Consider the following 72,089-nt stretch of genomic DNA (forward strand, 5'->3'; position numbering starts at 1 on the left):
ACGGACTTGAGATTGAAATAATAACCAATAAACCTGGCTAATATAATATTATAATGAATTTATATGATGCTACTCTAACTATCTTATTTTTTATCCCTTTCCTTTCTCAATGCCTCACTTTTTCTTATATTATTACTTTATTCAATTTCTAAAAAGGCAAAGTATAATATTATAGTTTGATTGATAAAAGGATAATTACTAATTAATTATATTGTTTTGCTACTTTTTTTTACTAAAAACCATAGGAATTAAATCTCGGTTATCAACACAAATAGTTAAAACATCGTAATCTCATTAAAAAAAATGTAGTTAATTAATTTACAAAATTTGGTACATGCAACTTATAATGCAAAACCAAAGTAGATATTTTTGACCGTTTGTTTCTTTTTATCCATCAAATCAATGCTGGTTAAACATGATAAAAAATAAGATATTTTTTATACTGTATATATTTTAATTCTAAAAATACTAATTGTTTTTACTGAACCTATAAACAAATTTCTTTTTCTCTTTTGAACCTTCCTTCTTTCTCGAATTTACTATTCACGGATTTAGATTTGGGTTTGGAAACTCTCAGTGTCTTGGTATCAGCTTTGGGTAGGTGTGTACCTATAACGAGTTTCGATGATAAAGTCAGAACACTAACAAATTTTTGAAAAAAAGACTATTTTATCTCTTTTAAAAAAATGACTTCTAGATTGTTTTTTTCGGAATATTTTTGGAACATATTTTCTTGAACATATTTTATTAATTCTGGATTTACTAATTTGAAAATTAAAAGAATATGTTCTGTAAAGAATATTCTAGAATGATTTTTTGTCATCTGGATTTCCTATTTTGGAAACACCCTTTACTTACGGAACCTTTATTTCAGAAATATTTTTTGCTTACGAAACCCCTATTCCAAATCATCCAAAACTATGAAAGGATAATTTTGGTATTTCAAAGAACGTAGGGGTGCAGGAAGAAAAATGTAGGGGTGCAGGAAGAAATTCCCTAAACTCATAATCGATTTTGGTTAATTATCAGATAAAATTCACTCTACTTACCTCATGAGTTAATAACCTATTTATAGTACTTTCTTATTGGGTTTTAGACCCAATTGGGTTTTTACTCTCTGTACCTATTATTTATTAAACACATTGCCCATATTTGGGCTTATTCAATGGGTTTTGTTCTTGCTAGGGAGATGGGATCTAGAGAACTATTGAAGTCTTCTTCTCCTTCCTTCGGTCGGGCAGATAACTAGGTGATGAACTGTGATTCTTCTCGTCCTCCTGTTTGCCCTTCGGTACTCGGCACTCGGTCCTCGGGCAAATCACCGGATGGTGGGGGTACCTGCGAAGGCACTCCGACGCTCAAGTCAATAAAGCGGGTGGTCAGCTCTCAGGTAGGTGAACAGTAATAAATGACATACCTTACTCCTTGGGATGCGTGCTATTTATATTATTCTAATGGGCCTACCTTGTTGGGCCCGTTTATCGAGGTGGATACCGCTTAGGGTCGCATTACCTAATTCCTAATGATAGATTAACTTCACTGACATTGCTTTGAGCGTTAACTGTAATGGGGGTCGGCCGTCGGCCAAATCATCATGACATGGGTCGGCCATCGGCCACATTCCAGTGGTCTTGATTGTCTCGGCCAAGCCTTCTAAGGTCTCGGCCTCTCGGCCAAGTCTTATGAGGTCTCGGCCAGTTTCCCTTGGTCTCGGTCAAGTGGACTCGGCCTCGCCCATACCGGTACAGGTTTTGCTACAGTATTGTACTATTTAATTATTTATTCATTTTTTCTTAGTTTTCAGTCTTATTGTCGTTCTTTCAACCTTTCGCCCTAAACATAGCCCCCCATGCATAAGGAATTCTAAAAAGACGAAATGCCTATTAAAGAAGCGAAATGTCGCTTTAAATGCTCACTAGATTTTTCAAAAGGATTTTGATTTTGGCATTTATGAGATTTTATATATTAAATGCACTTTTGTACGAAAAGATTGCATCATTTTACGTGTGTCAAATTTACTGTGTCGTTGATGTTAAAGCTTATCAATCCCTGATCGTTGGATGCATTCAAATTCAACGATCGTGATGTTATGACATTTCGTTTTGAAGGGGTTTAGAAATAGTATAAATATTCGTTCTCAAATGGTATACCCCACTGTTTCTACTACTTTTTTATTCTTGTGTTCGAGAGATGTTCATTACCATTCTTAGAAAGTATAATGTCTTCCTCAAGCTCTGTTTTCATTTCTGATGAACTTACTGAGTTTTCGAGCGCGAGCAATGAGGTTACCGGGGGAATGATTAAGAAAACTACAATCATTCATTCGGCTGCTTCATCAATTACTGTATCTCTTGTAAAGAATAAAGCATGTGTTGGTATTAGTTTAAGTGATGAAGTCGTGGATCTTGAGGCTGAAGAAAGAGCCGAGAGAGCAAAAGAGAACTAGAGTCTTCACATGGTTATGACTGGGTTAACCCTAAAGTTCGCGAATATTTATCTCGGTATTGCTATTCTTCAGTCCTTCGTATCTTTTTTTATCTAAAACTTCTATTTATTCTCCTGACACCACTGAAGAAATTATTTCTTTTCGACGTGCCCGAGCTATAAACAACGTTTGTCATGGGCGTGAAGGCGAGACTTGTGAATTCTTTTATTTTTATGAATGTCTATTTACAGACATTCATGTTTGCTTTCCACTAGACGAGTTTCAATGGGTGTTCTTTAACCTTTTAATGTTGTCTCTACTCAACCACACCCTAATAGTTGGGCTTCTATGCAAACCTTTCGCATTCTATGCTAATATTTTTCAATGTCTCCTAGTTCGAGAGTTTTTCTTTACTTTTATAATTCTCGGCTTGAAAAACGATCAAGTTGGTTGTCTTTGATCATCTGGTCAAAAGCTTGCTTACTTTCTCCCTTTACATCTTCTTATAAAAACTTTAAAGGTGTTTTTTTTTAAAATTCTGATAATCGAAAAGAAATATTTTTATAATGGTAATGTCCCAAAATTTCCATTTTATTGGACGAGTACCCCCTTTAAAGTTCAATTCTTGGTCATATCATTCAATGAACGTTGAAGACCGTCATGTTCTCTTGGTTCTTGATCATTTATCCCATAAGCTTTTGACTCACGCTCTTCTACGTTAAACCAAAAAAATATTTTATCAGGATGTACTTTTTCAAATTTTCTTTTTCGAACAAGAGAATTTTAACTTTGTTAAATTTTCTCTTGAATTTCAGGTTTGATGGCCGCCACAAATCCCAAAGGTCGAGCATATTTTCAAAAGCTATTTAGCAAACCTGACGGTTTAACTCCTCAAACTATAAGAGAAATTCAAGCTAGAAAAGAAACTCAAGACGGAAGAGAGGATGAAGTGGTAGAACCGATCTCTCGGGTTGAAGCTAGTCTCGACATCGGTGATGCTGGCAATGCTATTGTGGAGCCTCCTAAGAAGAATAGAAAAAGAGATAGAAGTAGTAGGTGGTCACATTCTTCACCACAACATCATCGTCATGGTGCCGACAACTTCTCTCAACCTCTTTCAGAAACTATTTTTTGGTGCTTCTAGGCGATTCTCAGAGTTTGTTCATACCAACTTAGATGGACCATCCTGACATATGTTTCAGTCAGTAAATGTTTCTTCTTTGACAGATTCAGCTATCGAACTTGCTACTCGGTCTTTACTTATTGCAAAACAACTTAGAGCAGAAACTGTTAGTGATGTCTCAACCATTGAATTTGAAAATGTAAAAAAGGAGTGTGCTGAGTCTAGCAAAAGTTTTGAATCTGCTATTCAAGCTAACTTGGCCTTGACCAATCAACTCAAAGAACTGTTAGATGTCCATGCTCATTGTGAAGCTAAAGAGGAATCTTTAAAGGATGAAATCGTTGGTCTGACTGCTGAAAGGTTATCATTTCAAGATGAAATCCAAAAGTTGAAGGGAGGCCTAACTGATTTGTCTGTTGCCAAACATGCTGATGTTGAAATGATAAATCAATTAGAGCTTAAGATAAACAAATTAGAGAAAGATCTAGCAGAGGCCGCGAACTTTGTTGTTGATCAACATAGGCTAGGTTTTTCCAAAGCTCTTCAACAAGCCAAATATTTTTACAAGATTCCTTTGGATGAAGGAAATTTTGATGAAGGCAAGGATTTCTATAATGGCGAGCTCATTCCCGTTAATGATATTCCTTATGATAAAGCTTAAGAAGAGGAAACCGCACATGACAATGAAAACGTTGACATTGAAGAATGACTTTTTTTTTTAATTTCTTTTTGTTTTTTGTAATACCTCCCGGTCATTAGTTACCAATTTGTTACGTTTTGGTTTGGCCTTTGTTTGCCATGTTTGAACTTATTGGACCTTAATATAATAGTTTTAGCATCATATATCAATCTTTCAACCTTTCGTCCTAGATCAATCGTATAAAACAATTTGTGAAAATGACTAACTATTTTAAACTAGTCTTTTAAAACGAAATAAGCTTAAAGATTCTCGATCTTCAGGCGTTTTCAACTTATGATAAAATAAATTAAGTAAAGATAGTTAAATATTTTTAAACCTTTTGACCTTTTAACATTTTTCAATATATCAACTTGTAATAAAAAAAATCATGTGAATATGGTTAAATGTTCTAAGACTTTTCAACCTTTCGGCCTAGACAAAGTTTATATTTGGTTAAATTGTTTATTCAAAACAAATTCTTATATCAAAGACAAGACATTTTTTGTCGAAAGATTTTTACTTCTTCTTAATCAGTTAAGTTTATCTTAAATAACATTTATCTATTATTGGAACGTCATTGACCAAAAGTTCTAAGTGTTGAGTTATAGAGATTCGCTTAGTATGAAAAATTTGACATGTATTTCTTTTTGTAAAAATTTACCTGGAATGAGAATTTCATTGACTGAGAAGTTCGATTTAAAACAAATGCGCTCTCAGGAGGGATTCAAGTGGAATGAGAATTATCCTTGGCTGAGAGGCTTGATTTAGACGAAATACATTATCGGGAGGGATTCACTTGAAATGAAAACATCTTAGGCCAAGAGGATTTAGTAAGATGAAATGCACTATCGGGAGGGATTTCACCTGGAGCAAAAGCTTCCTAAGCTGAGAGGTTTGAAATAAATGAAATGCACTCTTGAAAAGGATTTCACCTAGAGTGAAAGCTTCCTAGGCCGAGAGATTTAAGTTAAATGAAATATTGAGAATTTGTCTTCATATGAATAACTTCTTCATTAAGTAGTTCAATCTTTAGATCGAAAGATTTATATATATACAATGATAGATGCTTGACATTACACATAATTAGCTAAAATAAAACTTCAAGTGGCTTGCATTCCATGTTCTCGGTATTGCATTTTCATCTAGTGTCTCCAATCTATATGCTTCATTTTGTAGATTTTCAACTATTCTGAACAGGCCTTCCCTGTTTGGTGCTAATTTTCCTTAGGTTGAATCTTTTCTTGCTTCAGTTCTCATTCTCAACACTAAATCTCCTTTGTTAAAAACTCTCGGCTTGACTTTTGCATTAAATCTTTTGCACGCTCTTCTTTTCACTACCTCCTCTCTTATTTTTCTTTCTCTCGAAGTTCTTCAATCAAGTCCAAATTTGTTCTTAAACATTCGTTATTTAGGTCCCAGTCTTCTATTTGTCTTTGCAAAGTTGGTTCACTTACTTCCACCAGTATCTTGGCATCAATATCGTACGTGAGGTTGAATGGAGTTTCTCTAGTTGTTGTTTGCAGCGTGCATCTATATGCCCATAGTATTTCAGGTAACTTCTCGGCCCATAATTCCTTTACATTTCCATGTATTCTTTTCAACTGGCCGAGAATGACTTTGTTGGAAGACTCTTCTTGTCCATTCGTTTGCGGATGTTCAACCGAAGTTGTTATAAACTTAACTCCTAAATCTGCATAGAATTCCATAAGTTTTTTATCAGTAAACTGTCGGCCACTATCAGTTATAATAGTATGTGGGATACCAAATCTACAAATTATATTTTTCCACACAAAAGTTTGAACTTGTTGAGCGGTTATTCTTGTGAGAGCAACTTCTATCCATTTTGTGAAGTAATTTATTGCAATGACCAAAAACTTTGTTTGTCTTCTTTTCAAAGGAAATGGTCTTAGAATGTCCATACCCCACTTTGCAAATGGCCACGGCGAAACAATTCTTTGTAAATCCTGAGATGGTATGCAATTAAGATTACCAAACTATTGACATTTTTTTTTTGCAAACATTGACGTATTCATTACAGTCTCCTCGTACTGTCGGTCAATAATACCCAACTCGTAAAATTTTTGTTGCCATTGTTCGTGCACCACATTGTAGTCCACAAAGTTCCCTCTTGTATAACTCATCTCCTATTATGACAATTTTGGTGGCTTTTCTTGCAACTTTGACATCATTTTGAACAAATTACTATTGATTCTTTATTACTTCTTTATACAATGTGATCCAATCATCTTTTGTTGTTGTATAATAGAATTATGGTGAGTTTGTCTTCGTTGACTTGCCAATTTGAACAATGAATCCACTCTTGAGTTTTGTTCTCTTGAAATGTGCTCAATCTCGACCTTACTAAAGCTTTGCATGATGTTTAAAATTTTATGATAATATCATAGTAACAAAGAATTTTTACTAAATTCATATCTTTTGTACATATTAAAAAATAATTTTAAATATAATAAAAGTTAAATTGAGTTATCTAAACTAAGAATTTAAAGTTTAAAAATATTCTAAAATTAATTTGTTTTTCATCAAATTCTACCTAAACGAATTTGAAATATTTTTTATCAAAATTATCTATATATAATTTTTAAAATAACTATTCTAAAAAAAAAATAAGGCATGTTTTTGCTTAGATAAACAACCTGCCTCCATATAAAATAAAACTTTTCAGAAGAAAAAGAAAAAAGATCGACACATATTTGCATTCTGGTATCCAGTGTCTGAGAGAGAATGGACGCCATTGATTCCGTCTTCGATCCACTCAGAGAATTTGCCAAGGACAGCGTGAGGCTCGTGAAGCGCTGCCACAAGCCAGATCGCAAAGGTGAAACCCTAATTCCAATTCTACTCCTTCCTTTTCAATTCGATTCGAATCTATGTGCACTGGATCCTGATTTTTCCGATGCATTTTGTATTTTAGAATTCTCCAAGGTTGCCGTGCGTACCGCAATTGGTTTCGTCGTGATGGGGTTCGTGGGTTTCTTCGTGAAGCTCATTTTCATTCCAATTAACAACATTATCGTCGGATCTGGTTAGGTAAATTATACTACTCACCCAAAAATGTCTTTTTTAATTGTTTGTTATATGCTCTTTTCGGGTACCTGGATCTCTTTGTTTATTATCTGCTCAAGTTAGAGATCGCCATTGGATTTGTGTGTGTGTAGATTTACAAAAAATAAATATTTGAAGGGCTTGTTTGATTGGGAAGAAATATTGTTTCAGTTATTAGCATTATTTTATCTGCTTGTAACTATATGATGTGATGGATTGAAGCCAATATGGGTTCTATTCGCTTGGATACCTAATGATGTGTGAACCGTGTGGAATATTTTTGTGTAAATCCCTGTGTCTGGAAATTTTATAATGGCTCAGACAGTTTTCATTCTTTCTATTGATTGATTGATAAGTGTAAGTGACGAAGTAAATTATGTTTTTTAAGTAAAATTGAAGTTAAATAAATAAATTAGGTGCTCTGTTTGGTCCATTTGATCGTGTCAAGCAAGCGTATGAATGGGAATGGTTGAGTTCTTGTTTGATTGAGGTTCTTTATATGCATATGATGATATGAATGGGTGATCGATGACGGCAACAAAGTTAGAATCTTGAACCTTGTGCCTGTTACTCAAACTCTCCACCTAACCCACCACCACTCCTTCCACTAAGCCGACCTTACTGAGATCGACTTCTGTTTGTCTTCTGTTTTTGCCCTGATCATATAATTGTCTAGATTAGATGGCATGGTAATAAAGAACGGTGAATTCCCTGTTCAAGTCTCTTCTTTCTATAAAGCAAAATTAAGACACAGTGTTTAGCCGATGTACAAGAGTATGTTTGTTTCCTTATATCTGTGCTTCCTGATGGATTTTCAACGTGAATTTATGGTTCATGGAGTTCTGAGGTTGAACGGGGTTGAATGCCAAATCAAACATATATTTCAATGAACTTTATGATCTCTCTATTGGCTATTAGGGTGCATAACTTTACTAGTTTTTATCTTGTCATAATGCTGCCGTTTGCTAATTGGCAGGTGACTTTCCCATCTTTGACTCTGTTATGTTCTAGGTTGCCCTTGCTTATTTTGAATAGTATTGTATTTTATTTAAATTGTAGAATTTTTTTGAAGGGCCAATAACTAGATGATGAATTAATTGGTTGCATTGTAATATGGTTTTCATAAGATAAATTCTACTGTCGTTATTTTCCAATGAACATACATGACAATAAGGTGCTACGATTTCATATTCAAACATCTGAGGTGTGGTGGGGTTATTTTATGGGTACATGTGTAAGAGATTATGCATATCTATCACCTCGGGAGCAATGTGAGAGTATTTATCAAATAAACTGTTGTTAAGGACACTATTATGGAATTTTCTACTTTCTTTGAAAAGGCAATTTTAGATAGTCTGGTTTTTGTAACAATTTTCATTTATTTGGTCTGTTTCGAGATGTTGGCTGTGTTATTGATGAAATTTTCTTGAACGAAGTATGCAAAATGAATGATTTAAATAAACCTTGGTTTTCTCCACAGGGTGGGGAACTGCAACCGCCTCTGGACTTCTAGGTGTCAAGAAAAAGGAGGCAGAAAGAATTCCCCCATGAATAGATAATTAATCTTAGTTCTGTTATATTTAATTTTTATTGTTTTTCCTTATTACTGGAAGGAAGCAAGGAAAGTTTAAAGAAAGTTTGTGCTTTCTTTTGTTATATATACCTTTGACACATTGTTTTGATTTAGGATAAGGAGGAAGAAGGATTGGTGAAACTGTAGCTTTGTTTTTAGTTCATGTTAACTGTTTTCTTTCTTTTATGATCAATTCATGCTTCAACAGTGCAGCTGGCTATTTATTGGCCGCTCAACTGAATCCAAATTTAAAATTTTAAAAAATAAATACTTTCCTGTCGCCATAATAATTTTTTTTTATCTTTTTTCAACAATCTCTCTGTAATTAATCAGGAGTTATTCATGAAGAACTATTAAAGTTGATCTGAGGTTAAACAATATGAATATCTTTTCATCATAGCAGTTTGTAGGTTTTTTCTTCCATCATCGATATCTTGCTTTGCACCCCTCTTAACCTTGTGAAATAGCTAAATTGCTTTTAAATGTTTTTAAATTTTTTTGTACTTTCACAAAGATTATATCTTATTCGGAAAGAATTAACAATCTTTATATGAAAGATAGTTTTGAAAACAAATTTACCAGCATGATCATACCCTTTTGTTATGATTGGAAAAAATGTGAGAACTGAGATATGAAGTAGAGATAACGTTGAACTAAACTTATAGAGAATATATTAAAAAAAAGTGTGGGAAGTTAGCAACTAAATAAATTCAAAGATAAAAGAAAAAATAAAATTAAAAGATGAAAAAAAAATTTGATATTTTTCATTATTCCGGAATAAATTAACATTTTGTAATTATAATTCTCATTACAGGATCTTCCAAAATGAATATTTGGTATGAATGTTAAGTTGCTTCTAAAATGACATTTTCAAGAGTGTTAATTTAACAGTTAAGGGTAAGCCAGTCATTTAACATTTTTTGAGACACAGAATGAGATTCGGCAAATTCTTCCTGCACCATATCAATTTTAACCTCCACCATATCAAACTTTTAAATTTTCAAAACTACCCTCCTGTACCATATCAATTTTAATCTCTACCATATCAATTTTTAAAATTTTTAAAACTACCCTTATTCCAAATTAAAAAATCTAAAATAATAATTATAATTGAGAAATAAAAAATACATGCTGGAAAAAAAATTCTGAACACAAAAATAAAAATACATTTGGATAAAAAATTTCAGAATTCAAAAGTATGTTCTGAAAGTTGAAATCCAAAATATTTCAGATAAAAGTTTCAAAAATAATTCTTTCATTTTTGTGTAAGGTTATTTTCGTCATTTAAGAGAGATATTTTTGTCATTTTCTAGAACTGATTGGGTGCATGCTGAAATCGATATGGTGTAGGGAGGAATTGCCAATGAGATTCTAAGGTCCAATGAACGTATAAAAACAGCATTTGGCAAAATAATGTGGATTAAAAATCCAATTCAAATTTACGCACCAATTCTTACAAAACAAATTAACGCACTATCTAACATTTCCTTTTTTTTTATTATTGTGCTAAAATTAAAATATATGAATTTGAACATTGTAAGATAACTAATATTTTCAGAAACAGCAATATTTAACATTATTTTTAAATAGTTTTAATTCCATAAAACCAAAAGCATTAATTATTAATTATATTAAAATGAAATCAATAAATATTTAATTCAATATTTCATGAATAATTTAAAATAAAAAGTCTAAAACAGTTCTTCACCTTAATCATATACATTTTCAAATTAACAACTGTGCTCCTCGCTTTAAAAAATTCTTTTTCCACATAGAAGAATACACAAAAAGAAAAACCAACAATAAATGAATCATTTTTGTTACTTTATGGATCTTCTCACTTTAAAAAATTAATCATCTTTTAAAAAAGTATGAATATTAAAGATTGTAATATAAAAGCCTTAAACAACTTCCAATAAATTTTATTATAAATTTAAAAATATTTTATTTTTATTTTTATGGCAGAGATATTAAACTTAAATTAATATGATACAATATTTTTGGATAAATGATCATATCAGTATAATATTAACAGCGCACAAATTTCGTTTTTAGTATAATAAAAAAAACCTACCATCTTATTAGAATTTTAATTTTGTCAGTTTTGTTTTTAAATTATCTTAATAGTTGAAGTAATTAAATATATATTTAATGTTGACAGATGTGTTTATTAAAATGAAAACGAAATTCATATTAATGTACAATTAACTTTGGAAGGGAAACTTTTGTCTTTTATTTTTTGTTTTGTAAATTTAATCCTAAATGACTTCTTTAAAATTATTTACATACTAATATTAATCTTTTAATAAATATTTGAGATAATTAATACAGACCAAACATATATTCAATTAACTCCATTATTAACGAAATTTAATCAAAATTAATAGACTTAAAATATTTTTTTACTTAAACTATAATTTTATTATTATTATCGACTATTTGATCAGTATTTTCTTACAAGACAATATTGCATTGTAATTTGGTAGCTTTGATGCCCTTTAAGTTTGATTTTATGCCATTTTTAGGTCTCAATTTGGCAATCAATCCCAACTGGTGCGTGCTCTGTTTGGCCCAGAAAAAAGCAAAAACAGGGTGTGTGCCATCGGAACTGAATTTGCGCGCACGTGTTGAACGCGATAACAGTCTTCTCCTTCAAATCAATATAACTTAGGTAGACGGTGTGTTTTCTTAAACAACTGTTTCATTTTGATTCTCATCTTCCTTTTATCACTCCCTCATTCTTCCTAGCGTTACCTGCTTCAATGGAAGGTTTGGCTTCTCTCAAGGTCCCCTTTCAGGCCACCCCATTCCTCTCTTCAAGACCCAAAACCTGGGATCTTCCGACCCAACTCAATTTTTATAAAAGAAACTCCTTTTCAACATTTTCTGTTCGGGCCCAGGTGAGTTTTTTTGGCAAATTTTTTTATCTTTTTGCAACATTTTGGGGCGTCTCCTTATGGATTAATCTGGGTATCTGTCTATTTTTGTTTTGGGAGTTTGGGTTCACTAAGAATGAAAATAGATGATAGGGAAGTACAATTTGGGTTCATTTTGGGGCCTATGGATGAATGCCGAATTTTATTTACGGTTACGGGGAACACTTATTAATTTGCCATGTGGGATTTGGCTTATGTGGTGTTTTGGTTGGAGTCTAATGATGTTTTGGTTCATTAGGGGTGTATGAATGAATGCAGAATTTTATGTTCTGAGGAACTCTTGTTGATTTGCCGTGTGAGTTTTGGATTATGTTTTGATTAGGTGGTGCGTAAGTGGGTCAGGGAAGTAGAATTTGGGTTCAATTGGGGTGTATCAATGCTGACTTTTATGTTATGAGTAATTCTTACTGATTTGTGGTGTTTTGGTTAGGTGGAGTCTACTGATGGTTCCTCTGCAGTATCCTCATCTGGTGAAACCGTGACAGAGACTCTCAAAATTAAGGAGTGGGAGGTAGGAATGTTACAAAATGAGGTTGCATCTAGCCAGGGCATAAGAATAAGGAGAAGGCCACCATCTGGACCCCCTTTGCATTATGTAGGACCCTTTGAATTCCGGTTGCAGAATGAGGGCAATACACCCCGGAACATTTTGGAAGAGATTGTGTGGAACAAGGACAAAGAAGTCTCACACGTACTATGATTGATTTGCTTTGTGCTCTATTGTTCTTAATATATATGTTATTTTTCAAGAAATAGGTTGAATGTATTACTGGTGACTATGTGATTTTCAGCTTAAAGAAAGAAAGCCCCTCATATCTCTGAAGAAAGCTCTCGAAAATGCACCTCCTGCTAGGAATTTTATTGGTGCTCTAAGGGCAGCGAATGAACGAACTGGACTGCCGGGGTTGATTGCTGAAGTGAAGAAGGCATCACCAAGTAGGGGTATCTTGAGAGAAAATTTTGATCCAGTAAGTTTTCCCTGGTTTCCTTTATCATTTTTATAGATAGAATTGTTTTCTCTCTACAACTGTAACCTTTATGAAGCTGTTACTGATTTATTGTGGAAAGTGTTTTAGTTGGCCTGAACTTGCTGACATCCCGTTGCTTCTTGTTGGTTAGAGTTAGTCCGTTCAATTCTTTTTTATTTGGCCTCCCTGAATCTTCTTGTTACAGAATACGTGTTTGATGCGAGTCATGTTTTCAGACCGGTCCTGGTTTATGCTACATATCGATTTCTTCTCCTATGCATCTTAAGCTTTTTGCTTCCTTAATTAATTTTGTATCTACCCTTTGCGATGCATTTCTTCTCAAATATATCTTTGTTACTTGGATTTTGCTTTTACTATTATTGCATTTATGAAGTCAAATCTATTATAGTTGTTAAATCTTGTCTTCAGAAAACAAGGACCTGTTGTAATTTTAATGTATCAGGAAGATGTTATGTTTTCTCATTAAGTTGAGTATCTTGGTCTTGGTTTTGGTATTTTTTTATCTCTGAATGTATCACGACCCTTCAAACAACTTACCCAACATTGTTGCTAGTCTGTATTTTTCTCTCTTTGTAGTACATACACGCGATTATTTGAGCTGCTTCTGTGATAGGTTGAAATTGCTCAATCTTATGAGAAGGGTGGAGCAGCTTGCCTAAGTGTTTTGACTGATGAAAAGTATTTTAAGGTAAACCAACCAACGTTGAATTTTTTATAATGTGTGTACGGCTTGATAATATTTGGTTGCTAGAGTACTAGGTGATGCTTGAGTACTGCTTAATAATATTTGGCTGCAGCACAATGATAACTCACTCTTATTTAATATTGGTCCAGGGAAGCTTTGAAAATCTGGAGGCAATAAGAAAGGCTGGAGTAAAGGTTTGTTTTGTGATTTGTAAAGTCCCTGATCTAATGCCTTTTATAGACCATGTTGATGACTCTGGACAAAACATGCAGTGCCCTTTGTTGTGCAAAGAGTTCATCGTAGATGCATGGCAACTTTACTATGCTCGAACTAAAGGTGCAGATGCTGTCCTTTTAATTGCTGCTGTTTTGCCTGATCTTGACATCAAATACATGATTAAGATATGCAAGTTACTTGGACTGACTGCACTTGTTGAGGTAAAGTTGGCACTTTTTTATTTGTTTCCTAAATCTGAATTATGTCAACTTCAACATTATTTTTTTTTAAGCTTTCTGATATCTTATGTTTAATATGAATGTAGTGCCAAATCTATGTTGAGTTTATCCCATGTTGTGGAAACTTGGTTCTATAGTAGGTCACTTAGAATTTTGAATAGCGTAGTTGTTATAGTTATAAAAATAAGGAGCTAATCATATATAAATAAAAACATAGGTCCTGTCTAGCATAATGATTCTGTACTTGAAAGCAAGAAATACATTATGTTAGATTTACAAGTATAGAATCTATAGATTGACTGGGCCTGTGTTGAAACCAGAAATAGACCAACTTAGCTTCAATCAAAACTTTGGATTGTCATGACTGATTAGATGATTGCAATACCTGATGGACAAAAGGATTTTTTCACATTTTATGTTGTTTTGTCAGGTCCACGATGAGAGGGAATTTGATCGTGTTCTTGCAATTGAGGGGATTGAGCTTATTGGCATTAACAATCGTAATCTTGGTATGTGTTATCACTCTACTCTCTCCTCCCCTTGCATTTTTTCTTTTCTTTTTGATGATATGTTATCTGGCTTTTCTCGTGCTTGTACTCTAAATGGAATTGAATTGTAATTATATTATGCAATTTATCTTTTAATTAGTAGCTCGGTAAAATCCTTTTGGTGTTTGATCAGCTTGTTTTCCCTCTCCAATTGGATGTGCCTTTTATTTCTACTTTTGCTTTCATATTCTGTATAAGTTTTCCAGTTTTCTTCATCTATGTCATTTGTCTTTCTTATCCTTCTACATGGATACATTATCACTTCCTTAAATCCTATCTGTACCTTTTTACTACCATCTTTTAGAACTTATAAAACTTTTAAGCATTGCAATTACTTTTATCTGTATACTTTCTGCTATAACTTCACCTAGCAACATTTTTTTGACTTAGTTGTACTTTTGGTCTCTTTAGCTTGAACTCTGAACACTTTTCGTCAACCTAAGTTTTTAATATTAAGTTCCTCTATTTTTTTAATCAAGCAAATTTGGCTTCTATTTTCTTATATCCGAAATCTTAAAATTCTCTTTCATTTCCTTCTAAGTATTTGAGAGAGTTCATGATGGATTCAGTATATAAAATCATTTACAAAGTAGAATTTAAAAATTCAGTGGCTTTAAATGATTTAGTAGGGTTTGAAATTAGGATTTGAAGAGATAAACATTTGAGATTATTATTTTGTTTTATTTTGGTGAAATTTAGTGTTTTGTTCGGTTAGTCTTGAGTAGTAGAAGGTTTTAAACAGTTTAATTAATTTATATTGCGAAGGTTTCAAGTAGAAAGTGAAAAATTAAGGATTTTAGGTAGAAAACATAAATGGAAGGACTTAACTAGACAGAAAAAAAATTAAAGGGACCAAAATCCAAAGTAAAGAAAATAAAAGTGCAATAAAGTTTTTTTTTCTTTCTCACGAACACATTACATGTTTGAGAACACTAATAATTTTCTACTTTGATTTTATCTTTCTGTTCCAATCTCTGAATATTTTAACTTGAGGATCTGAGTCATCACCCACGGCTTTCCTTTTGGGGATTGCAGAAACATTTGAGCTGGATATTAGCATCACAAAGAAGCTTCTTGAAGGAGAACGAGGCAAAATAATCCGTGAGAGAGACATCATTGTACGTGGCCTTTCCTTTCCTTTGTTTAGAGCTACTCCCTCTGTTACTATATAATAGTCGTGTTTTGAAGAAAAAAAATGTTCCTTCCTATCGCTCATTTTTTTAATTTCAAGATAATTAAGTTTTTTTAATTACATCTTTATTTTCATTTTTATTATGCATTGAAAATTGTTTAGGGGGAGAAAACTCAAACAGGTATGATAGATGACTTTTTTAAATTTGCATTGAAAATAAAAAAAGTTAAATGTTTTCTTTAGAAAAAGAACCTTAAATGACTGTTATATAGAAAACGAGGGAGTATTTAAAAGACATTTTCTCAGTTTATCAACATCATGCTGATGATCATATGGTTGTTTAGATGGTTGGAGAATCTGGTCTATTCACCCCTGAGGACATTGCCTATGTTCAAGAAGCAGGTGTCAGAGCTGTAAGTATTGGCAATTGAATTTCATTAAAGCATGCGTTCTCATAACTGTCAAGCATTTGTAATCCAACATCAACAGATGCTTCGCAACTCACCCCAGTTACAGTAATACCTTTATGGTATCAAACTCATTGTTTTACCATTTTTTTCAGGTATTGGTTGGAGAATCTATCGTGAAACAAAGTGATCCTGGGAAGGGAATCAGCAGTCTCTTTGGCAAAGATATATCTATCTGAGTTGAAGCGAACTATCTTGAGATACAGGCATCTTAGATGACTGATTATGATAAAGTTCTTGATTTGATGCCTTTATGTACCAAGTCATCAAAAGCTTATCAACGGCAAGCATGTACCAAAAGAAACTTTCAATGTTCAATTATAGTTCCCACCTAAATACTATATCATTAAGATATTACTGTCAACTTTGAATCTCACTTCATTTTGCACAATCATATATTTTCCCTAACAAATTCGAGTAGTTGTGTTGTAATTATGCTAATATCCATTAAGGACTTGCCTGTCAAACCCATTTGATGATCTCACATGATGAAGTTCAAAAAGCAATAAAAAGGAACAACAAAGTTTCTCATTATACTTACTGATCAGAATGATAAAAGATACATAAAATAGTGAGAGTACTTTTATTTATATTGGTACTAACCACCATCAGCAAGTAACTAATTCATAACAAATTAACTCCTGTAGAAGTCTACTCCCCTAATAAATTACAAAAAATGAGGTGGTGGGTGGAAATGATGAACACTATTTTTGTACATAATTGTGTAAAAATATTTAACCAAAAAAACACTTTTGTCGGTAGAAAAAGTAGTCTTTGAAGTTTTTCATGATTATACACTTACCTTGCTAGTATAAACAAGTTTGAATAAAATTTTCCATAAACATCATAGGAGAAAAAACAAAGTAAAATAAAATTTAGTTAAATCAACTTATCCCACCTATGATACTCTACCAATTGCCTTTGTATATAATGAATGGGGTTTCTTTTAAATTAAATAAGCAATTAATTTCCAGTTGCATGACAGTTGGTCATACTCAATGGCCCATACCTGGTAGAAGGAAAAACAATGTGAAAAGAGCAAAAGCAGGAATTTAAAGGTGAAAACTTAAAAAGGGCATAGGATCATTCAGACCTCTTTCCTCACAATTGACAAAGCTTCTCCAACATATGAAACTGAATCTTCAGGAACAAATTCCCTCACTTCATCTACCTAGGCAGCTGTTCGAATAGGATCAAACATGATACAACTCTTTCACAATGTTTATTCATATCAGTTCGTACAATACATTTTCATTCACTAGATGTTTGTCCCGTGTTCAGCCTCGGGCTTAGTTTCTTCTCTTGTTTGCACCGCTTTTCGGTTTTGTCCCTGTAATTGCTACTGTTTGAGCAGAAAATATCAAGAGTGATGCAGTTAACTAATATATAGTTTTTTCATTACAATTTGGTATAATTCCAATCCCTGGAACTTTCGTGTCAATTTGTTTCTGGCAACGGATACAGAAGATTACAGTTTTTTTAAATGGGGCCCAATTGACAACAAATTATAATCCAATGGAATAAAATCTTCTTCGGTAACAAGTGTATTAAATTTAAATTGTAAAGAACATTGCAAAACAAACGCAGCTCCCATGTTTAAACTAACATTCCCAACAGGAAGGTAGAGGGGTTCGCGGAGATGAATCCTAAAAATCAACAGAAGTAAAATCCACTAGCCCTGTTAAAACTGAGCTAGTTGTATAAAGTAAGGTAATCACACGAGAAAAACATAGGTTACAAAATCAAACAACAGCAAATATTGCCTTATCCCACAGGACTTTACAAAGTTATACAAGAGTCACAGATTCTATGACTTACAAAAAGGAGACATAACATAAGAATAAAGAAAGAACGGCAAAACACTGATGCGAGTTGTGTTGTGGATATTGATCCATGCATAGGCCTCGGGATTCATGTCTTCTTCTTACTTCGCTTTCCCAAGGGGAGTGATATTTGAATGAAACTGAACTTTTTCCTAGACGCTATGAACTGCTTTTGCTTTTGATTACTCTTCCCATCTTTCTCGGGTATTGTAGGTAGAGTTTGATCCTCCTTCAATGCTCGAAGCATTTGACTCAATGCTACCGTCTTTTCAGAATGCTCTTGCTTATCCTTTGTTGTAGTGTAATCTTCAAGAACTTGCTTTTCGCTAAGTACATCTCTCATTGAAACTGAAGACCTCAAGGCATGCTTCGGATCATTGCTAGTTGTAGTAATTGATCGGATTACATCTGGTAGAGTAGAATCTTGACAAATTCCAGCTTGATTGAACGTCCTGCTCTTAATCAATGGCTGTCCTTTTAGATCATTCTCAGGAATCCATCTCCGAAGAGCCTCTTCAGCAGCAAGCTGCTTTATATTTGCACTTTCAACACTATTTAATGCCTCAGTCAAGACTTGTTTGCTGCGTAGAACTTCTTCTGTTGCTTCCTCAAACTTTTTCAAAATACCTATTTTGTCAATTGGAAACTTGGAAACTGTTACCTTCTTCAAGGTTGACTCTTGAGGAAATTGAACTACGGGATTTAGAGGAGAGTACTCCCCTAAGGAAAAGTCCACTTTCTGATGTTCTGGAAGCGAAAATTCAGATGATATTTCAGGGCAACATAGAGCCTCAATTTCAGCAAGAGCAACGGCTTCTGCTGCTATTGCAGCTTCTTCCATTTTTTTCGCTGCAAACCACCTCATCTCAGCAGTCTTAATATTAAATCCATTGTCTCCAAACTCAGCCAAGGGCCTTAAAACTTCAGAGCTTCTTGTTTCACTCATTCCATTGCACTGTCCAGTATCAAATTCGAAACTCCTCCCACCATTTAGGGGATGATGACAAGTGCAACCTGTTCCAGCAGTAGCTTCAGGAGGATTAAACCCTGCTTCTGTTTTGGTAACTTCTTGAGTAGAGACAGCTGTAAACTTCGACGCTAGTTTCTCCCGTGTCCTCTCAACAAAAAGCCTTTCCTTCTTCATCTTCTTATTTAAATCTTCAACAGAAGATTGTATCACTTCAAGATCATTAATCGTTTTACCAAGGCTCAGTTTAGCTTGTCTTAACTCCACTAAGAACAGATCAGGTGCACACGGACTCGAACTTTGCAATGTCTGCTCTTCATTGTTGATACCATTCACACAATTTCTAACAGCAGCTCCAACCTGTTCACATGAATTTTCACCTCGAGTTGCTAAGCAATTCAATGCTTCTGATTGTAGCTGCAGCTTTAATTCCTCCAAAATTGCTTTGGTTGCTCCCAGTTCTTCAAGCACATCAAGTGTCTCGAGTTCTTTCACTATCAAATCCTTTTCTAACTTTGCGGCTTCTTCCTCCACTCTCTTTATGTCAAATTCTTCAGCACTGTTCTGTTAACAGCAACCTTCAACATTAGAGAGTAAATCACCACAGGAAAAATTCTAATTGAAGAACTGTCGTATAATAGAACAGAATGCATCCCAATTAGTTTAGTAAATGGTAAATAACAAATAACACCATAAAACAGAAACTAAGCCAGCACCGGCAACATTTTGAACATGCACCAACAAAAAAGGAAAACTGATAGCGAAACACATTCATTACTCAAAATTAAAAAACCAAAATAGAAACAAAAATTTTACACGAGCCTCTCCGAATTTGTAAAAGGGTGTCCAAGGTCCAGTTCCTTCGAAACGGGTCACCGCTTCCTTGACAGACCCGAACGGCGGCGAAGTATCAATTTCAGCTCTCAAACCAAACCTTATAATCCCCGGGTTCTGACCTGACCCTGGTACAACACCAGGCTCGGATTTCACCCTCGGCGTCGCCGGCAAACCGACTGCTGAAATTTTCGGGGTCTCGGTCATTGGAACAAAGTCCAAAGCAAACGCGGGTTTCAGAGAAGCATCGAGAACTAAAGCCACATAAAGGTTCGAGCTTTGACCTTTTTTGGTTACCCATTTGTGTGATTTATTGCAATACCGAGGATGAAGGAGAAAGGGTGCGTGATGATGGTCTCGCGGGACCGAGTTTCGAACCGGGTCGAAAAGGGGTGTCGGGTGAGCGGAAAGGGGAAAGGGGAGCGGCAGCGGAAAGCGCTTCTAGGGTGCTTTTCGCGGTGGGAGACAGTGACGTGGAATTACGGTGTGGTTGGTGGGTAGAGGGAAATATCAAGGGCTGTGATTAATTGTGGTGAAATGTGCCAATGAAGAGGAGCCACGTCATGAATTTAGGTGAGGGTGAGAGTGTTGTGTCGGTGACCTTTGCCTTGATTAGGAGCGTGATTAGCGGTCAGGGAAAAAAGGGAACTAAATGCTGCTAATCTAATCCTTAAAGTGTAAAACGCGCTTAATTAATTTCATCTCTAAAAGCAGAAAAATTATAAAATTATTTACGAACTGAAAAATGTGTGTGAATTTGATCTTATAATTAAATTGGATAGGTTAAACTTAAATTTTATTTCTATGGATATATTCTTTTTAGGTGGTATGTACTCACTGCACTTTATTCAACTGGACTGAAGATTGATTTTCTTTTACTGTTTTAAGATTTGGTGGTATTATAATGTGTATAACTTTCAATTTAATTATTTATTTTTATTTTGATGTTAAAAATACTTTTAAATTTTCACTTAACTTCACAATTTTTCTGCATTTTTATCTATTTTATATTTATCTTTACTTTTGCAATATTTATATTTAATTTATTTTTGTCTCACTGTTTATTATTTTCAATTTTATCTTTCTGTTAATAAATGGATTAATGCAATCCTTAATTTTTCAAAATTATTCTAAGTTAAGTTAAATTTGCAAGTACTTTCAAATATCAAAGCAATATTAATAATTAAATTCAAATGATAAAATTTTTCTCTGTTCTCTCTTTTTCGAAGAGTTTTTGTGTGGTTAAGGTTTGTGTGGATAAACTAGTTTGTAGACTTAAAATAATTGTAATATATCAAGAATTGAGTCAAATTAAATATGGAAATTACTAGTTTGAAAAACATAGACACGTTTAACTTATTTTTTTTAATTTATATATAAAAAATTATTAAATAAAATCTAATTTTAGAAAAAAAAATATTTAGTTGTTATATTGATTAAATTAAATATTATTTTAAAAATTAAAAAAAAATATTGCTATATAAATTATTTTTTATTATTGATAATTAATTTATAAATTGATATCTAATTAATTATCAAGAAAGATTTTAGCTACCTGAATCATTTAAACAATAAAACTTTGATAATAATTAAATATTTTGAAAACTATTTTTCAATAATTTAGATATTAATATTTTTGTAGTATCTAATTTAATAATTAGTTAATTTTTATTTATATTATTTAATAATTTTCTTGAAAATTGTACTCAATAAGACCACCTTTTGAAAAACAAAATAATACGACTACTTACTAAGACCGCTTTCAACCTGCAACATACAGACATGACGAAAAGGCAGCTAAAAGGATACATATGCAAAATAATAGATATTGTCATACCCTAAGACCCTATTCAGATTAAACATTTCAAACACAAATTTCTGAAGAAACCAACGAGAATAAGAAAATAAAGTCTTATAGGGTACTTATGATTTAAGCAAATCCATGTCTTTACTTGTACCATTGTGAAAGTTTCCTCCAAGTTTCAAATTGCATCTTTGAACATGACACCATTTCTCTGATTCCAAATCCCAATACAATTTCTATCCACACACACTTCTAGATCTGATTAGCTTTTCCAATTATCTCACAAGTAGATCAAATTGTTTGAAGTGACTTGCAACCTCATTAAAATGTGCAAAAGATCTTCCTACCCATTTATCTGTCATGTGTTACAGTACAAAAATAATAAGTGGCAAGCATTTTCCAAAATCGATCCACATAAAACACATAATCCCAATTTGTACACCCTTATGCAGTAAATTTTCAGATGTAGTTATTTTCCTATAATAACTGTCCATCCAAATAATTGAGCTGAAGGTAGTGCTTTTGTTTTTTAGAAAGTACCAAAGTTAGTCCCAATCCTAGTGCTATTATGTGCATGTGAAATAAGTTGAGTGAGGCGATTTTACTGTGTATGTTTGTGATAGTTCATCTTTCCAGTACCACTCATCATCCCTAAGTGGGTTGATAGAGACACTATTTAGGTCCATCAAGAAGTCCTTTACCAAATATATCTTCCTCCCATTTGAACTATTCTCTCCTCCAAGTAACCATCCATATCCATTGATTATCGTTCCCATCTTCCCAATTGATCCAATGTACCATCTTTCAACACAAAGTTTAAAAACAGTCTTGGATATTTTGTTATTAGGGAATTTTCACCTTACCAGCATTGAATCTCATTCTATTATTATTGAACCAATTATTACAACCACTCTCCCGGCCTTCCTTATGAATCATATTTTGATTCTAAAGCTTTTTGAATGATAACAAAACTTTTAATGAACGACATTAAAAGTAAGTTAATTTTTAACTATTACAAGCAACAATTTGATATCAGTTATAGATTCGTGACAGTAACCATTCACTTAAAAGAAAATATTAAGATAGAATAAGATATTTATTAATGGAATTATTTAATCAGTGATGAAAGCATTGATAGTCTTATTGTATGTATTATGTAGAAAGTAAAAGATTAAGAAACTGTGGGGCTATGGCAGTGGCTTTAATGTGGTATAGCCTTCCACAGGGACCTGCCTAATCCCTGCATGTTCTGTTGCGATTTCTAATTCAGACCATTCTTCCTGATAAATGTCCAAATCAAAGCAACTTTTCGTATCACAATTAATTTGTTTTTTTTTTCTGCCCCCACAGCAGAGAAATGGCAGTAACAAAACCAGTGAGTTCTGATATTTAAAGTGCAATATATAGAAAAGAAAAAACATGATTAAGTATCATCTCAACGTGACACCAAGCTTTTCAGTGGACTACTGTCTATTAAGCTTTCAGAATTAGTGATCAACACATTAAATACTAATACATGCATAATCAATGCATGTTGTCGTTTAATATGTTAATATTTTTTCGCCATTCAATGTATCTGACCCACGGTAGAAGAGGAAATTCCTGCATCAAAATCTCTTTCCAGCATTGGACCAGTGCATCATGGTCCTGCATGCCGTTAATTAATTCACCTAAAAGTGCTAATTTCTGTTTGTAGTAATGCGAAAGTTTTGATAACTCTCTCACACCTCCTAGAATATCTAGCTAGTGAGGTGGTTGATAATGAACAAATTTTCCTTTGGTGTAAAAAACAGTATCATTGATAGTAGAGTCCGTTTAAAACATGTGGTAGGAATTGAAATAATGGAATTTGTTCATAGCGAAATGCACAGGAAAGAAGCAGTTAACGGTATGAACGTGAAGGTGATTCTCCAATGGTGAAGCAAAGGACTTTTCTGATGACACAGCTCATCCCGTATGTGACATTTCATGGCTAATAAATAATAGTAATACCCTTCACACTGTTATGTACGGTGTGTGATATGTCTCTATCCAAGATGCCCGAGTAGGTCAACGTATTCATGAATTTCTTCCTGCTATTTAATGAGTGTGAATTGTTCAGCATCCAATATCCAAGCTTGGGTACAAAGCAAAGTTTGATTGGAGAAGGGCATGGTGCAAAATGCAGGCCCTCAACTACCTACACACAGTAGAAACACCTTAAATTAGATCCATTTTTTTATTCAATTTTTTAGTTAGAAGAGATAAACATTGCCAATCAGATAATAATTCACGTGGCATGCATTCATTAACGTTGGTGCCTTTATGTCATTGGATTTTCTTTACTTCCATATTATGACATATAGCATAGCATTTTATAAGCAAAATATGATCCTTATAAGTTATATCATCTTACTACAGAAAAGAAAGTACTCTTGTTTGAGATACAATCTTTTGAGCCAAATTTCAAACCTCCTTAACGAATGAGTATTAGATTATTGGCATATACATAACATATGAGATATGACAATTAGGTAGACATGAAAGCAATTACACAGTATAGTAGTATGTAGTAGAATATCTGCCAATTCCTCCTTTCTGATTCATGGATATGTACATGTTTTCATTTATTGCAGTGTTCATCCGTAACCAAATTCCCTTTCCTTCTCACCTGTTTCAGATCACCAATGATTTCTAAAGGAACTACCACTAAACTGCTTCGTCACTCTTTAGTCAATGGTCTAGATTCTTCCATAAATAATTTGGCAGCTACCTCTAATAACCCATTTAATTACACAGTTTAATCATCGACAATCCATATCAGACATTAAATTTCGCCACAACCAAATTGGTGCGCTCCAAAAAATACCTACCATTAAATTCATTGAACACCCCGGGCCCTCCTTCATTAACTTCATGCTTAAATTAATTCCCCATCAAGAAACCCAATTCTTCAGTGATTAGAAGAACATGCACTCTTTATTTATTGACATTTATATATGTTTTAACTTTTAGGAGTATGATAAAGTAGGGGAACCCATAAAACAATGCTAAGGTCTAGAAGGCAAATATAAACCCTGCTTGAGGCATTTCATGCATCATAGTTGAGGTAAGAAAATCTTAGACTTGAGTGCAAATGGTGAATGATGGTGGTGGTGGTGGTGCCAATCATGTCTCAATTGAAAAGTCCTTCAGAATAAAGGAGGATGATAGGTTCTTCTCAAGGCTAATGTCCAAGGAAACCTCCAAGGCTAACTCTTCTTCAAGGGTTTTCTATTATGGAGAAACATCAATTGCAGTTCCTTTCACATGGGAGGCTCAACCTGGCACCCCAAAACACCCTTCTTCTGTAACTTCTCTACCTCCCCTTACACCCCCTCCTTCATATTACTCCAATTCCAAGTCCAGCAACAAGAGAAGAAACTCCAAGGCCAACATATTTTCATGCATTTTGCCACGGTTTATGACAGGCTCAAGAAAGGACCACGGTTCACCAGCATCATCTCGCTCATCCTCCTCATCCTCATCATGGTCATTGGTTCACCCATCACACTCATATTCCACCAGGGATACAGCAGATCAAGGAACCCTCTCTTTCTCACGCCCAACAACTAGTACTGTTCGCACTTTTCTCAAACATAAAGCTTCAAACAGATTCAGAGGCTGCTACTCCTTTGGAAACATAAAGAATGCAGTTGTGAGGCATGGATCAGCCTAGTTTGTGGAGGTAGCATAGTTAGAATTTACTTTGTTTAGTAGAAAATATTTGAAAAAAAATGTAGTTTGGTTGGTAATTGTGCTAGTTTCAAATATGAGGGACATAATCATTTTCTATCTCATCGTTTTGATTGAGATTGTATATGCTTTAAATTAGAATCTCTCTTTCAATATAATATATATACACACTTGAGAGTTCCAATTTAAATCTGGCTGAGATGTCTAACGCGTAAATGAAATTATAACCTAATCAAAATGATTATTATTATTAGAAATTCATACTTTGTTCTTCTTAAGAAGTGTTTGATATGAGATAAGTTTTTTTAATCTTGAGAAATTATGTTCCTGGAGATTCAAGATTTTTAAAGTTGATTAAAATGTATGTTTTAGCCGTAGATATTCTTGGAAATATTTGTTTAAGATTTCCAATAATAAAATAGTAACTTGTATTTTTTATTGTTGTAATTTTTTTTTACTTTAGAACATTTATTTTTCTACCTGTTTGTACGAATAATTTTGTGAAAAAAAAAACTATTTTTTAGAAACATGATTTTCCCAACTAAGCCTTTTACTTTTATTAGTAGAAACTAATAAAAGAGTGCGCAACAACAAACTGAGCTTGTCAGACTAATAACCATTATTGCGAGGAAAAGTAATCTGTGTTCAAATGGACTTAAATAGCACGTGGCAAGAAAAATAATTTTCGCATTAAATGAATTTGTATCTAATTTGCATAAAATATTTTTATAATTTATCTGTGTTGTTGTTTTTGGTGAAACAAAATTTAGACCAAATATAAAAAGCGTATTTAATTTGGTCAAATAAGAGGGAATTTTTTCATCACCTCTACATTTTTCTTCCAAATTTCACAATGTTATATAAAGATGAAACTATTTTTATTATTTTTTAAAAACTCTAAAAACACACTATCCACACTTTTTTTTTCTTTTTCTTCCTTACGCCACATATCAAAGACCTACATTTCCTACATTTCTTTGTCTCTTTGTGTACGATGACGACTTCACCTCATTGCACAAGAATCGTGAGGCGTGTTTTGTTTGGTGGTGTCTCTTCATCTCGTCCCTATTATTTTTGTTTTTCGGAATCATGGTTCTGCAACATAGTCACAGATTGAGTGATCCAAAAATTTCCCAAATGAGTGTGTTCGAAAGTTACCCGAATTGAAATGCATTCCGGATCCACCAATTCGTAAGCCAAAAAAATGCATTATGGATCCATCAATATGTAACTAAAAAATGGCTTCGGGATACAACAATCTGTAAGTCAAAAAATTTCTTCCAAAACATCCCTCATATGAAAAACATAAAGCTTTACTTACGAAACGATCAATCTGTAGATCATATTTTTACTTTCGGATTGATCCATCTGCAGCACAATCCCAAATGTCGATTTCCATAAACCTAAAAACACCATAACTGCTCAACCTCTTAAAAAAATCAATTCTTACCTTTAAAAGCTAACCAACACTTCAGGAATGCAACTCATTTCTTCACCTTGCTTCGTGCAGCTAAAATGAGCCTCCATCAACGCCACCAATGAATGAAAATGAAGAAGGTAGTAAACCAACTCATCCAAGATGTCCTTTTCAAATAAAAGGCCAAGGCTATATTAGGAATTTTAGAAATTATGGGGGTGCAGGAAGAAACTCTCCAAATCAGAACTGGATCTAAGCACAAAAGCCCTAAGGCTCAAGCCCATATATGAAGAATCTCCATTCGTTCAGTAAATAAATAAGTTTACGAAAAAATAATTTTAATTCTCTTGATTTTCGGTCAAAGATAATTCTAATTTTTACATTTTAAAATTGATAATTTTATTCCTAATAGTTTTTGTAGTATATGAATTTCATTTCTCATCTTAATATTCAAAGCTGCATAAAGAGAAACAAAGTTCACAAATGATTAAAAAAAATGAGAATAAAAGTTACTCTCTCTCTCTCTCTCTCTCTCTCTCTCTATATATATATATATATATATATATATATATATTTGTATTTACGAAACCTTTTAACTAATTCACGTACTTTAAAATATAATTGATTTAGAAATTAACATTTATTTTTCAATAATTCATATTTTTCTTTCAAAATTATCCTAACTATTTTTAAATTATTTTTTATTTACTTCTTTCTCAATTAATTAATGTTTGAAGAGAGAATAATAATGATATAGTTTGAAGTTACCCATCTTTATTTCTAATGATAGAAATTTCATAGAGATAGAATGTTAAATTATATTATAAGTAAAGACAGATTCCTTCTTATAAATATAATTTTGTGAGATTAAAATTAAACTCCCTTAGTATGATAACAAAATCTATAAAAAATATTGGTTAATTTTATTATGAATTATTGTTATGTTATCTATAAATATATATTCTTGCATAAAAAGAAATTTATATGTTTAAAAATAAATTTTGTATGAAGATGTGTTTTCTTTATAATATTAAAAAGCTAAGACTAGTTTTGAGAGAAGAGAAAATGCCGTTGACTTTCTTGAGACAGAGAATTAAAATATCAGTGAGATATATAATATATAATTCCAACCATGAAAGAGTTGATAATAACAACAATGAAGAAATACATGAAATCGATTCGAAGATTCGTAAGAAACCGAAGGGCACCTGCCTGCCTTCTTGAAAGATTTTCACCACCAAATTGTCAACAATTATCAACTCTACAAGAATTTTCACTTCTCATAATGTGTGTTATCCATTACATTCTATTTTATCACATGCCTCTATATCACAAAAAATTTCGTTATTGTTATTATTATTATTATTATTTTTAATATTATTCAATATATAAATCCATAAGTATTATTTATGGTAAATAATATTAATAAATCTACATGGATAATATTAATACATTATTATTGTTACTAATATTATTAATTTAATAATTAATATTAATATTGTTAATATATATATATATATATGTATTTAATATTACTCCTAGATATAGATCTTTACGGATATACCTAAATTCTAAACTGTAGGTTACATATCTATATCCATATATCCATGATAATATTAGAAATATTCATAATATTATTAATATTTTTAATATTACTGATGTATATAAATCCATAGGTATTATATATGGATCTGCATATCTTTATCTGAGGATAATATTAAAAATATTAATAATAATAATATTATTAATTTAGTAATAATAATATTAATAAATCTTAATATTAGTGTTAATATTAATATTTTTTTAATACTAATAACATTTTTTTTAGTATTAATAACAATAAAAATAATAATTAAAATATTTTTATTCATATTATTACTAATATTAACATTATTATTTATATTAATAGTATTATTATTTATAATATTATTATTGTTATTGTTAATAAAAATATTAATATTATTAATAATATAAAAAAATAATAATAACCGTAGATATAATCATAATAGGAATAATAATAATAATAATCATAATATAAAATATAATATGGTAACAAGTTTGTCCGACCGATTTCCGGAAACCAATTATAAGAGCCACTAAAAAGGTTGTGTAAGAAAACATAGCAAAAAAAAAACATAAATAAATATGAAAATTAAGTAGGGTAGAAAGTGGACATAAAAAGCAAAAAAGAAAAGCCAAAATAATGATAAGTAAAACTGTAGTAGGAAGTGAGGAAGGAAGTTGTACATGAAAAGCCTTCAACTTGAACATAAGCACTCGGAAGCAAAATTAAGGAAAAAGGGAAATGCAGGTACACTTTGTAGCAGAAAACGTAAAAATGAGATGAGGAGATACTTAACAACTTATTATTACCCCTGCATTCATCTGGAATCATAAAATCCAAAAGACGTAGGTGTTTTCAACAATGGAATTAGTTGACCCTCCGACACTTGTTCCTTATTTCTCCGAGGGAGCCGGTGAGGGGACTGATGTCTCCCATTTTTATCATAGCAGCGGAGAAATCAGCGAAAAAGGAGCCTGGGTTGGTGTTGTAGGTACGTACCAGTGAGTCAGTGGAAGCACCATTGAAGAGTTGTTGATCAGAATGGAGGAGGCCCTTCTTCTGAATGAGATTCTTGAAGTAGTGATTGTCAAAGAAAGTGGGAGTGGCAAGGTCAAGGGGTGCCAAGTTGTTGTCCCCTGATCCTGAGTTTGGAGGGCATGTAGATTGTCTGATGTGTGCAAAGGAACTATCTATGTTGGTTTCATTGTAGATGCGAGCTCTAAAGGTTGTGCACCTTGCTTGTCCAATTGTATGAGCCCCTGGAACAAGGTCAAAAGTTATAAACAGTTTCTAAAAAGTGTATTTTGAATCCAGGTTATTGTGTGTACCAGATAGTGCGACCAAGTCCTTGGGAGAAAGTCCAAGAGAGTTGAATCTGGAGATGAGTTGGTTGACGTTTGAAGTGGGTGGTGGGATGCCATTGTTGGCAGCAGATTGGCTTGCTGTCCTCGAATCTCTTCTTCCAAGTTTCACGTTCCAACTTGGACCACCAAGCTGAGATTAAATCCAATCAAATATTCAATTCACTTCTACTTGCATGTCATGTGGGTCAATACTATGTAAAATATTATATGACGGGCCTTATATATAGTAATTGCTTACGATGTGAACAGAATCTCTGGCAGCAATGGCAAGGATATCAGCACAGGAGACCACACCTGGGCACACTTCCTCCACAGCTGACTTGATTTTGTCGATCACATCAAATCCACGAGCAGAGTTCTTGTTAGGACGTGCGTTCTTCTCTCCGGTGAAGCTTGATGTATCATCAAGTAGAATCGACCCATCACACCCCTGCACCACTTCTTATTTATTCAATCCACATATACTGTTTAAAACTTATATATATTGCTAGTTTCAGTTTTTTTACACAGTCAACCAGTTAGAAATGCAAAAATATGCATGGACAAAAATTATATTGATCATAACTATTGATATCTGAACTGACAGAAAATATACGGGGTTACTTTAGTAGTTTTGCTATAATAGTTCTATGAAATGTAGTTGCAAAAACTAGCTATAAAAAATGCTTTTTAAGCAAAACCAACCAAACCTAATAACTTGAAAACGAATGCAGAAACAAAATTGTCTAGCAGTAAATAGAATAGTTAACTAGCAGGTGTTAAAAATTACGTTAACAAAGCAATCGTGGAAGAACAAACGTAGGAGAGAAGCACCCATGCGGGTCTCCTTTGATATGGCTGATTCCACTGCGCATTTCACAGTGTCAAGGAGTTTTGGGCAAGAACTGGAGTAGAAGTTTGTGTAAAGTGTTGCATTGGCACCTCCAATCACAAGGACCAAAAGGGCCAAAGTGATCATAAAGCTAGAACAAGACGAAGCCATATGTCTGAGAATTCTAGAAGAGTAAGTAATATTTAGGTCGATGAGTGTGTTTTCTAAGTGCATATGTCACATCTTTTTATAGCCAGTGTCAAGGTTAGTTTGTCAATGTGGGATTAAATCTCAAGGTGCCTTGTCTCTTTGCCGTTACCTAACCTAACACGCAGAACTATAGCTAAGTTGTCAATGCATGGAGTGTTTACTTGGATTGTATTTTGATTAATCAATTCACAATAACGATGTGAACCTGCTTCGTTTTTCTTTGATGCAATGACTTGTGCTGCCGGCTTCCCATGCTTTGTCAAAGTGTTGGCAAAGTAGTTAGTAAGCTTTTTTTAGGGTTATATCATATGATATAACCCACGATTTGATGTCTAATATTTTATCATGCAATTCATATATACAACTCCACAGAGCTGAAAATAAATCGAAACTTCAACTGCTTTAATCAAAAGATTCCAAATGCACCGTTTTATTCATATAGTGGCAAACTTTTTTGAATTATGTTTTTTTATCAATAAAAAATAATAACATTGACACCTTGATGGAAAAAACGCACGCGGAAACAACACACATAATCACGAATCAACTGCAGAAAAATAAACGACACAAGATTTAACGTGGTTCGGTCGTCAACTACAACCTACATCCACCCGGGCAATTATTAGGTTTACATTATATTCTGTTGCACACCAATTACAAGTAGAATGATCTCTTTAAATAGAGATAAATAGAGATAATAAAGGGACATAATAATTAAGCCCACTCACTAAACATGTGTCTACTCAGCCCAACCCAATTGGTCCTAGTTTCATACCCAACACACCTCACTATCCTTCACTAGCTAAAATAAGTCATGCTACAAAAAAAAAAACAGAACCTCAACAAGGAGCCAAGATGAAACAGAGATCTTCCTATCACCACCTTATATTCTTCAAACATAATCCATGCAATGTTGCCCTCCAAAAGAGAGATATCCACGTTCTCGATAGAGTTTTCCAAATATCAGTAGGATTTATTTTAACATTGTGTATCCAAGGTACATGGTGAACTTTGAATGATTATGCTTAATGTTTCAAGCCTAAAAAAAGTTATATGTTGATGTGTAATGTAAACAGTCACTAAGATTGTAGGGGTTACCCATTGCAAGTAAATATTTTGTTATATATAGGTTGGATAAATATCTTGTTATATATAGGTTAGATACTCCAAATGTTTAGTTTAATATAATTTATTGTTGATCAAGATTTTGAAGGTTAATGTTTGGTAATCTGATTATGTTTTAATACTTTTTGGTGTTTTTAGTATTGTTCTATTTTGACCGTTGTTAAGGACGCACTTCTTTGGTTGTGTTATTTATTTGGATAAGAAATAGTTGGTAATTTTTGTTCCTAGTTTGGAATAGATTGGAATGTGAGATTCTATTTTATTTTTCTTCTTATTTCTTGTTTTTAATTCTTGTATAAGGGTTGAGTCACCACTTAAGTGATTTATATTTATTTATTGTTTTTTTCTAATAAAAAAAATTATTGATTAAAAAACTTGATTTGGATTTAAAAAAACAATTGTTATAAAATAAAATGCAATAGGATTAAATTTTTTTAATGAACCAAAACATAGGTGACACTCCTAATATTATCTAAATCTTTTTACTATAGTAAAGTGATTGTAGTTAACTATCAATTTAATTGAATACAAATAATTAGCTGGCCATAAAATAGATTAATTCGACCGGCACTGGCTTGTAACTCAAGTATATAATTCGTTGAAAAGATGGGATTGCTAATGGTCTAAAGAGAGAGACCTTAGACAATAAGAATAACATAAACAAACCAAATGCTTTTATATTTTATGTTAACCTTTAGCTGCCTCTGAAATGAAAAACAATGGCTTCAAAGTTGATTTTGGGGGAGTCTTTAAAAGTAGTTCAGATGAAAGAAAAATCACACTTCAACAAAACGAGAAATATGATAGGAGTGAGTAAATTTGAATGATTAAGGTATGACTTAGTCTTTTTTTGTTTTTTTGTACCTTTTTTATATTACCATTGAAATAGTATACTTCCATGATTATGATCCACGTTCTCTCATACGGTGCCTCTTCCAAATTAAATAACCTTTTGTGCTTTGGAAAATTACAAGGTTTAGGTTTTTAGAATTATATTCATTTTGGATTATTTGAAGTTTGATGGAGTGTAACGAATCTTTCACAGCCTCACCCTTTTACTACCTTATTATAAACCCCATTGCTAAAGCTTAACTAATACCATTTACTAAGAAATTCAACGTTGATAAGTTTGACATAAAGTTGCTAAAGCTTTTTGTACTACACAATATTTGTGCCAAGAGGCTAGAAACTTGGTTTAAATATGAATTATACATATCAGTTCATTGTTAACCTTGAACATAAAAAAAACCTTGAATGGTAACTGAATTTAAATACCAACCACAAAAATTAAAATTAAATTTTTTTAAAGGTTGAGGTTTGCACCCACTTATATAATAGGCTACTCTGATATCATATTACAAAGTGGACTTTAAGCTTAACTCAACCCCATAAAATCGACTCATTAAGTTGAGGTTTGCACCCACTTATATACAATGAAAGGCTCTAATCTCTAGTCGATGTGGGATCTCCAACAAAAATATGTTTTTCTTTCATATCTTATGTATCCTTAGTGTAAATTTTAAATTTTTTGAGTACTTATAATAAAAAAAACTATTAAAATATGTTATTGTTAGTATTTTTTAAACAAATGAATTTATATTGAAAATCTATTTGACACGTAAAAAAATTTGATACGTGAAAGTACATGAAAAAAATATTTATCCTGATTTTAAATATCCATCGAGTTTACCCAAATTTTCTTGATTAATATTTTTGGAAAAGGATGTTTATTTTTACCTACTTGTCTGCTGAAGATGGAGGATCTGGACTTTTTGATTGGGTTCACATTGTTTTTGTTTCGATTGTCAAAGTTCAGACAATGATCCATTGGATAAGGTGGTGGAAAGAAAAGAAAGTCGTAAATCAATTAAACTATATGATTACTTTTGCCCTTTATATATATATATATATATATATATATATATAGATGAACTGGCTAATTTGTAATTAAATTCATTAATGTCTTTCACTTTTTGTGCGTGGACGATGAATTAGAATAATCTTATAATCTTACTCATTCAAGTAGTATATAGATGATGATTACCAACTTAAATTGACCATTGTATTTTCTTAACAATAATAACAATTAATTAATTTCACTTACAGCTGGAGATTTACCTGAATATCAATCACTGTACTCAAATGATTCAAAATCATTACAGAATATTTGAGTTTGATTTAAGTCATCAACATCCCTTATTTTTAAATTCCTCTCAAAATTTGGAATATGACTAGATCACGGTATTCTAAATGTAATTTTTTGGTTTTGATTTTATGAGTTTTAGTACAAACAAAAATGATATTTTGAAACAAAAATTATATTTTGAAGATTATTTGAATAGCTACCATTTGAAATATTTGAAATATGAGATATAATATATTTTTAATAATAAATTTCTAGATAAATAATAAGTATTATTTGTGATGGTGTGATTAAAATGTTGGATTTGGATTACATTCCATTGGTTATTTTTTCTTATTCTAACTAGTGTTTAAATCTTATCATTTGTATTCAACTATTAAACTAAACATTAGGCTTTCAAGTTCAAATAAAAGTTTTCTTTACAGCTCATTAGAGATTAATGCCTAATGCAGGTCACGTTGAAAAAGTTGATCCCATGAAGCATAGGCCTAACACGAAATTCTGTTAGAAAAAATTATTGTGTAAAGGATCAAAGTATAAGGTCTAGGTGTTTATTGTAGAACATCTTATGGCAATTGTTGATGTATGATTTGCAAGTTTAAGGAAGATTTTCGTTCAGAGCTAGTAGAACTTTGGTAAGGGTTTGTATGGTTGTACGGATCTTTTTGTTTTTAAATTGTAAAAACTTATCTATATAGATTCATGTTAGCTCCAACTTCTTTATATATTTGTTTAAACCCTTCTTCTTATATTTATGTGAGGAACCTAGGTTAAGGAGGATCCGTTTGGGATGTTACTTTTTGATTGGTTTTAGAACTAGTTTTTTAAGTCACTTGTAGTATATATGTAATAGAGTTGAAGTATCCCTCAAATACTCTCATTTATTTTATTTTTTAGTGTATTAATAAAAAAAATTATATTTCTTATTGCTGATAAAATAAATCGAACATATCTACGTTCTTTTTTAGCGTGACGTGCATTAGCTCGGTCTCGACAGCCGCAATGGTCGTGTCGACACAGGTGTTGTGCTCCTTGTCGAGGAGGGGTGCTGAACCAAGTGGTGTTCAATGTTTTGAAGAATCCAAATCCTTTGAAGGATGATGAAGCCTCTGCTTTGCTTGATGCTGCTGTGCTGGTTTTAGCTTTGTTCTGGGGTAGTTTAAATGTTGTAATCAACCCTTGGATTAAATCTCAAAGCAATTAGCATCTCAATCTTTAACAAAGTAAAATGTTTTTCAAACTAAGTTGAAACAACCGATTGTTTTGTCGAAACAACCGATTGTTTACACTTAGGTGTTTTGAGAAAGTTTGAAAACTGTTTTTGAATGGTGAATTTTGTTAAGTAACAAAACAACCGATTGATTCGAGGAAACAATCGATTGTCTGTTTTGAAACCATAACAGAAAAACTGTTTTCTTTGACTGAGCTTTAAATGCTTTAAATGAATACGCTCCAATCATTAAATGCTTTGACCAATCTGTTTTAAATGCAATTAAGAGTTTGTTAAGATTTGATAACAAACTATATTCTTAGATATATTTTGAAAAACTGTTTTTATGTTTTAAGAATCTTGAAACAAAGTTTTGATAAAAAAAAAAAAGTTTTTAAAAGAGTTCTGAGATTGCAAAAGTGTTGAGAGATTGATCAAGGTGCTGAATAGGATTCTACTTGTATTGATTTCAGATATTCATCTGTAACAAGTGTAATCTTTGTAAAACTGCTGAACAATTCGTGTGTGTGTTTTACTGAGATTGGCTGTGTGTTCTTGAGGTGTTCAAGATCAGCAATCTTAGTGTTGGCCAAGGAGAGTGTGTTTCTTGAGGTGTTCAAGGTCATTCTCTTGGTTGTGGTGTAAGTGATCAAGTGGTGATTGCTTACTGGATATCATCAGGGTTTCTGAGAAGACTGGATGTAGCTTTTGTTTGGAGTGAACCAGTATAAACGACTGTGTACAATTTCTCTATCCCTATCTCTTTAATTCAGTTTTGTTATTTTGGAACTGGTATAAACAACCGATTGTTTCGCTAAAACAACCGATTGTTTTTCCAGCTTTGTGCTTTTGTTGTTTGTTTTGGAAAAACTGAATCCTTAATCAAGGTTCTTTCAAAGTATTTTCATTTTAAGGTTAAAAGTTTGCAAAAATCTTTCTTAAACAATTCACCCCCCTCTCGTTTAAGGTCATATATTCTAACACATATCTACGTTCTTTTTTAGCGTGACGTGCATTAGCTCGGTCTTGGCAGCCGCAATGGTCGTGTCGACACAGGTGTTGTGCTCCTTGTCGAGGAGGGGTACTTGACTTAACACTTCCTTGGCCTCCGGCCTATCCTCGGTCGCTCGGGGATCCAGGTCCACCAGAGCGACTGTGGGTACCACCAGTACCGGTTGGGCTTCTTGAGGAGAGCTCTGCCTCCGAGAAGATTTGTGTTTAGGGGAGCGGTCGTCTCGCAAAGGCTCTACTCTAAGACTTCTGCATAACATTCTCTCGCCACCTTCTAATCCACATGAACCGTGAGAATGTCTCCTAATGGCAAAGGGAACTTCATCGCCAGGTGGGGCGTCGACATGATCGCCATCAGCCGGTTGATGAAACGGTCATCCAAGGAGGATGTTATACGAAGCATTCGCGTCAATCACCAAGTATCGGATCTTGATGGTCTTGCAATTTTTTTCCTCACCGAAAGTGGTATAAAGCTCGATGTAGCCTTTAGTACCAACCCTTTCGCCCGAGAAACCAACCACTTGGTCATCATACGACACCATTTCGGTCTCGGGTATCCTCATGGCCTTGAAAGTCTTCCAGTAGAGGATGTCTACTGAACTTCCCTGATCTGCTAGCGTCTTTCTGATGGTGAACCTGTCGATATCGACCGTTATCACCATAGGATCGCCTTGTCGGTAATCGACACCTTTGAAGTCATCGTCGGTGAAGGTGATAGGCGGCATCCTCGACCGGAATGACATCGCGTTCACCTATTGCACCTCTCGGAGGTGTTTCTTCCTGGAGCTGTTGGAGCTTCCCCCACCGAAAAATCCCCCGACGATTGTGTTGATGACTTCTCGGTTCCCCCTTCTCTCAGTTTCCCATGGGGAGTCGTCTCTTCCCGGAGGGTCATCCCTCCTTGTCCGTCGCTCGAGTCATCGGCCGTCTCGTGGCCTTGGAGGCGAATAATGTCTTCGCTTTGCGAGCTCGTATTTGCGAGGGGAGTACTTCGTACCTCGGCTTCCCCAAACGAACCGGCGCAGGTGCCCAACCTGGATGTGTTCTTCAATTTTATCTTTTAGAGCTAACATTCTTTTATTGAATGCTCGTTGTTTTGATGATACCGACACTGTTTCCCTCGGGTGGAATTCTCTGGCTTGCTACCTTTCTGGGGGGAGGGATCAGCTCGACGCTAAGTGCCTCGTCCAAAATTCTCCCCCTCTCAACTGTTAAAGGGGTATACTTCGAGAATCGGCTTCCCCGGCTGTCTCTGCGCCTGTCACTTCTATGGCCCGATCGGCCTTGGCATTCTTTCTCCTCCTTCCCCTTCTCACCCCTGGCCTCTAACCGGGCTTGGTTACGAAATTCTCTCAGCTCCTCTAGCTGCATGAACTTGGCTACTCTTTTTCTAAGCTCGTCTAAGCTAGTGGCCGACTACATACAGAGGTTGTCGGCAAACGGTCCCGGTCGCAAGGTTGTTAGCATGTGGTGCATAGCAACGTCCGGACTAAGGTTCCAGTTGCTCATTGCCACCTTGTTGAACCTGTCGACAAAGGTTCTCAAGGATTCTTCCTTCTCCTGGCGAATGCCCACCAGGGCGATGGAGGTCAGGTGGTGTGGCCGGCTGGTGGCGAACTGTCTCGAACTTGGCTACGAGCGTTGCGAAGCTGTCAACGGATTTGGGCGGGAGTTTGGTGAACCAACTAAGGGCTCCTCCCTTCGGGGACGTGGAGAACACTCAGCACAATATCGCGTGCGTGGTGTACGCAACTATGTGCTCGTCCGGGTTAGTCGTGCCATCGTACCGACCCCTATTGAAGCCTTTCCACTTGTCCGAAAATGGAGCTTTTATGATGGAGTTGGTGAAGGGGTGTCGGTGAGTTGAATCAAGGGTGGCAATCGTCCTGACTGACTTGTTGAGACAAGACTCACCATCCATCTCATGGGTAGGAGCCTTATCTTTGGACTTCTCAACCGCTCTCAGGTTGGGAGGGGAGGTGAATGACTTGCCGACAACGTTTGTCGGCCCAACAGATGGTCCTCCCTCCACCAGCTTCTTCCTCATATTCTCATTCTCCGTCCGTAGAGCCTGAATCTTGTTCATTCTTCCTAACGACTTCTTCATTTTTTCTCTTCATCTCGGCTATTTCTCTCTACAAAGACAACAACAATGCCATCTGGTTAGCTTCATTCACTCTTTCTATGCTTCGAGTTGATATAATCTACTATTACTCTTCAATCGATTTCTCTCGATCCAACGGTGGACATCAATTATTCTCGATAGAGAAATGAGATCTAGAGAACTATTGAGAGACTTAGTATTCTTCCTTCCTGTCAGCAGTCAACTTCTGCTTCAATTTCCTTCACCAAACTTCTCACTACAAACTCATTGTTTACTAATATGCTTTCCATCGTTAAGGTATGAGTAGAACCAAATTATTATTTCTTAGTATTCCGTTAACTTCTTAAATAATGATAAAAAAAAATCTTCAATTTCAACATAAAATATTTTATTTTATCTCATTCTAATCGAACTCATCTCATTTATTTGAGTCCATTCATTCATTTATTAAATGTCTTATCCTTATTTTAGTACAAACAATGAATGAGTAACATTGCAGCCTTTTCCTGGTTATTGCCAGAATTGGAATGCAATTTCCAGTGTTAATTAAGAGTGTTGCCCTGTCTATTTAACACCTAAAAATTATCATTAGTCCGTTTGAATTTTGCTCCCCAATTTATTACCAAAAGAATGACCACTCTGATGTTCCAAACTTTGCTTGCTTGGAAAACGAGTTTGTAAATTTGTTCAATTCAATTTTTTTTTCTAAAGAGTATAATATACTTTTTATTTTGAAAATGTGTAATATTTTCCATTTCCTGCACTGAATTGTGTTCTCTGTGAGAACTCTGGGAGAAAGAAAAGTAAATGACATCCTACAAGTGTGCGAAAATTATGAAGAAACTTATATAATATAATATAATAATAATAAACTAATATATTTATATAATAATAATATAAATATATTCATATAATAATTTAAATGTATTTACAGAATAATAATAAAAGAAATAAATTAATAATATAAATATAAAAATATAAAATAATAATAATATAAGTAAACTTTAAAATAGTAATAATATATAAAAAAAGTAATAAAATTATAAATAATAATAGTAATTAAAATAAATTTAATAATAAAAACAATTATAAACAGTAATAATAAAAATAAATATTAATTAGAAATCTAATAATAATTAAAAAAATTTATTAAATAATAATATTAACAATAATTTTTTATTTTACAAAAATATTTTTTATATGTATCTATAATAAAATAAAAATATTAAATATTAAATAAATTTAGGATTTAGTATTAATAAAAATAAATACTAATAATTCATAATAAAATTATTTATAATATATAAAAATAAGTATACAAAATTTTAATTATTAAAATTTATAAAAAAAAATATTTTCTTTCTAAAGATTAGGATAAATATATAAATTCACATTCTAATATTTTAAAACAAAATAAAAATTACCTCACACACATCACATCACTCACCTTAATAAATTTTCTTCACAAATTCACTCTTTCTACCTTAATCCAAACAACTTAACTTTTTCACCTTTTTCTCTCAAATCAATTCAAATTCACTTTCTCAAATCATCATCTTTCTTCTTCCTAATCCAAATTCCTAATCCAAACACATGTTGTAACTAAATAAGAGAAACTTTCAATAACATGGGCAAATACCATTGGCCTGGCTGAATGCGAAAATTTCCAAGCACACATTTACAATGACTCCAACATTGATCCTCCTAACAGAAGTTCCTGCAAAGCAAATGCCCAAGAAGTGGAAGAGACAATACACTGAAACCTCTTGACCACCAAACTCCAACCCGTTTCGATAATTATACTTCCAGAATTTGGTGAGTAAAAAAATTCTTCTTCAATGGCAGTTCTATACAATCTGGTTAGAAAATACGCTGTCAATACAGCTGCATTTTTTTAAGACTTTGTCAAAGGCATGGCCAAAATAAGCAAAATCAAGCCTCTCCCAAGGACAGATCAGAATCAATTGCGGGAAAGTCAATTAAACTTTAGCAAGTGATGTTCAATTTCCAGTGTTTTAAAATTATCAAATAAATTGATGCTCGTCACATCTATCTTATATAAGTAATATAGATAGACTTGTAACATCTACATGAACCACAATACACAACATTAGTAATACCAACACCTACCTATCCAGAAATTGTCTCTCTTTGCATTTGCCCAGTAAGATGGTAAAAGAATAAATGGCGTAAAACAAAACAAGGAAGTAAAATCACAATATTACAAGAATACTACTAAACTCCAAGAAGATTTATTGCTGATAAAAAAACTAAACTAAAGTCCAAGAAGAATTTTGCTAGAGAAATCAGAATTTTTTTCTAAGACAACGTTGAGCATAATATTAACATTGATTGTTCCCACTGGACCATTACAAAATAGTATTAGGAGGTTACATTTATATATTGGTCATGGAGACGCCAGCCAGTTAGTTACTTCATGAGAAAACCACGATATCTCAACTATACAACAGACCAAAGCGAAGAAATTTCAAGCTGCTATTTATAGTAGCTTACATCTCCTACGACCTAATCCAACTCATCATCAGATTCAACCTCCAGTTCAAATTCATCAATTTCTTTAAAGTAAGCATTCTGTTTTTTCATATATTCTTGAAGCTGGTGATTGGGGATTGCATCTTTTTCTTTTTTAGATGTCAAAGTACGCTGTTTCTGAAAATTCAGCAAAGCAACTATGTATCAGATACTAGCAAAATATTTATTTTGACATGATTGAATAATTAACTTAAAAACAAGGATGCAGAATCTATAACTTATCGAGGTGCATGATATGAAGCTATAACTTACCAGAAAATTTATATATATGACTTCCACCCAACAACTATTTCAAAGATTTTATTAGAATAATGTGTAATGACAAAGGAAATATCAATAGTTGGAAATCAAAAAGAACGATTCTCAGATTGAAAAAGGCTCCCAACATTATTCTAATGCAATATAAATGGGTGAACAAGCTCCCCTATATCCCAACAAGATGATACCCATGACACAATCACCAAGGGGCAATCTTACCAATGCATCAAGATTCAACCTTCACACAAATTCATAACCTACAAATAGGGCAAGTACCCATTATATTTTAGATGTGAGGACATTTCATAGAGTCTTATCCTTCTTCTAATTCATTAGACATCAATGGAGGCTGGCGTAAAAATATTTATAGACAACTTTGGATCATTCATGGCACTGAAATTGACACATCCACTTAAAGGCAGGGGTACTCATCTTTTAACAGTAAATAAACAGTTATCGGAAATCTCAGTGCAATATTTTTAACAATAAAAGATCAGGTTCTTGTCTAATAACCAATTCAACATCATTTGAGTTTCCTAATAAAATCACAGGAACTTAGGACCATAATAGTAAATTAATATACCTTTGCCCGAGGAAAAGTCAATGCTTTGGCCTTGGATAGGTTCAAACCTTCAAACTCATCATTTTCATTTTTCTCGCTGTTTTTTCATCACAAAACCATACACCACAACAATTATATGAAAAAAATTCCGGAAGGAAACAATAAAAAGAAAAAAAATCAAACTCAGTTCTCTTAATCACGACAAGAGATATAATGAATGTATTCAACTATAACATTGTATCATTGTATCCAACTATAACATTGAATCCAACCAAGAGACCAAAAAAACATAAAATGTCATGGACATGCAGCATAGTAATGGCAAAACAGGACAGACTAAAGAGGTCAAATAAAAAAAAATAAGTATCTGTTCAGGAAAGCTTTCACAAATCCAAGACTTTTCATGTATTCAAACAAAACTTATAAGATTAATCTACCCAATCCAAATAGCACACTAGTCAACTTAAAATTTTAAAATGCAAAAGAGTGCTAACAAATAGCAACATACTCCTCTGACAAAGTCTGTACTCATTAACTAAGAGAAGGTCTGTACTCATTACTAGCATTTCTATTCGATAGAATCCATTACCATGGTTAGCATTTTATTCCCCAATCTCATTATTTTCCCCGTGTCCCAAAACTTCAAAAAACCCTCTCTTATTTTCCTCGATAACTGTATCTTAAAACTCAATACAACTTCCACAAAAACACAATCTACCAATTTTTTGAAGGTAAATACTTACAGACTATCAGATATCTTCAAATTTGGGGTGCTGCTAACAGGAACAGCCACTGCCTTCCCTTTGTCCTTCTTTCTTTTATTCGAAGAACGTCTTAGGCTGTACACTACTGAAATAGGATGAAGAGGCTCAGAAGCCTCAACATCATCAGAAGCTTCGGCATCAACAGCATCAACAATCTCTGAAGGAAAAAAAGAAAAGAAATCACAGAGGGATTAAACATAGTTATACGAAAGCTTGAAATCAAATAGCGATAATTAAATACAGTGATTAAACATGGTATATTGAAATTGAATTTGTCAAGCGACAGTAGTATTGCGAAGGTGGAATGTGTCTTTGGTTGCAAGAGAAACTAAAATTGGAAAATCAATAAAATAAGGAAGCGTGTGTACGGATTGAAGGGGGAGTTATTGAATCGGCGGCGTGTAGAGAGGGTGCTTTGAGAGTTGGTGTGGAGGGAACGGACGGTGAAGGAGGGGTAGGGTTTGGGGCATTATCGAGATTGGCGGCGGCGGCAACAGTGTTTTCAGTGACACGTGTATCGAGTGCAGAAGAGGAAGTAGTAGAAGAAGAAGAAGGGTTAGTTCTGTGAGGTTTTGGGGAAACAGGAAGAGAAGTGTTGGTGATATCGGAGAGAGGCTTTCTGCGAACGACCACTCGTCGTTTTCTGTTAGCTTCCATCCTTACTTGCGGAGTTGGATTTCTATTGCCGGCGAAAAACAAATTAAACGTGTGATGAAGCGAGTGCACAAACTTTACTGCAAGTGCGAGAAGGATGACGATTCACCAAGAACCTTCTTCTTTTTCTTCTTCTTCCCAGACACCAGGAATTCGAATTTTTGTTTTTCTTTTTTGTTTTCGGTTTAATACCAACGCCAAGAACAAAGGCAAGCCTTCTCCTATCCAATACGGGCTTGGGCTTACTAATTACATTGATACGTGGCAACAGCGCAAGATTCTGTTTAATTTTTTTTATATATTTTTTAATTTTACAGAGTATATATTTGAAATTAATTTTAAAACAATATACAAAATCTAAACTGAATTATTTTGGTTAAATATATTTTTGTGCCTGTGCTTTCATCTGAAATCTTTTTTTTATGTATTTGTAATAAAAGAAATTTAAATACTCCTAACTTCCAAATTACAAGAGAAAGCAACATAAAGATTCAAAATGGAAGCAATTCAATCATGGGTTTCAAATCACAAGCTAGGAACACTTGGTAAGATCAATTTAAGATATTGCATTTTTCTTTTAACCAAAAACTTAAGAACAAAACTCGTTTCAAGTTTTACTTTAATAATTTATATTTTATTAAATATATTATATATTATGAAGATTTCAACTAATTTTATATTTCTTATGGCATGGTAGGCCATTTTTTCCATAAATTTAATTATAAGGAAATTATAATTAATTGGTGTTTGGTTGTAGGGGGACTGTGGGCCTCTGGGATTGGGGCATCACTTGTGGCTAATTCACGTACAGGATCTCCAATGAAGCCCACTCTTAGACTCATCCATGCCAGGTACATAACATGTCACATACATACATATATGCACATTCATACATTCATCACCTACATAATAGTGTTCTTTGTTTTTGGGCATGCCCAGGCTTTAACTCTGGCAGTGTTGTCTGGTGTCGCGGCTTATAGATACTAAGATTCGTGCATGTGGCCCAAAACCACAGGCCCACGTTCTTTCTCCCACTGTAGCCCAGCTAGCTAAATGGGAGCTTCTAACTCCTTTCTAAAAATCAATATTATAAATAATAAGAAAATTTCAGTTTTAGATAATATTATCAATTATTAACTTCTTGTAGTTTTTTTATTATTATATAATATAATATAATATAATATTATCAGACTCCAAAAAAGAGAGTTTGGTGATTGAATTGTGTAATTGGTTACGAGAAAGACTTGCTTTTAATTGATTTTGAATGTATGAAGGGTTGTTTATAAATCAACTTCTTTGTGCACTTTCTTACTTTCTTTTTACACCTCCATAAATCGTCTAATTCCAAAAATATTCTTTTCGGCAGAAATTTTAAGATTTTTTATTTTATTTTTAAATTATATAATCTGTAAATTTTTAAAATTTTAAAATTTGAAATATAAAATTGCATTTCAGAATTCTATAGTTAATAATATATTTTTAAATTTCAAATTTTAAATACAATTTTTCTTCTTCTTCTAAATTCGTACTTTTAAAAATACATAAAGGTTGTTTTAACATCCATTTGGTAAATTATTAACTTATAGATAGATGTTAGGGCTTGCAACACACGGATAGAGGAAATCCTAGTAATAAGGGCAAAAGTATCAAAGTAATTTATGTTATGTTTTTTAGTAAAGCCTTTAGCAACTAGTCTAGCCTTATATTTCTTTATGGATCCATCAGGAGGCATTAGTGCAAAAAGGTTAAAAGAAGACGACTATTTTCAATTTAAAATGGCAGCTTTATAGTCGCATTTGATGTACATGTAGTCTTAAATCCAACACATAAAAAAGCGGCTATTTAGCCACATTCTTATTTAATTTTTTAAAAATAAAAAATAAAACTCTAAACCCTAAATCCTAAGATAGCAACGGCGGTGACGACAGCAGCGATAGAGCAAATATAGCATAGCAAAAACCCAAACAACAGACAATGAAGTAGTGGTGACCTTTGTCAATACAAGAAAACAAACAAATAAGATAAACAAAAAAAATATAAACCAATGGTGGAGAAGAATGAGAGCTCGAAACGAACTTACAATGACACGAAGAAGACAATGAAGGCTCGCAGAAGACGAGAGGAAGCACGAGAGCATAAACATAAGAGAAAATGAAGCTTTAGAGAACCCTTTGCCAATGCAAGAAAACAAACAAATAAGTGAAACGAAATTTTTTTATAAACCATTGGTGAAGAAGAAAGAAAGGTGATCGAAATGAACTTATAATGGCATGAAAACACAATGAAGCTCGCAGAAGAAAAAGGAACACCAAAGAAGAAACAGAGAGAAAACGCGAAGCGCCAAGAAGAAAGAAAGTATGAAAGCATAAGTGGCGCGATTCAGAGTTAGGATAAAAAATGACTTAAGAATGCGGCTATTACAAATAGCCACATTCATAAATGAAGTTAATTTCAAAAATGCCACCACATTTTGAATGACAATATCTGATCGTAAAAACGCATTAAATAAATAGTCGTTGTTTATACATTTTGCACTAGTGATGGTACTTCTTAAAGATCCGCTTACAACCAATGGGTTTTGCTCCTTTAGGCAAATATACTAATGTCCATGTATTATTTTTCTTAATTGAATCAAGCTCAGTTTTAATGACCTTATCCCAATGTTTAGCATCAGGAACACTAGTAGTTTCTATACAACTTATTGGATCATTGTCAACTAGATAAGTGTAAAAGTCATCTCCAAATGAGATTTTCTTTCTCTGACTTTTACTCATTCTAGCATCCTCACTCATGCCATCACTAGCATTATCTATAGGTTGTTCAGATGTACCACTACTCTTTAGAGGAAATATATGTTCAAAGAACTCAACATTTTTCGTGTCCACTATAGTGTTACGTTCAATTATATCACTATTAAGAACTAGAAATCTATATGCAACACTATGTTCCGCATATCCTAAGAACATGCAATCAGATGTTTTAGAGCCTATTTTCCTTTTCTTAGGATAAGGTAACATCACTTTAGCTAAACACCCCTACACTCTTAGGTATTTCAAATTAGGTTGATATCATTTCCACAGCTCATAGGGTGTTTTACCATTTTTCTACACTATTGAGAATGTACTGTATGTTGAAGGGCTAAAACATAGTCTTCTAAGCATTAGCCAGTTGTGTGAAAAGGGATACAAGGTCAATTTTGAAGCCAACACTTGTACAATTTCAAATGAAATTTTTGGTAAGGTGCTGTTCACTAGAAAAAGGGTAAATAACATCTATCTCTTAGATATTATAAAGAGTTGTTCTGAAAATGAGTGTTTGTTGTCTAAAAATGATGAGTCATGGCTGTGGCATAGGAGGCTAGCTCATGTTCACACAAATCACTTGAATAAGCTAAGATCTAAGGAACTTGTTTCTGGTTTACCAAACATAAAATTTCAAAATAATAGATTGTGTGATGCTTGTGTAAAGGGAAAACAGATTAGAACTACCTTTAAATCAAAAGATATGGTTTCTTCAAATAAAGCTTTGGATGTTTTGCATATGGACTTGTTTGGACCATCTAGGACTGCTAGCTTAGTTGGAAATTACTATGCTTTGGTGATTGTTGATGACTTTTCAAGATATACATGGACTTTGTTTCTTGCTTATAAAAATGATGCATATAAAGCCTTTAAGAAACTAGTTAAGGTTCTGCATAATGAAAATGAAAATAGGATAAAACAGATTCGTAGTGATCATGGAGGAGAATTTCAAAATGCAAAGTTTGATAAATATTGTGAAAAACATGGGATCATACATAGTTATTCTGCTCCTAGGACACCCCAACAAAATGGTGTTGTTGAAAGAAAGAATAGATCACTAGAAGAGTTAGCTAGGACTATGCTAAATGAATCTGGTTTACCTAAATACTTTTGGGTTGATGCTGTATACACTGCTTCTTATGTGCTTAACAGAACTTTGATTAGACCAATTCTTAAGAAAACTCCCTATGAATTGTATAAAGGTAGGAAGCCTAGCATTAGTCATCTTAGGGTGTTTGGCTGCAAATGCTTTATTTTAAATAATGGTAAAGATAATCTGGGGAAATTTGATCCTAAATCAGATGAAGGAATACATATTGGATATGCTATAAATGGTCATGCTTATAGAGTGTATAACAAAAGAGTGCTTGCACTTGAAGAATCTATACATGTTGTATTTGATGAAACAAATTTTTTTGTGCCCAAATCTGTTCTGGATGAACCTGGTATGGATGATTTAAGAACCATTATGCAACAGAATCAATCTAGTGAGCTTGATGCAACTAATTCAAATTCTATCAAAGAATCTACTGTGAATGCAGGACTGCCTAAAGAATGGAAGACTCCAAGGGATCTCACTCTTGACAATGTAATTGGTAAAATTGAGAAAGGAGTCTCAACAAGGAATTCACTCAACAATTTCTGCAGAACAGTGGCTTTTGTGTCACAGATTGAGCCTAAAAGCCTGGAAGAAGCACTGCAAGACAGCAATTGGATAACAGCAATGCAGGAAGAGCTGAACCAGTTTGAATACAATGAAGTGTGGACCTTGGTTCCAAGAAAGCATGAGATGAACATCATAGGAACCAAGTGGGTGTACAGGAACAAGATGGATGAACATGGAGCTATCACTAGAAATAAAGCAAGGTTGGTTGCTAAAGGTTATAACCAAGAAGAAGGTATTGATTTTGGTGAAACCTATGCACCAGTAGCACGTCTTGAAGCTGTCAGACTACTTCTAGCATTTTCCAGCATACAAGGTTTCAAGCTGTTTCAAATGGATGTCAAGAGTGCATTTCTAAATGGCTACATCAATGAAGAGGTGTTTGTATCTCAGCCTCCAGGGTTTGAAGATCACAAAAATCCAGAACATGTGTACATGCTTAAGAAAGCCTTATATGGATTGAAGCAAGCACCTAGGCAATGGTATGAAAGGCTAAGCGAATTTCTGCTCTCTCAAGGATATAGCCGTGGCAATTCTGATAAAACTCTCTTTCTAAAGAAGAAAAGAGAAGATATCATACTTGTGCAAGTCTATGTAGATGATATTATCTTTGGATCCACAAATGAAGAGATGTGTGAAGACTTTGTGAAAATCATGAAAAGTGAGTTTGAGATGTCAATGTTAGGAGAAATGAATTTCTTCCTTGGACTACAAGTTAAGCAACTCAAGGATGGAATTTTCATAAGCCAAGAAAAATACTGCAAGGAACTGCTCAAGAGGTTTGATATGGATCAATGCAAAGCAATCAGTACTCCTATTTCAACAAGCTGCCAGCTGGATCAAGATTTTGCAGGAAAATCAGTGGATCAAACCAAGTATAGGGGTTTAATTGGTTCCTTATTATACCTAACTGCCAGCAGGCCTGACATTATGTTTGCTGTGTGTTTATGTGCTAGATATCAATCTGATCCAAAGGAATCACACTACAATGTAGCAAAGAGAATTCTGAAATATTTGCAAGGATCTAAGGATGTTGGATTATGGTATCCTAACAAGGTATCCTTAAATTTAACTGGTTTTTCAGATTCTGACTTTGCAGGTTGTAAGGTGGATAGGAAAAGCACAAGTGGAACTTGTCACATGCTTGGATCAAGTCTAATCTCTTGGCATTGCAAGAAACAAGCTTGTGTTGCTCTCTCCACAGCAGAGGCAGAATACATAGCTGCTGGAAGTTGTTGTGCTCAAACCTTATGGCTAAGGCAGCAGGTAAGTGATTTTGGAATTTTGTTAAACAAGATACCTATAAATTGTGATAATACTAGTGCCATAAATCTGTCTAAGAATCCTGTCATGCACTCAAGGACTAAACATATTGAAATTAGACATCACTTTTTAAGAGAACATATAGCTAATGGAACTTGTGATATACAATTCATTGGTACTGAATTTCAACTAGCTGATCTATTCACTAAACCACTTGCTAAAGACAGGTTTTATTTTCTTCTAAATGAATTGGGTATTATTAGCTTAAATTGTCCTCTGCAGTGAAAATTTCAATCTGTTGTTTTATGATTTAACATGTTTTGTTCCCTATTTCAGAAATCACAGCTATGACTAGGAAAGAGAAAGATTTACTTTTCTCTCTCTCACTTTATCTTTGACTGCTTTTTCGGTTATTAACCAGCAGGCCTATGGCAATTAGTGTGTGGGTATCCTAACTGATTGGATATTGTGGAGGTGCAACAGATTTGGTTTGCCAAAATCAGGTTCCAAGATATTCTTACGTGAATCCACACCTGAACCTACTGCACCATTGGAATAAAATCTGTAGCATATCTAATAGATTTGATTTTTTTTCAAAACCCATAATTCCCAAAATCTGATCAAATTGTCCTTCATTAAAATCTGTGATTTTCAAAATTTGATTTAATGATTCTATATAAACCTAGCACAATTCAGCTTGTCTCTCACACCTTCTCATTTGTGCTATAAGCTGTCCAGGTTTACACTTGCTTCAACACAGGTTTCGTTTCTGTTCTGAGTGATAATCTGTATTGCATTTTTTTTCTAGAATTGTATATTAATAAACTGGTGCAGGGAAAAACAGATTGAGCATGGCATCCTCATCACACAGAAGGAAGAAATCCAAGGAGCAATCCAGCAACAACCAAGGTATTTTGGAGAAATGGTTTGCTGGAGATTCTGAAGCAATGACAAGGTACATCCATGAGACAAGCAGAAAGTAAGTCAATGCACCCAAAGTGCTGGAATTCTCTTGGTTGAGAGAAGAAAATCTGACTGAAGCAAAAACCTTGCTCAAGCATCAAAAGCTTAAGAACTTCCTAGAAATGACTGGAAATGTCTATCCAGACTTGGTGAAAGTCTTCTACAGCAACTTGGTTCAAGATGGCAAAAATTTGGTCTCCCATGTGAAAGGTGTGAAGCTGAAGATTACTAGAGAAATATGGAGTAATGTGGGAGGAATCAAGTATTCTGGAATGAAGGTAAGCAAAGGTAACACTGTTGGAATTCAGGGATTCAACAAGATGCAGTTTTACAGAAGTTGTGTGAGAAACCCTGCTGAACCAGTGGCTAGATTCCATGCTGGAAATCTCACAATCATTCCAAGACTCCTTGCCTACATCATTGCTTGGCAGCTTACTCCAAGAGGAAGTAATCATGCAACTCTTCATGAAGAAGATTTGATTCTGCTATACTCTATCATGAACCAACTCAAGGTAAATTGGGTGAGTACAATGGTTGAGCATATGCTCAAATCCACAAGGTTACCAGACTATCGTTTTCCATATGCTATTTTTGTGTCAAAGCTAATTGATTACTTTGAAGTTGACACTACAAATGAGAGAAATGACACCATTAAGGCAGCAAGTGAAATAGACAACTCCACTCTCTTGAAGATGGGCTTTCAAAAGGAAGATGACAGCTGGATATTCAGAAGGAATGCTGCAAACAGAGCTGAAAATGAAGCTGCTGATCCAGAAAATGAAGAAGAAAATGCTGATGGAGTGCAGAACATGGATGCATCACCAGTGCACTCTGCTAGACTTGAAGATGTTGCTGCTACAAGTCAAAATGCAATGGTTGCATATGAGGAACCTGAGTACAGAGGTGAACCTCTGTCTATGTTTGAAAGACAAGTGCTAAGCAGGCTGGACACACTCACATATGAGCAGAAAGCACACTATGAAATGACTTACGCCAGGTTTCAACACTTGGATGACCAACTTGAAGGAGTTCAAGTGCAGCTAGCTGAGCTCTACTACAATGACAAGTGATCCTAAATCTAAGTATTTAGCTTTTATATGTTGTTGAACAATTTGGTTGTAATCTGTTTGCCTTTATTCTGCACTGGTTTTTAGTTGATTTCATTGAGGTTTGTAATAGAACTTAATACTGGATTTATGGTTTGAACTATGATGAATGGCTTGTATGTTTTATCCCATGCTTTATTTTGTTTGATGAATCCAAAGGGAGAGAAGAACAGCCACAGAAAGCTACATGGTACATAAAGGTAGCACAAAACTCACAACTGCTCTATTATGGTTTTATGTCTAAAAATTTCTGTGCAGGTTTTGGCAGCTAGTCTAATACAGATTGTGATCATCAAACTATGCTGTGCAAAGGGGATTTGTCTCCATCAAACAGGGGGAGATTGTTGAAGATGGATGAAGTCTCTTCTCTACCTAGTGTTGTGTGTGTTTGATGTAGAAAATAGCTAGTTTGTTGTAAAGTTTGTAATAGGTTTAGATGATCTTGTATGTAGGCTTGTATTTGTGTGAGGTTGTCTTTTGCTACATGATTTATCCTAGATGCCTAACCAAGTCTAGATCAAGCACATGATGTGGTTAAATGGTTTTTGAAAAGCTTTTAAAAGTGCTCTCAAAAGATTTAAATCAGTACAAAAATAAATCTGTTTTATGGAGAAAGAATCGGTTTATTTCTTCTCTGTTAAAAGGTTTTTCTAAAATTCTGTTAGGGCACCACAGGTAAAGCTTAGTTAGTTATTTCAGTTAAAGCTGAGCTGGCCTGTTTGCTATATTTTAATCTGTTTCACTGAGAAAGAACATGTTTATTCTTTGGTCAACTAAAAGGTTTTTCACAAGTTAGTTAGGGCACCAAAGGTACAACTCAGACAGTTATTTCAGTTAGCTGAGTTGGCGGTTTTCACAAAATAAATCTGTTAAGTTCAAAAATGAATCTGTTGTCTTCATAACTGCTTTTCAACTGTTTTTTGAAAAGAAGTTAGAAACTGTTTTCTATATAAAGAAAAGTCTTTCTCACATGAAAAGGGGCTGAGCAATTACGCTTTTGACAGAGGTCAAACATTTTCCATGTGAGAAGAAGGATCAAAAGATTTTTGAAAGGTTTTCCAAAGAGATTTTCAAGTGTGCTTGTTCTAGGAAACCTTTGATCTTGGTGAAGGTGCTGGTGCAATTCTGCAGCAAATTGAACTACTGGTTTTGAGTTCTTGCATCTTCTTTTCAGGTGTAATCTTTCCTTTATTCTGGTTTGTAAAGGTGTAAGTGTTAGTCACTCCTTGATAGGGTTTCTTGGAGTGCAAGGTGTGCTGAAATAGGGTTTTTCAGCATTGATTGTGTTGTTCTTGTAGTGTTCAAGAACTGCTGTGTTTGTAAGTAATTGGTACTGTTTTTAGTGGATTCCACCTTGGGGTAAGGTGAGACTGGACGTAGCTCTGTATGAGTGAACCAGTATAAAAACTTGTGTGCCTTTTCTTCTCATCCCTGCACTCATTTCTGGTTTTGCTTAATTCTGTCAAGAACTAAATATGTTATTTTGAAATTGAATCTGTTAATTCTGGGTTTAAGTAAGAACTGTTCTTCCTTATTTGTTAAAGCTTTCTAATCACAAACAAGGCAGTTGTATATGATGGCTTAAGTGATCTGTGAACAAACAGTCTAATCATTAAAATCTGAGAAAGAATCATTCTCCTTAAAACCTTGTGTTGAGTAAATTTGTTTGATTTCTAAGCATAGCTGTATCCTTCATCCTCATAATATTCAGCTGATCTGACTCTGTTAGATCACAATTTTATATTGAACAAATTCAAATTGTGCTAGACTGCTCTGAAGAATCAATCTGTTTTATGTAAAAACAATCTGTTCTTTTTGCCTCTGGTATACTGAAAATTGTGTGTTCTTGCAAAAATTTTATAAGCTCAATTCACCCCTCCCCTCTTGAACTTAGACACTAATAGACCCAACATAATTGAGTTTTGTACTGTTCAATATATCCTCTCTCGAAACTTCCTAATGCGCCTCCCTTTTTCTTCCTAATCCCTCATTTCTCATATACTAACCCTTCTGACTTCCATGGACGCAGTTTTATCGAGTACGTTTTTTTTTTCTTTTCAATTTTTTATTCAATGAACAAAGTCCTACGATTCCTATTTGTTTGTTTTTCTTTAATAGTTCTATTTGTTGGGTTTTGTGTGAGCACAATAATTACAATATTGTCATCATACAATGTAAAAATGAATAAATGAATAAAAAATAAAAGTAAAATTAGACATTGCATTTTTATCTTCTACTTTATAATTGAAAAACAACACTTACTAAATGGTTTCGTGGTTCTGGAACGAAAGTACGAGTTATGATAATTTGAATATGAAAATAGAAAGTTTGATGGGATAAAAGTGAAGATGAACGGAAGAAAAAAAATACAATTGTACAATGATCCTGAACAAACCTCACTTTGCAATGTTTAGTTTTGAATTTAAAATAGTTTTATCTGTTATGTTAGTATCTCTTTGAGATATATATAAAATTTAAACTATTCACAAAATAACAAATAAAATAAAATATAAAGATAAAGATAAAATTAAAATAAAATAATCCTGAACAAACCTTACTTTGCAATGTTTAGTTTTAAATTTAAAATAGTTTATCTCTTTGAGATATATATAAAATTTAAACTATTCACAAAATAACAAATAAAATAAAATATAAAGATAAAGATAAAATTAAAATAAAATAAGATGATAGTTAAGAGGGAAATCCCCTAATAATTACTACAAAAGTCAGCATTCTTATTTTATAAGTCAAATATGTGTCTGAATAATGGTATTTTATGTATTGTTAGTATATTTTAATTGTGTTAAATATCTTAATGTTTTAATTTGTAACTGTAATACCGGCTTATTTCATCTTTTTACTTTTGAATTAAATGGAACTATTTTTGCATTCCCTTCAATCGGACTCTTGCATAAAAAAAAAACATGTATCTTTAAATGGTAAAAAAGAGAAATAGTAGAATGTATAAAAAATAGAACATAATAAAATTTAAATTAAATATGTTGTCAAGTACTTCATAAAAAAAGGATTAAATTCTCAAACCACAAAATTTTTCTAACATTTTTCTTGCAAGTTGACGTATGAGATTATTTTTCCTTTCACACAATGATGGCACATATCATTGTAGGGTTTTGTTTATATTAGATAAATTTGATCTAATAAAAATCTTAATTTAAATAAATAATATATAATACAAAAAATACCTACAATACTATACTTAAATTTATCTATATATGCAAATTCGTACATTCAAAATAGCTTATTATATGACTAAAAGTCTAAAAGTTATATATATTAAGTTTCATCTTATACATTTTTAGAAGTTTAACTTAACATACTTAAAACCTTGTTTCGCATTCAACCTTTTACATAGATTTAAGATATCCTTAAATAAGCTAATCAACTGAGAGAAAAAAATATAAAACAAACTACAGAAACTATAAAGTTTATACTAATTATTATTAACAATGTTTTAGGAATTACATTAATTATTTAAAGTTATTTTTTTTATGTAATTTTCACAATTGAAGTGATGACAATCTTTAATTATAAAGGTGAAGGTTGATAGAAGTTTCGTAATGACAGATAGACCAAGTTTATATATATATTATGTATATAGATTTTGATGATAGTTTTTTTTTATATTATATATATACATAACATGCTTAATTATAAGAGGATTGAGGTATATCCTTAAAATATTTTATATTTATTTTATTTTTTTCTTTATTAATAAAAAAGAACTAACAGTTTGAGTGACAATTATACTTTTATGCTTAGTTTGGATCCATCACTCAAATAGAAAGGTAAATATTTGTTACGTTTGTATCTATTAAATGCAAGGCGAGAAAAACAAAGATTTATGGGAGGAGAATAAAATCACTACTCTCTATTAGTCGAATAAAAGTTAGGAAAATTGAAAAAAATTACATTTTATTGTCAAAAAGTCAAAATTATCCTTTTTTTTATATACATATAAAATAACACTATATATATTACAATAAAAGATATTATATATATATATATATATATTATTAATAAAAATAAAATAATTAATTATAAATTTTATAACATATAACGAAAATTACGTTATTGTTTGATATGTAATATGTTACAAATTTTATAAGATAATCAATGGATTATCAAAATCGATTATGTTATACAAATTTGTAACATAAGAGATTATATATTAAACTTAATCAACTGTGTTATAAATTTTATAATATATATAATTAATTATTATAATAATATAATATAATAATAAAATAAATATATTTATATAATCTATACCTATATATAAAGGGGATTCCCTCTTAGCTACCATCTTATTTTATTTAAATTTTATCTTTATCTTTATATCTTATTTTATTTGTTATTTTGTGAAAAGTTTAAATTTTATATTTCAAAGAGTTTAAATTTAAAACTAAATATTTGTAAAGTGAAATTTGTTCAGGAACATTGTACAATTGCATCTTTTTATCCCGTTGATCTTCACTTTTATCCCATCAAACTTTCTATCATATTTTTCTCCAGATCATCTTCACTTTTATCAATTGCATCTTTTTATCCCGTTCATCTTCACTTTTATCCCATCAAACTTTCTATCATATTTTTTTCCAGATCATCTTCACTTTTATCAATTGCATCTTTTTATCCCGTTCATCTTCACTTTTATCCCATCAAACTTTCTAGAAGAAATCGCACTTTTGTTCCAGAACCACTTCGAACCACTTCCGTTCCAGAACCACGAAACCAATCAGTAAGTGTTGTTTTTCATCTTATTTTATTTGTCATGAACAATTTAAATTTTATATCTCAAACTTTCTATTTTCATATTTAAATTACCAGAAGTTGTACTTTCGTCGTTCCAAAGCCACGAAACCGTTGTTTTTCAATTATAAAGTAGAATATGAAAATGCAATGTCTGATTTTAGTTTTATTTTTTATTGTGCTCACACAAAACACAAACAAATAGAACTATTAAAGAAAAACAAACAAATAAGAATTGTAGGGCTTTGTTCATTGAATAAAAAATTGAAAGAGAAAAAAACGTACCCGATAAAACTGTCTATGTGGAAGTGAGAGGGGTTAGTATATGAGAAAGGAGGGATTAGGAAGAAAAGGGGAGACGCATTAGGAAGTTTCGAGAGAAGGATATACTGAACACTAAAAATTCTGATGTGAATATAAAATGTTAGTTTTCGTTTCTCTCTTTCCATTTTTTCTGTTTCTGTTGATTTTCTTTTATCTAATTATGCTTTTAATTCTGATTTTATTCAAGCCTTTTTTTTCTTTTTTTTTAAATTAAAAAAAAATATTATTAAAAAAAGAAAAAAGAAAGAAAATACAAAAATATGGGGAGACTAGACCAAAACTCATATGTTAACACAAACGATACATAGGTAGATTATACCTATTCATAAAGAATTCTAAAAACAGACTAGCTGGGAGTCTATTATACCAATGAAAAGATTCTCTATGAATAAATCCTAAATTAGCCAACTTATCAGCACACGCATTCCCTTCACGAAAAATATAAGTTACCCTAAACCTGATTGTCCCACAAAAATTAAGACAAGTATTCCATCGATTCTGAAGCATCCACGGAACATTAGTCCTAGCAGTAAACACAGCACAAACCAAGGCAGAATCACATTCAAGCCAGACATTAGTAAGTCCCATTTTTTGAGCTTCCTCCATAGCATGTATAACTCCATAAAATTCAGCAACCAAAGCAGTTTGAACTTCAAGAAACGCTGAAAAAGCACCAATAAATTCTCCCATACTCCCACGAAAAATACCTCCACAAGTAGCAAGACCAGGATACCCCTAGCAGCCCCATCAGTATTAATTTTGACCCAGCCTGGTGAAGAAAATTCTCATTTAATAGGAAGAGGACGAAGAACTTTACCACTACGAGTCTTAATACCGAAAAACTTAATCACGTTGAAGTCCAACATATCATTCTTCATTGAAGCTTTAGACGAATTTCCCACTAGACAAGTTAAATCTTTAACTATCGAAATAGCCTTAGAAACCCCAATCTTATCCTGAAATCTAGCATAATTCCTCATACGCCATATCATCCATATAGAAAAGGTTATCACCGCAAGCTTAATCAATTTAACCAAAGGACTACCATCACTCTTAATAAAAGAAAGTAGATCATCCTTATTAGAGAAATGAGAAGTAAGAAAAATTTGTCGTACCCAACTCCAAATATGCAATGCGTTAGAACATTCAAAAAATGTTGAATAGATTCCTCTTGCTTTTCACAAAGCGAACACATAGAACATATATGCAAACCCTTACAATTTATATTAAAATTTAAAAATTTAAAATTTTTATCTCTCAACTCCTCTATCAACTCCTCTTAATTATTTTATTTAAATTTTAAAAAATGTTTCATAATTACTTATTAACTGTTTTTTTTAATTATTTTGTTTAAATTCAAAAAAATTGTTCTGTAACTACCCTATCAAATAATTTATTTGAATTCAATTTTTTTTTATGTAACTACTCTATCAATTATTTTTATAGATATTTTATTAAAATATTAAAAAACTAATAACTACTCTATTAACTACAGAAAAAAATACAAAAAATAATAATAAAATAAAATATTGATATAAGATTAAATTAGAAAAAAATACATATACTTAAAAATATTTACAGAGAATTTTTTTTAATATATCTATACCTATATATAAAGGGGACTCTTTAACTTCTCTCAATTTTTTTCGTATCTTATCCTTATATCAATATTTATTTTATTTCATTAATATGTACATTGTGTCATTTCTTATTTTTTTAAAATTTTAAATTTTATATTTTCAAAAATTTTAAATTTTAAATTTTCAAATTTTCAAACTCTAAAGTCTTTTCCAAACACTTAAAAATTTTTAATAAATATAAGTGTAATGTATGAATAATAATTTGAGAATTGTGTGTTCCTACATATTTTGAGATTATTATTTTGTAATCATGTTGGGGAATGTGAGAAGACCAAACTTTTAGTTCAAAGGAACTCTATTCTAAAATTGAAGAAGAGAGTGGAAAAGGTGAATAATATTTGCTCTAAAGGTATAAGAGCATTACTATACACTAATAATTGTTTTGTATTTTTTTTTTCACTTTTACTAATAATATAAATGTAATGTGTGAATAATAATATTGTTTATTCAATTTTACTATTAAATATAATTATATAAAAATAAAAAATGCGGATACACAGGAACGTAAATGTATTTATATTATAATAGTAAAAGAAAATAAATTAGTAATATAAATATAAAACTACGAAAAAATAAAAATAAAATTATGTTTTTTACATCAAAATTTATTTTAAGTTAAAATAAAAGTTTTTAAAATTTATTACTTTCTTAACTTTATAAGGGAAAATTTTATTTTTATGATAATTTTTCATATGTTAAGTAATTTGTAAATTTTTTTTTGAAATTATTTAATGACATTTCAAAATAATTTTATTTAACTCAAATTTATAAAAAATATCTCATATTTTATTATTAAAATATTTTAAAAATAAGAGTAAATTTGTCAACTTATCTTTTATACAGTTTAAAAAAATTAAAAATCTTCTCACAACCATATGATCATTCACAAACTTTTATAAATTTTTCTCACAAATCCACTTTAACCTACCTTAATCCAAACAACCTCATTTTTTTTATACTTCCCTCTCAAATCACCACTATAAGTCTACTCCCTCAAATCCCCAACTCAATCTAAACTCAACCTAAGATTCTAGTTTAACTTTATTAAAAATATAACTTATTTTTAATTTTTAATTTAATATTTATGATAATTGTTGAAAAACATATTTACAACAAGGTGTCTTAATTAATTGGATGAAAAATTATTTTCAATCTACACGAAGAATGCACACTATGATTTACCATGCTTATGTCCCATAAAATATTTCTGTAATTGTTTTTAATTACAAATTCTTTTAAATGTGTTAGCTGTATCATTGTACAGTATCATTTTATTAACAGATTTCAGTTTTGTGTAAATCAAGATATTAAATATTAAAAATGCTAGATAAATATATGATTATCATATATTTAAGTTTTTAATATAATAAAAACATTTAAAAAAATTATTATTTATGTTAATGACATAGACCAGTTTCTTTAAAATAATTTTTCTGCAGATATTTACGACAGCATGCAATTGTACAAACAAGTATATCAAACACTACCTGACAACAGGGATAGAGCTTTATACAAAAACGATTTATTCATTGAACGATAATTTGGTGAAAGTCGGTGTAAGAGAAAACACCAATTATTTGGTATGCTTTTGTATGAAAGATGCAAACAACCAGTCAGCTAAAGGGTTCAATGTGATAAATGATATTAAGGGTAAATATGTATCAGATATTAGCAAAGTATTTATTTTGACATGATTGAATAATTAACTTAAAAACAAGTATGCAGAATCTAAGTATTTCACCTTCATTCCCTGTCAAAGGAAAATGTCACGTGCATGATATGTCTCTCATTTTTTTTTAAATAATCACAGTATAGAATATATAAATTAATATAAGTTAGCTTAAAAGGTGAATATTTCATTCACCAAACAAATATTTTTTTTAAACACATAGTCTTAGATATTGAAATAATGAAATAGTATCTAATCTTAAAATCGAAATTGAAAAAAATAGATACTAAACTTATGGATGAACTATCACAAGATTGTTTTAATTTATAATTAGTCTATAAAATAAAAAAGTTAAAAAAGATTGGAATTGCGATACAAATTTTATCATAAAAGATGCTTGACAAAGAGCGCATAATGGCAAGTAAATACCAAGTTAAAGAAATTCCAACATAATACTTTAAATATAGTAAGAAAATAATATCATCTCTTAAATTTAAGAGAATGCAAAATAAAAAAAAATCACATAAGAGTATGTACTTATTTTCTTTGATTCTGATTCTTTCTCAAATATTTTCGGATTTACGAACAGATTATTTATATTATTATTTATAAAAGATTTCATAATGATGAAAGTTTTATTTAAAAATAAATTCAAAATAAAAAAATATAAAATAGAAAGTTGATTTCATACACTCAAATTACAAAGAAAATTGATAGACACTTAAAGTTTAAAAACTTTTCTAAACTTACCATGCATGTTTTTTTTCATGTCATTTAGTGAAATTGAAATATGAGAAAGCTACTTTTCTTGCTTAAGAACAAAAGCAAATCTTATTCATGAAAGAGACTGAAAAGAATTATTAATTATCTTAAGAAAAAATATGTTAATCATTCTATAAAATATCGTAATAAAATAAAATAAATTTGTTGCACAACATTGTTACTCAAGGAAATTTATTTTTTAACGTGATCTAGATTAATATGAATTCAATCGTACTATTATATTTTTTAAATAATTTTATAATCCGAATTCAGTACTTGCTTAATTTCAATTTTAAAAATATATTTTTAATATACTAAAGTTCAGAAAGACAGTCTTTTTAACTCGCACAAACAATTTTCTTATTATTGCTTTTTTTCTATAATTTCTATTAAATAAATTTTTGTTAATTCATTATCATAAAAAAAAGTGTATTATTTACTTTGTAAAAACAAAAACAATGAGTGAACCTTACAGGAACAATCCAATTCAGAAAAGGTGAAACAATTATTGTACAAACTTTTGGACTATCAAAACCATTAAATTTATCACTGTAACCATGCAATAATTGCACTCTTAAATTATTATTTTGTTAAAAGCAGATTAAATCATTTATGCCTAGATTGGAAAAATAAGCAAGTAGAAAAGAAAACCAGAAAAAAAAAATATTTAGCATAGTAAAAATGCATACTTTTCAATTATAATTTTATTTATTTAATAAAAAAAATAGAAAAATAAGTAAAAGTATGTAATAAATAATAAAACGAGTTTCACTATTTTATTTTATTTTTCTATTTTTTATTGAATCAAGCAATACATTATTTATTTTCCATCTTTCTCCTTCCTCAACCAAACAAAATATTAGAATCTTATGCATAAATATTTTTTTACTATCAGAATATATAAATATAGAATATTCACCTTCTGTAAAAACTTGAATTTATTATCATTAATCTTATTAAATTTGATTTTAAAAGAAAATAGAAATCAACCTTTCAAAATTGTTAGAATTAGTTTACTTTATTTTTGACAAAATATTGTCATTAACCTCGAACCAAATAAAAAAAACAGTTTGATTTGAATTTTCGGTCTAATGTACAATATTTTTTTTTAAAACCCAAAAATTTTAATAAATGTTTTTACAATAATCCAAATTAAATGCAACACTCAAAAACATTTAAACTATAAGCATAGAACTTATAGAAAATATAAAATAAATAAAATAATGATAAAGGGAAGCAGATAATATAAATCAAATAAATAAATAAAAATATGAGTAATCAAGTGTTGGATGATTGGATTGTAAAATATAAATTCAATACTCAAACAAATAAAGATAATGTTTGTTAGTTTGGATTGAGTGATCTAATCAGTCAACTCAAATTGAATTGTTGAACACTCCTTGGATTGGACAATTTATCTTAATAATTTAGTTTAAACATATTATACGTGTAGAATACTATAATATTTTTTATTATGAATTACTATATAAATATATCATTAACTTGTGTAATAATTACTTTAAATTTATATTCATTATATTTTTTAATCAATTAATAATATGAAATATTTTATATCATCGATACATTAAAAATTGAATTAATTTTTTTAATTTTCATATTATAACTTTTATTAAGATATACTTTAAATATGATTGCTCCGTAAGCTAATTACATTTACAAACCACTTTATATATATATATATATATATATATATATATATTTTAAAAGAATTACTACAAAAGTCAGCATTCTTATTTTATAAGTCAAATATGTGACTGAATAATGGTATTTTATGTATTGTTAGTATATTCTAATTGTGTCATATATTTAATGTTTTAATTTTTAACTGTAATACCGGCTTATTTCATCTTTTTACTTTTGAATTAAATGGAATTATTTTTTGCATAACATTCCCTTCAATCGGACTCTTGCATGAAAAAAACATGTATCTTTAAATGGTAAAAAAGAGAAAAATAGTAGAATGTATAAGAAATAGAACATAATAAAAATTAAATTAAATATGTTGTCAAGTGCTTCATAAAAAAAAGAATTAAATTCACAAACCACAAAATTTTTCTAACAATTTTCTTGCAAGTTGACAGGTATGAGATTATTTTTCCTTTCACACAATGGCACATATCAGTGTAGGGTTTTGTTTCTATTAGATAAATTTGATCTAATAGAAATCTTACTTTAAATAAATAATATATAATACAAAAAATACCTACAATACTATACTTAAATTCATCTATATATGCAAATTGGTACATTCCAAATAGCTTATTATATGACTAAAAGTCTAAAAGTTGTATATATGTATTAAGTTTTATCTTATACATTTTTAAAAGTTTAACTTAACATATTAAAAACTTGTTTCGCATTCAACCTTTTACATAGATTTAAGACATCCTTAAATAAGCTAATCAACTGATAGAGAAAAAATATAAAACAAACTACAAAAACTATAAAAATTATACTAATTGTTATTAACGATATTTTAGGAATTACATTAGTTATTTAAAGTTGTTTTTATGTAATTTTGACAAGACAATCTTTAAATTGTAAAGCTGAAGGTTGATAGAAGTTTCGTGATTACAGATAGATCAAGTTTTGATATATACAGAGTTTATGTATATAGATTTTGATGGTAATTTTTTTTATTATATATATATATATATATATAACATACTTAATTATAAGAGAATTGAGATCTATTCCTAAAATATCCTATATTTATTTTATTATTTCTTTATTTCCCTCGGATAGAAAAGTAAAGATTTGTTATTTCGTATCTATTCAAATGCAAGGAGAAAAAAACAAAGATTTGTGGAGGGAGAATAAAATCACTCCTCTCAATTAATTGAAGAAAAGTCAAGAAAGTTAAAAAAAATTATATTTTATTATCAAAAAGTCAAAATTATCCTTATTTTTTATACACATAAAATAACACTATATATTATAATAAAAAATATTATATATATTTATATTATTAATAAAAATAAAATAATTAATTATAAATTTTATAACATAATAAATTACGATATTGTTTGATATGTAATATGTTAAAAATTTTATAAGATAATCAATGGATTATCAAAATCGATTATGTTATAAATTTTATAATATATATAATTAATTATTATAATAATATAATATAATACTACTTTTTTACAGAAATACTGCAATATTTTTCACATTTTCATTTTTTAAAACTTACATAATTATTATAATATCCTTTATCAAGTCCATAATAAAACATTATGTTTTTTTATATATTCTTGAAGCTGGTGATCCAACTCATGATCCAGCAACTCATGAAGTAAGAGTTGTGAAGCTGGTGATCACACACTTCATCAGATTCAACCTCCCGTTCAACTTTATCAACCTTTTTTTTAAAGTAAGGAGGGTGATCCAACTCATCACTAGATTCAACCTCCATTTCAAGTTCATCGATCTCTTTAAAGTATGCAATCTGTTTTTTTATATATTCTTGAAGCTTGTGATTCTTCTTCATTGCATCTTTATAAGCTAAAATACGCTGGGTCTGAAAATTCAGTAAATATGTATCAGATACTAGTAAAATATTGGGGCAATCCTACCCATGCATCCATCTCTTTAAAGTAAGTCTTCTGTTTTTTTATATATTTTTCCCTCTTTGCATCTTTTGAAGATAAGAAAGTCCGCTGTTTCTGAAGATTCAGCAAATATATATCAGATACTAGCTCAATATTTATTTTGACAATAATTAACTTAAAAACAAGTATGCAGACATCTCCATTCCCCGCCAAAAGAAACAAACAGAACTTAACGTGATAAAATTACCTTATCAGAAAATTTATATATATGACTTCCACCAACAACTATTTCAAAGATTTTATTAGGACAATAACTAATGTGTAATGACAAAGGAAAATATCAATATTTGGAAATCACAAGAAATATAAGAAATATCTCAGATTGAAAAAGGCTCATGACACACAATCACAGCCAATCCTACCAATGCATCAAGATTCACCCTTCACACAAATTCATATAGAGCTTCCTTCTTCTAAAAGTGTCTATCTAGTTTCATTAGACATCAATGGAGACTTCTTCTAAAAGTGTCTATCTAGTTTCATTAGACATTATTCTAAAAGTGTCTATCTAGTTTCATTAATGGAGGCTTCTTCTAAAAGTGTCTATTTAGTCAGGGCAATAGACAGTTCTGGTCGAATAACCAATTCAACATCCTTTGAGTTTCTTAATAAAATCACAGAAACTTAGGACAACGATAGTAAATTAATATACCTTTGCACGAGGAAAAGTCGATGTTTTGGTCTTGGATAGGATCGAACCTTCAAACTCACCATTTTTCTTGCTATTTTTGCATCACAAAACCATAAACGACAAGAGTTATATGGAAGAACTTTCAAACAATAAAAAGAAAAAAATCAAACTCAATTCTCTTAATCATGAGAAGAGATATAATGAATGTATCAAACTATAACATGAATCCAACAAAGAAACAAGGAAACATAAAATGTCACGGGCATAAAGCATAGTAATGGCAAAGCAGGACAGACTAAAGAGGTCAAATTAAAAAAAAAAAAAAAGATAACTATGAATCAGTATCTGTTCAGGAAAGCTTTTACAAATCCAAGACTTTTCATGTATTCAAACAAAACTTATAAGATTAATATAGCCAATCGAAACAGCACACTAGTCAACTTAAAATTTTAAAATACAAAAGAGTGCTAGCAAATAGCAACATAGTCCTCTGTACTATTGGCTAAAATTTACTCTAAACAAAAATCATAAGTGAGACTCATTAACTAAAGAGCACCCCACAACTTTATAATTTCCAATCGAGCCTATAGTACTAAATTTGTGTGAGAGGGTGGGTTACTAGCATTTCTATTCGATCCATCACAATGGTTAGCATTTTATTTCCCAATCTCAGATTTCAGCATCCTATAGCACTAACACAAAATTTGTGTAAAAGAGTGTGTTACTAGCATTTCTATTCTATAGAATCCATCACTTAGCATTTTATTCCACAATCAATCTCATTATTTTTCCCGTGTCCCAAAACTTCAAACAACCCTCTCTTATTGTCCTCGATAATTGTATCTTACAAATTTTTTTGAAGGATAATTACTTACCGACTATCAGATATCTTCAAATTTAGGGTACTACAAACAGGAACAGCCACTGCCTTCCCTTTGTCGTTCTTTCTTTTAGTGGAAGAAGGTCTTAGGCTGTGCACTGCTGAAATAGGCTGAACAGGCTCAGAAGCCTCGACATCAACAATCTCTGAAGGAAAAAAAGAAAAGAAAAGAAATCACAGAGTGATTAAACATAGTTATACGAAAGCTTGAAATCAAATAGTCATAATTAAATGGTATATTGAAATTGAATTAGTCAAGCGACAGTAGTATTGCGAAGGTGGAATGTCTCTCTGGTTGCAAGAAAAACAAAAATTGTAAAATCAATAAAATAAGGAAGCGTGTGTACGGATTGAAGAGGGGGTTATTGAATCGGCGTGTAGAGAGGGTGCTTTCAGAGATGGTGTGGAGGGAACGGGCGGTGAAGGAGAGGTAGGGTTTGGGGCATTATCGAGATTGGTGGCGGCGGCAACCGTGCTGTTTTCAGTGTTGGGGATATGGGTGAAACTGTTAGCTTCCATCCTTATTGAATTTCCAATGTCGCCGAAAAACACGTTAAACATGTTTGATGAAGCAAGTGCACAAGCTTTACTGATGGGGATTCACCAAGAAGCTTCTTTTTTTTCTTCTTCCCAGGTACCAGGAATTCGATTAGATCTTTGATTTTGTTTTCAGTTTAAGGACCATAAACCCTAAACGACAAGAAGAAAGGCAAGCCTGCTCCTATCCTACGGGCTTGGGCTTACTACTTACACTGATACGTGGCAACAGCGACATTATTTTTAATTGTTTTTCATATATTTTTATAATTTTGCATAATGTATATTTCAAATTAATTTTAAAACAATACACAAAATCTAAACTGAATTAGTCCCTCCTAACATAAATAAATAAATTTTAGTTGAACTTTCATCTGAAATCTCTCTTTATGTATTTGTAGTAAAAAAATTATTACAATAAATCTTTGTAAAAGAAATTTAAATAAATCATTGTAAAAGAAATTTAAATAAATCTTTGTAAAAGAAATTTAAATAATCACAATATTTTAAATTATTTTATTTTCAACTTAAATAAAAATCTAAAATAAATTAAGTTTATAGATTTTTCAAAATCATAAATAAATATAAGTCCAAAAATATTTAATGTCATTCTTAAATAATAATTTAAAATCAATACAATTCCTAAATTAGTTAATTTTATTTTTAAATAAAAATCTAAATTAAATAAATTTATATGTTTTTCAAATTTCTAAATAAATACAAATCTTAAATTAATTTATTTTCTACTTAAATAATAATCTAAAATAAATAATATTTTTAAAGTTTTCAAAATTCTAAATAAATACAAAATCAAATTATTTAATGTCGTACACAAATAAAATTCTAAATAAATTAAATTTTAAATTATTCAAAATCCTAATATAGATAAAATTCTAAATAATTTAATGTCATACTTAAACAAAAATGAAAATAAAAAATTTCTCAATTATTTAAAATTCTAAACAAATACAAATCTCAAATTAATAAACATAATACTTAAATACAAATCTACAATAAATAAAATAACTAAATTATTTAAAATTAGAAATAAATACAAATCTTAAATTATTGAATATACTTAAATAAAAACTAATACTAAATAAAAATTTTAAATTATTTAAAATTTTAAACACAAACAAATACTAAATTATTTAATATCCTACATAAATAAAATATCTAAATAAATAAAATTCTTAAATTATTACAAATATTAATATATAATAATTTTAAATTATTTAATGTCCTACTTAAATAAAAATTTAAAATCAATAAAATTTCTAAAATATCCAAAGTTCTAAATAAAATATTCAAAATCCTAAATAAACACAAATCATAACTTATTTTATGTCATCCATAAATAAAACTTCAAAAAAATTTAGAAATCCTAGATAAATACAAAATCATAAATTATTTTATTTCCTATTTAGATAAAAATAAAAAATAGAAATCCTAGATATATATAAAATCACAAATTATTTTATTTCTTATTTAAATAAAAAAAATAAGTTTTTCAAAATCCTAAATAAATAAAAATTCAAATATTTGTAATATCATTCTTAGATAAAAATCGAAAATCAATAAAAATTCTAAATTAACCAGAATTCTAAATAAATCCATATCCTAAATTATTTAATTTCATTCTTAGATAAAAATCTAAAATTAATTAATTTCTACGTTTTTTAAAACCCTAAATAAATACAAATCCAAAATTATATCAGCTCCTATTTAAATAATAATCTCCAAAAAATAAAATTTTTAAAATTATTATTTTTAATGCTCAGGTTTATTTCTTATATATTAATATTTGCATTGTAATTTTATTTTTATTTTCATATTTACATTTATATATATATATATATATATATAATTATATTATTACATAGAAGTGAAAGAAAGTGTGCCAAATAAATCAATAAAGAAGACAATATTTTAAATGACTTCAAAGAAGACAATATGATTATTTTTGAAATAATTAAATTCGGTTATTCTGTTTGTAGGATATATTCATTTTTACATAATTGTTTATTATTACTTACTTTCTTCATTTTTTGTCAGTTTATTGTACTTTAATTATTTATTTATGTGTATTATTTATGTTCATGCATTATTTATATTAATTTAGTATGTTTAATTTATTTATTTATATGCATATGCTAATAATTATTTATTTTATATATCATTTTTTATTTATTTTTTCATTTACCTTTATTTATATATATATATAAACAAATACAAATCCTAAATTATTTAATGTCATACTTAAAAAAAATTTATAATAAATGAAAATTTTAAATTATTTAAAATTTTAAACTAATAAAATCCTAAATTATTTAAAGTCATACTTAAATAAAATATATAAAATAAATAAAATTCTTAAATTATTCAAAATATTAATACATAATAATTCTAAATTTTTTAATACCTTACTTAAATGAAAATTTAAAATAAATAAAATTTCTAAAATATCAAAAAATTCTAAATAAACATAAATCATGACTTATTTTATGTCATACATAATTAAAATTTCAAAAGTTTTTAAAAATTCTAAATAAATACAAAATCAGAAATTATTTTATTTCCTACTTAAATAAAAACATAAAATAAATAAAAAATTTAAGTTTTTAAAAATCCAAAGATTTGTAATATATAAAAATTGAAAATCAATAAAATTTCTATATTAATCAAAATTCTAAATAAATCCATATCCTAAATTATTTAATTTCATTCTTAGTTAAAAATCTAAAATTAATATTTTTTTACGTTTTATAAAATTTTAAATATATATATATATATATCCTAAATTATTTTATGCCCTACTTAAATAATAATCTCAAATAAATAAAATTTCTAAAACTAATTATTCGTATATGTTGATGTTTATTTCTTATATATTAATATTTTTTTTTCTTATTTTCTTATTTACATATATATAATTATATAAATTATATTTTTATCCATGAAGGTGAAAAAAAATGTGTCAAATAAATCAACAAAATTTGGAGGGAGATGAAATAATTTTATGTTAAATAACTTTGAAGAAGACAATAAGATTATTTTGAAACAGAAGTTAACCTACCAAATAATGAAATTTGGGTTATACAACTTTTAGGACTAGTACTTTTTTTGTATAATTGTTTATTTTTACTTACTTCCCTAAAAAAATTTGTGAGTTTGAATTATTTATTTGTGTATTATTTATTTTTATGGATTGTTTATATTAAGTTTAGTATGTTTAGTTTTTTTTTTATTCGCATATGCTAATGATTATTTCTTATGTATTTGTAGTTTTATTTATTTATTTTGTCATTTACAATTATATAATATAAATATATATATATATATTTAATTATATAAATTATATTTTTTTTATATATAATAGTAAAGGAAAATGTGTCAATTAGATCAACAAAATTTAGAGCGGAATAGAAGAATTTTTGTAAGTTAAATGATTTTAAAGAAAGATAAGATTGTTTTTGAGGTATAGGTTAACATACCAAATAATTAAATTCAAGTTATTCGCATTTTAGGATGATTTTTTTCTTACATGACTGTTTATTGTTACTTTCTCAAAATTTGTGTTAGTTTACTGATACTTGAATAATTTATTTATTTACATGTATTATATATCTTTATGCATTGTTTATATTAATTTTAGTATGTTTAGTTTTATTTATTTATTCATATATGCTAATGTTTATTTCTTATATATTAATATTTGATTTGTATTTTTTATTTTCTTATTCACATTTACATTTACATATATAAATTATATTTTTATATAAAATAGTAAACAAAACTTAGAGTCAGAGGAAAGAATGTATGTATGTAAAATGATGTCAAAAAAGACAATAAAATTATTTTTTTGAAGTAAGTGTTAACATACCAAATTATTAATTTGAACTAGATTCAACCTTACCAACCTTTTTAAAGTAAGCAGGTGCTTCAACTCATCACCAGAGTCAACCTTCAGTTCAACTTTACAAACATTCTTTGTGATCCAACTCATCACTAGAGTCAACCTTCAGTTCAACTTTACAAAAATTCTTTGTGATCCAACTCATCACTAGATTCAACCTTCAGTTCAACTTTCCCAACCTTTTTAAAGTAAGCAAGGTGATCCAACTCATCACTAGATTCAACTTTCACTTCAACTTTATCAACCTTTTTAAAGTAAGTAGAATTATCCAACTCATCACTATTCAACCTCCAACTCATCACTATATTCAATCTTCAGGTCAAATTCATCAACAGCATTGTATCAGATACTAGCAAAATAATTAACTTAAAAAGTATGCATAATATTTAACCTCCATTCCCCCGCCAGAAGAAAATGTCAGGGAAACAAACAGAACTTAACGAAGTCTATGAACCTATAGCTTAGCAGAAAATTTATATATACGACTTCCACCAACAACTATTTCAAAGATTTTATTTGGACAATGACTAATGTGTAGTGACAAAAGGAAATATCAATAATTGAGAATCAAGAACTATCTTGAATGAAAAAGGCATTATTCTAATACAATACAAATATGTGGTCAGTGAACAAGGTTCAACTTACTTGCTCCGGTTTTGGATTTCTCTTGTCGGGGTTAAACAGGATAAACATGTGTAATGAACCGAGTGCACAAGCTTTACTGCAAGTGCGAGAAGGATGAGGATTCACCGAGAAGCTTATTTTTTTCTTCTCTTCCCAGACACCAGGAATTCGATTCGATCTTTGATTTTGTTTTGGGTTTAAGGACCCTAAACTATATAAACCCTAAACGCCAAGAAGAAAGGCAAGCCTGCTCCTATCCAATACGGGCTTGGGCCTACTCCTTACACTGATACGTAGCGAGATTATTTTTAATTGTTTTTCATATATTTTTATAATTTTGCAGAATGAATATTTCGAATTAATTTTAAAACAATATACAAAATCTAAACTGATTTTCGTTGAACTTTCATCTCAAATCTTTGTTTATGTATTTGTAGTAAAAAAAAATTAAAATAAATCTCTGTAAAAGAAATTTAAATAATCACAATATCTTAAATTATTTTATTTCCAACTTAAATAAAAATCTAAAATAAATGAAGTTTATAGATTTCTTTTATAGATTTTTCAAAATCATAAATAAATATAAGTCCAAAAATAGTTAATGTTACTCTTAAATAAAATTTCAAAATCAATACAATTCTTAAATTATTTAATCTCATTCTTAAATAAAAATCTAAATTAACTAAATTTATACGTTTTTCAAAGTTATAAATAAATACAAATCTTAAATTAGTTTATTTATATTTAAATAATAATCTAAAATAAATAATATTTTTAAAGTTTTCAAAATTCTAAATAAATACAAAATCAAATGATTTAATGTCGTACACAAATAAAAAATTTAACTAAATTAAATTCATAAATTATTCAAAATTCTAAATAAATACAAATCTTAAATAATTTAATGCCATACTTAAATAAAAAATGAAAATAAAAAAATTCCTCAATTATTTAAAATTCTAAACAAATACAAATTTCAAATTAATAAATGTAGTACTTAAATAAAAATTTACAATAAATAAAATACCTAAATTATTTAAAATTAGAAATAAATACAAATTCTAAATTATTTAATGTCATACTTATATAAAAAAATTTATAATAAATTAAATTTCTAAATTATTTAAAACTTTAAACAAATAAAATCCTAAATTATTGGATGTCATACTCAAATAAAATATCTGAAATAAATAAAATTCTTAAATTATTAAAAATATTAATAAATAATAATTCTTAATTATTTAATGCTTACTTAAATGAAAATTTGAAATAAATAAATTTTTTAAAATATCCAAAAATCCTAAATAAACATAAATCATAACTTATTTTATGTCATACATAAATAAAATTTCAAAAGTTTTTAAAAATCCTAAATAAATACAAAATCAGAAATTATTTTATTTCCTACTTAAATAAAATATAAAATAAATAAAAATCTTAAGTTTTTCAAAATCATAAATAAATAAAAATCCAAAGATTTTTAATATATAAAAATAAAAAATCAATAAAATTCTATATTAATCAAAATTCTAAATAAATCCATATCCTAAATTATTTAATTTCATTCTTAGATAAAAATATAAAATTAATAAATATTTACGTTTTCTAAAATCTTAAATAAATATAAATTCTAAATTATTTTCTTTCCTACTTAAATAATAATCTCAAATAAATAAAATATCTAAAATTAATTATTCGTACATGTTCATGTTTATTTTTTATATATTAATATTTGCATTGTAATTTTATTTTATTTTCTTATTTACACACATATATATATATATAATTATATTTTTATCCATAAAAGTGAAAGAAAATGTGCTAAATAAATCAACAAACTTTGGAGGGAGATGAAATAATTTTATGTTAAATGACTTCGAAGAAGACAATAAGATTATTTTTGAAGCAGATGTTAACATACCAAACAATGAAATTTGG

General features: G+C 30.7%; 6 protein-coding genes and 2 pseudogenes across 9 annotated transcripts; 4 read left to right on the plus strand and 4 right to left on the minus strand.

Annotated features, from left to right (window-relative positions):
- Positions 1–6,890: 6,890 nt before the first annotated feature.
- Positions 6,891–9,019, plus strand: LOC137826470 (protein transport protein Sec61 subunit gamma). The gene is made up of 3 exons (XM_068632442.1): positions 6,891–7,063; positions 7,160–7,275; positions 8,771–9,019. Exons 1-2 carry the CDS (start codon positions 6,970–6,972, stop codon positions 7,273–7,275), a joined length of 210 nt encoding a protein of 69 aa, XP_068488543.1. The 5' UTR covers positions 6,891–6,969; the 3' UTR covers positions 8,771–9,019.
- Positions 9,020–11,329: 2,310 nt separating this feature from the next.
- On the plus strand, positions 11,330–16,487 carry LOC137824097 (indole-3-glycerol phosphate synthase, chloroplastic-like). 3 transcript variants are annotated; one of them, XM_068629553.1, is made up of 11 exons: positions 11,330–11,534; positions 11,612–11,763; positions 12,230–12,490; positions 12,591–12,767; positions 13,402–13,476; positions 13,623–13,667; positions 13,746–13,910; positions 14,359–14,437; positions 15,512–15,594; positions 15,953–16,021; positions 16,171–16,487. In XM_068629553.1, exons 2-11 carry the CDS (start codon positions 11,626–11,628, stop codon positions 16,252–16,254), a joined length of 1,176 nt encoding a protein of 391 aa, XP_068485654.1. In that variant the 5' UTR covers positions 11,330–11,534; positions 11,612–11,625; the 3' UTR covers positions 16,255–16,487. The 3 variants fall into 3 exon arrangements, with proteins under 3 accessions (XP_068485654.1, XP_068485655.1, XP_068485653.1); XM_068629554.1 differs by having other exon boundaries at positions 11,333–11,534; positions 11,633–11,763; XM_068629552.1 differs by having other exon boundaries at positions 11,401–11,763.
- Positions 16,488–17,809: 1,322 nt separating this feature from the next.
- On the minus strand, positions 17,810–20,154 carry LOC137824193 (WEB family protein At2g40480-like; annotated as a pseudogene).
- A 4,333-nt stretch (positions 20,155–24,487) lies between these two features.
- LOC137826808 (uncharacterized) lies at positions 24,488–25,352 on the plus strand. The gene has a single exon (XM_068632943.1). The coding sequence runs from the start codon at positions 24,619–24,621 to the stop codon at positions 25,198–25,200; it is 582 nt and encodes a 193-aa protein (XP_068489044.1). The 5' UTR covers positions 24,488–24,618; the 3' UTR covers positions 25,201–25,352.
- A 3,481-nt stretch (positions 25,353–28,833) lies between these two features.
- LOC137826648 (peroxidase P7-like) lies at positions 28,834–30,591 on the minus strand. Its single transcript, XM_068632711.1, has 4 exons — positions 30,332–30,591; positions 29,801–29,992; positions 29,527–29,692; positions 28,834–29,457 (listed from the first exon to the last, which is right to left on the minus strand). The coding sequence occupies exons 1-4, from the start codon at positions 30,542–30,544 to the stop codon at positions 29,066–29,068; spliced, it is 963 nt and encodes a 320-aa protein (XP_068488812.1). The 5' UTR covers positions 30,545–30,591; the 3' UTR covers positions 28,834–29,065.
- Positions 30,592–40,406: 9,815 nt separating this feature from the next.
- On the minus strand, positions 40,407–43,189 carry LOC137826471 (uncharacterized). The gene is made up of 4 exons (XM_068632443.1): positions 42,682–43,189; positions 42,293–42,470; positions 41,571–41,646; positions 40,407–40,846 (listed from the first exon to the last, which is right to left on the minus strand). The coding sequence occupies exons 1-4, from the start codon at positions 42,968–42,970 to the stop codon at positions 40,703–40,705; spliced, it is 687 nt and encodes a 228-aa protein (XP_068488544.1). The 5' UTR covers positions 42,971–43,189; the 3' UTR covers positions 40,407–40,702.
- A 252-nt stretch (positions 43,190–43,441) lies between these two features.
- On the plus strand, positions 43,442–44,045 carry LOC137827275 (uncharacterized; annotated as a pseudogene).
- Positions 44,046–63,176: 19,131 nt separating this feature from the next.
- Positions 63,177–65,761, minus strand: LOC137826472 (uncharacterized). 2 transcript variants are annotated; one of them, XM_068632444.1, is made up of 5 exons: positions 65,422–65,761; positions 65,070–65,220; positions 64,216–64,285; positions 63,528–63,617; positions 63,177–63,472 (listed from the first exon to the last, which is right to left on the minus strand). In XM_068632444.1, the coding sequence occupies exons 1-5, from the start codon at positions 65,633–65,635 to the stop codon at positions 63,197–63,199; spliced, it is 801 nt and encodes a 266-aa protein (XP_068488545.1). In that variant the 5' UTR covers positions 65,636–65,761; the 3' UTR covers positions 63,177–63,196. The 2 variants fall into 2 exon arrangements, with proteins under 2 accessions (XP_068488545.1, XP_068488546.1); XM_068632445.1 differs by lacking the exon at positions 63,528–63,617.
- Between the last annotated feature and the right edge of the window lie 6,328 nt (positions 65,762–72,089).

This window comes from Phaseolus vulgaris, chromosome 8 (assembly GCF_000499845.2).
Source record: "Phaseolus vulgaris cultivar G19833 chromosome 8, P. vulgaris v2.0, whole genome shotgun sequence".
NCBI classification, from domain to species: Eukaryota; Viridiplantae; Streptophyta; class Magnoliopsida; order Fabales; family Fabaceae; genus Phaseolus; species Phaseolus vulgaris.

Coding starts and splice junctions, on each gene's coding strand:
- LOC137826470 (XM_068632442.1), top strand. CDS start 6,970: ATGGACGCCATTGATTCCGTCTTCGATCCACTCAGAGAATTTGCCAAG. Junction 7,064..7,159: donor CCACAAGCCAGATCGCAAAG/GTGAAACCCTAA, acceptor TTTGTATTTTAG/AATTCTCCAAGGTTGCCGTG.
- LOC137824097 (XM_068629553.1), top strand. CDS start 11,626: ATGGAAGGTTTGGCTTCTCTCAAGGTCCCCTTTCAGGCCACCCCATTC. Junction 12,491..12,590: donor AGGACAAAGAAGTCTCACAC/GTACTATGATTG, acceptor TGTGATTTTCAG/CTTAAAGAAAGAAAGCCCCT. Junction 16,022..16,170: donor AAGAAGCAGGTGTCAGAGCT/GTAAGTATTGGC, acceptor CATTTTTTTCAG/GTATTGGTTGGAGAATCTAT.
- LOC137826808 (XM_068632943.1), top strand. CDS start 24,619: ATGGTGAATGATGGTGGTGGTGGTGGTGCCAATCATGTCTCAATTGAA.
- LOC137826648 (XM_068632711.1), bottom strand. CDS start 30,544: ATGGCTTCGTCTTGTTCTAGCTTTATGATCACTTTGGCCCTTTTGGTC. Junction 29,993..30,331: donor TCCACGATTGCTTTGTTAAC/GTAATTTTTAAC, acceptor GAAGTGGTGCAG/GGGTGTGATGGGTCGATTCT. Junction 29,458..29,526: donor GGACTTGGTCGCACTATCTG/GTACACACAATA, acceptor ACCTTGTTCCAG/GGGCTCATACAATTGGACAA.
- LOC137826471 (XM_068632443.1), bottom strand. CDS start 42,970: ATGGAAGCTAACAGAAAACGACGAGTGGTCGTTCGCAGAAAGCCTCTC. Junction 42,471..42,681: donor AATAACTCCCCCTTCAATCC/GTACACACGCTT, acceptor TTTTTCCTTCAG/AGATTGTTGATGCTGTTGAT. Junction 40,847..41,570: donor TGACTTTTCCTCGGGCAAAG/GTATATTAATTT, acceptor CTGAATTTTCAG/AAACAGCGTACTTTGACATC.
- LOC137826472 (XM_068632444.1), bottom strand. CDS start 65,635: ATGTTTAACGTGTTTTTCGGCGACATTGGAAATTCAATAAGGATGGAA. Junction 65,221..65,421: donor AATAACCCCCTCTTCAATCC/GTACACACGCTT, acceptor TTTTTCCTTCAG/AGATTGTTGATGTCGAGGCT. Junction 63,618..64,215: donor CGACTTTTCCTCGTGCAAAG/GTATATTAATTT, acceptor CTGAATCTTCAG/AAACAGCGGACTTTCTTATC.